Source organism: Dromaius novaehollandiae, unplaced genomic scaffold (assembly GCF_036370855.1).
Source record: "Dromaius novaehollandiae isolate bDroNov1 unplaced genomic scaffold, bDroNov1.hap1 HAP1_SCAFFOLD_27, whole genome shotgun sequence".
Taxonomy (NCBI): domain Eukaryota; kingdom Metazoa; phylum Chordata; class Aves; order Casuariiformes; family Dromaiidae; genus Dromaius; species Dromaius novaehollandiae.
Window position 1 is genome coordinate 6,930,363 of NW_026991415.1, and position 70,562 is coordinate 7,000,924.

General features: G+C 51.7%; 2 protein-coding genes across 2 annotated transcripts; one reads left to right on the plus strand and one right to left on the minus strand.

Moving 5' to 3' along the window:
• Positions 1–25,675: 25,675 nt before the first annotated feature.
• Positions 25,676–26,290, minus strand: LOC135326384 (olfactory receptor 14J1-like). Its single transcript, XM_064504267.1, has one exon. The coding sequence runs from the start codon at positions 26,288–26,290 to the stop codon at positions 25,676–25,678; it is 615 nt and encodes a 204-aa protein (XP_064360337.1).
• Positions 26,291–45,590: 19,300 nt separating this feature from the next.
• LOC135326385 (olfactory receptor 14A16-like) lies at positions 45,591–46,526 on the plus strand. Its single transcript, XM_064504268.1, has one exon. The coding sequence runs from the start codon at positions 45,591–45,593 to the stop codon at positions 46,524–46,526; it is 936 nt and encodes a 311-aa protein (XP_064360338.1).
• Positions 46,527–70,562: the final 24,036 nt, after the last annotated feature.

Below are 70,562 nucleotides of genomic sequence, written 5' to 3' on the forward strand. Positions count from 1 at the left end.
CCCTTGACATCCCCTGCAAGTGTCAGTCTTAGGGGAGCTTTTTCCTCCCTAACACCAAGCCTATGATGCTGGACAATATTTCTAAATTCCTCCTTAGCCTCTCCCTTCTTCCCCCTGCTGTATGCTGCCCTATTACCCTGGAGCTCAGGTGTGAGGTCCCTGTTTAGCCAAGTTGGTCCCCTGAGGTGTCTGACAGTTTTAGCGAGTATCGGGATGGCCCATCCTTGTGCTTGGCAGGTCTGTCCTTAAAGACCTGCTGGGTTTCCTGAGAGAAAAGCCTCACCTTTATTGGCTCATCTGGCAGCTGTGAGAAGAAGTTGTCCTTGATGCCCTCCAGAATCCTCCTGGCCTGCTTGCACTCTGCTGTTGGCCCTTCCAGTTCATGTCAGGGGGCCTAAAGTCCCCCGCACAAGAACCAGGGCCTGTGATTGACAGACTTTCTCCCATTGTTTTTAGGAGGCTGCATCCACCTCCTGACCCTTCTGAGGTGGTCTGTAGCTCCCATCACGATGTCACCTTTACTGTGATGCTCACCCACAAGCTCTCATCCAACCCTTGTCCATCCCATGCAAGAGCTCCACACACCCGAGCTGCCCCTTCACACAACAGACATCCCCCCTCCTCATCTTGCCTGACAGAGATTGTACCCTACAAGCATCACCCTCCAGTCCTGGGAGGGATCCCACCATGTCTCAGTCATTCCAATGATGTTTCAGACCTCTGACAGGTTGTGCACTTCCAGCTGTTCCTGTGTGTACCCCAGGCTGCATGCATTTGCATATATTTGGGCTACAGAGCCTCAGCTGTGACACAGGGAACAGACTGGTCATGGTGACACCTGTTACCAAGAGCCAAAGACACCGTGTGTGCAATGGCCTCACTTCAGAGCAGAGACATGCTGGCATCGATAGCAGGTGGCAATGTGATGGTGAAAGGAGGTTCCCACTAAGAGGGCAAACTCTGCAGTGTCCAAGGCTAGGGCAAAACAGAGCTGGGCTGTGCAGGAATGGCAGGAGAGGAGTTTGCTGCCTGAGCTGATTCACAGTAGTGGGCATCTAGTGCCCTTTGAGATGGCCAAGGAAATTCCCCATCTGGCCCCCACCGGAGGCTCCAAAAGGACGAGTGTCACAGTCACTCCAACAGAGCAAGCAGACACTGGCACATGCCTTGAACCATCTCTGTCTCTTCACATGTCTCCAGGTGTTTGTCTGTGGGCAACTGACTCCCACTCTCCATCTCCACTGATTCCAATGGGAGTTTAGACAAGGAGCTCATGGACAGATCTCGCTGTTGTGCACACTTCAGCTTCGGCAGGGGGAATCTCAGCTCCTGTGTGCTTGTGGATATAATGGGAGGGATCTGAATCCCACTGCAGCCCAGGGCCTTCTAAACCATCATGAGATGCCCAGATTGACTCATCCGAATCAATACCTGAACCATGGCATCAATGAATCCCTTCTCGTCTCTGTCTAGGTGTCCTGCCCAGTGAAGACATGGGAAGAGGGGCTTCCAGAGTGGGACATTTCCACCTCTTGTAGATAACCATCCTCTGATGAGACAAATTGCAATGCTGCTATCAGTCTTCCTTCAGTGCTTAGAGAGGGACCATTGGTGATTATTTGAGTTTATTGCAGTGAACATTTCCCAGGAGGAGGGAGCACAAGGGACACAGAAATTCAGGCCTTCAGCTGGGCCTCTGCTCCTGAGTGGGGCCAGGCTCCTGGGATGGAGGGAGCTCATGGCAACCTGGCAGCACTGCCCAGACACAGCTGTGTGCAGGAGCAGCTCCTCTGCCAAGAGCAGCAGGGCTGCGGGCACTGCCTGCTGCTGCTGACATGAGCTGAGAGAAGGCAGAGAGAAGTGCAAGGCAGTGTGGAGTGGGAGGACAGAGGAGAGCTCACTGCAGGAGAAATCTTCACAGCCCTTGACAAAGTAAGTCTCTGGCTGCAGGGCAAAGCTCCTGAGGTTCCTGGAGGGGTCTTCTAAACCCAGCCCATGCCATGGCTGACTGGATTTTTAATGCTCTCTCTCCTGGGTTATCCAGGACATAGCAGGAGGAGGTGCTTCAGAGCAGGGATTCCCTGACACACCGTCACAGGGACAGGACATTCTGCTACCTCCTTCCAGAGATCCTGCAGCGGTGTGCTGCTGGGGTGGGCACCCAGGTCTCCACAGGGCAGTGAGTCAGAGCAGCATCCCTGTGCCCCAGGGTGCTGTGTGCCCAGGGCAGTGACTCTGCTGCCTGCAAGGGTCAGCACTCAGCCTGCCTGGGGAGCTCCCCACGACGCTGCAGGGAGAAGCTCTGGGTGGGAGGACTGACCCTGGCTAGGCAGGTTCATTTGTGGGTCAAGGATGCTCCCACCTCTAGCTCATGCACAGGACATGTCCAAGGGGTCTTTTCAAGAGGCAGATTAAGAGAAGGGCTACTCCCAAGGGAAGGAGCTTTCCATCTGGTGTCTATGCTTTCCGTTTTCTCCCTGATTTTAGCAGGGAGAAAAAGGACAATTTTCTGTTTTGGCAAGGAACTGGGACTCACACACCTTCCCTCTCAGAGATCAGGAGGTCTGGGAGAAAGCTCAGCAAACCCCTTCAACCCCACCTCCACCTACAGACAGCATTGGCATCACCTGTGTGGTCTGCCTGGGGTTTATGGTACCTGCTCCTTATGAGCTGCAGGCACAGAGACGCCTCTGGACAGTGCACTGTCCTGGCAGGTTTCTGTCGGGCAGATCTGAGCACACAAAAGGTGTGATGCGGTCTGTGAGCACTGCCTGGGAAAAGATGTTGGGAGAGAGAAAGGTCCCAGCAGGGACTGCTCCAGGCAGCAGAGACAGGCAGGGAAGGACAGGGAACTGTTAACAGAATCATCGTGGGAGGATGGATTTGGGCAAGTCATGATCAGTCCCTCCAATGCCAACACACTGCACTGAGCAAGCCCCCCACGTCTCTGTTGCACCCAGCAGAGCCTCTGCCCTGACAGCCATGGAGTCCAGGCCATGAGTCACGTCCTCTGTAGCCAGACCTCCAGCAGAGGAGAGGGGCATCTCTCCTGCCAGGGGCCCATTTAGCGCTGCCCAGCAAAGGGGCTGAGCGTGACTGCCCTGCAATGTCACCTTCTGCCAGGTGGCATGCCCAGCAGGGTAAGGTGAAGGCTTTCCTGGGTGTCCCTCTGTCTCTCTCCTTGCCTCCCTTGGAAGCAGGATCATGGTATTGCTCCTTCTTCCCTCTCGTGTCCATGCTGCTCCTCTTCTTCTCTCAGGCTGTCCAGGGTGGATGGGTTTTCAGCTGCAGTTCAGACACCACCACTGCGAGTTGGGCAACAGAGGGGTCTGCATGGAAGTGAGGGGTCAGCAGTGCCCTTCTAAGCTGTGCAGCTCCAGGAAATGCAGTCTGTGGGGTTGGGAAATGAGCTGATCCTCCCTTAAGGAGAGCCCATCTTCAGTCCTCATGGTCCTTTGACTGTTTCCCTGTGGTGTCCTGCCAGGCTGAGAGCTGCCCTCCAGAAAGGCACTGCTGTCTCATAGCGTATCTGTGATATCTGAGAGACCGTGAAGACAGTACAGAGATGCAGAGAGTATGGAGATGATGGTGGGAGGCTGTATATGGGCATCTGAAAAGAACCTGGTGTGTCCTTGGCTAGAAGGGGAGTGTGGAGACCTCCCTCTGGTGCCTGGAGAAAAGGCGAGAAGGTTGGAGACCAGCACTTTGAAAGTGGAGTCCTCTGCTCTCAGCAGTGGCTGGTTTCCTTTTAGGGCAACATATAAGTGCGATTGTCCACCAGCTCAATGAGGTGGGAGCACAGGACAGCTGGGAACAAGACTAATAGACAGACTAGCTGTCCTCATGCTGCAAGAAGGGACAGTGAATCCGTTTTCTTCAGGACTCACAGGAGAAAAACCAAGGATTTCTACCTTCGAGGAATACTCCCCAGGGGTGACAAGGACATCTCAAAGAAAATAAAAAATCCCTAAAACTCTGTTCCTCAAACCTCATTCTTTAGAATGGGGAGTGAAGATGCTGGAAAGCCCTTCTATATGATGGGTGGATTTCAGCTGACAGAAATGGTGAATGTCAGAGCTAGTCACCCCCATTCCTCCATTTCCACTGCTGTACAGCAGGACTGACTCCTCTGGAGCCCATGGGCAGTGGCCCCTGCTCCTCACAGCAGCACACTCAGCCAGTGCAAAGTGGAGCTCAAGCAAGGGAGCTGCACACAGATCCTCTCAGTAAAGGGACAGGCAATGTGGGGAGTTGTATGGGAACTGCAGCAACTGGGGTTCTTTGCTTGAAAAGTCTCTCCTAACTTCTGAATGTCTTTTCTTCTTTGGACAGTCCCCCATGCCCGGACATAGCAGAATGTCCAACAGCAGCTCCCTCAATGAGTTCCTCCTCTTGCCATTTTCAGACAAGCCGGAGCTGCAGCTCTTGCACTTCTCGCTCTTCCTGGGCATCTACCTGGCTGCCCTCCTGGGCAATGGCCTCATCATCACAGCTGTAGCCTGTGACCACCACCTCCACACCCCCATGTACTTCTTCCTCAACCTCTCCCTCCTCGACCTTGGCTCCATCTCCACTACTGTCCCCAAATCCATGGCCAATTCCCTGTGGAACACCAGGGCCATTTCCTACTCAGGATGTGCTGCTCAAGTCTTTCTATTTGTATTCTTGTCAGGAGGAGAGTATTCTCTCCTCACAGTCATGGCCTATGACCGCTTTGTTGCCATCTGCAGACCGCTGCAGTATGGGACCCTCATGGGCAGCAGAGCTTGTGTCGGAATGGCAGCAGCTGCCTGGGCCAGTGGTTTTCTCAATGCTCTCCTGCACACTGCGAACACATTTTCAATACCACTCTGCCAAGGCAACACAGTGGACCAGTTCTTCTGTGAAGTTCCCCAGATCCTCAAGCTCTGCTGCTCAGACTTCTACCTCAGGGAAGCCGGACTTATCATGGTTAGTCTTTGTTTAGCTTTGGGGTGTTTCATTTTCATTGTGCTGTCCTATGTGCAGATCTTCACTGCTGTGCTGAGGATCCCCTCTGAACAGGACTGGCACAAAGCCTTTTCCATGTGCCTCCCGCACCTGGCCGTGGTCTCCCTGTTTGTCAGTACTTCATTTTTTGCCTACCTGAAGCCCCCCTCCCTCTCCTCCCCATCTCTGGATCTGGTGGTCGCTGTTCTGTACTCAGTGGTGCCTCCAGCAGTGAACCCCCTCATCTACAGCATGAGGAACAAGGAGCTCAAGGATGCCCTGAAGAAACTGGTTCAGCTGGTACTAGTTCAGCAGCAATGAGCTGCCCATCTCTCTTCACAAGCAGTTCCCAGTTTATCTCAGGCAACTCTTGTGCTTTGGGAGTTCTGTCTGTGATAGCCATTTTTGTGCACAAATGTCTGAATTTCTCCCACTTCTCCAGAGGCGCAAACCTCGTTTGTCTACCCCAGAGGCCTTCTATAAATCTGCCAACCACTGTCAGAGCTGGCCTCCCAAGTAGCATTGCTGTAATAAAAGAGGATCTCCTTAGTCCTGTGCCTGAAGGATGGGCTCTTCTTCCCAAGCTGGAGCTGAGAATACACCCAGCGAATTGCACCTGAAAAGGCCTTGTTGCCATGCCTGGGTTTTGCATGTGCTAAGGGGGATGCACTCATAGGGTGATGTGTTGGGGTGCCCAATGGGTGCCCAGTACCCCTGGAGAGGGTGAGTGCTCAAGAGGTCTCTGCTGGGGACCGTCCCATGTATTAGAGGGCTGGTGACAGATGCCCATCCCTCTGGACGGAAATATTAGGCACCTGGAGAGCACAGGGCATCTCCAGGGCAGCGTGTGCCTGGAGTGGGCAGTGAGAGGAGACTCCCCAAACCAAGTGGAGTCACCCAAAGGTGAAGGGCCAAACAGAGGAATGCACCACATCAGGGCTCTGCAGTCTCAGCAGAGGGAGTGGACTGGGTCTAAGGACGCCCCTGAACACCTCCTGAGCAATGTGAAATGCCCTGTGATTGCTCCAAGCATCCTCCACAGCCACAGACCCTGGGGAGGGTTTGTCAGGTGCCATGATGCTGGTCCAGCTGGGTCTGCCCTCACCAGCACGGCCAGTGAGGAGTCATCCCGGGGCCCCACAGCCCACTTGCCCTGCAGAGCAGCACCACCAGCCCAGGGCCCTGCAGGGAGCACAGGGGAGGGGTGCAGGAATGGCTGGCCGGGCCAGCACACACGCATGCACCTGGGGAAAGACTCTCTGGGGAGCAGGGATGTCCCTGGAGTAGAGCAAAGGAGCAATTGTGTGCTTGTGGGGAGGAATGTATGAAAACCTGTTTCTGTGTGTGTCAGCTCTGGGCAGGCTGCTCTGTCACTGGAGCTGCCTGAGGAGCCCCGGGGCCAGGACTCTGGTGCTGTCCTGGGGAGAGGGGCTGCCCAGAGGGGCTGCAGGCAGCCAGGGTTAAGGATCTCTGGTCATGAGAGCAGTGGAGACCTGGAGTGCCTGGCCTCCATTTCCTTGTGCCATTGCTGGCCCCCAGCCCAGGAGCTGATGGGGAGGCTGACACCCCTCTGTTCCCCCCAGCAGCTGCTGTGCCCTGCAGAGGGGCTGGGGCTGTGGGGTGAGTGCCCAGAGCTCTGCAGCCCCTGCGTTGGGCACTGCTGTGGGGCCACCCCAGCCTGGTCTGCTCTGCTGGGTGGGCTGGGGAGAGGGCAGGGGAGGTGGGGAGAATTGGGGCGGGTCTGGGCTGCGCTGGGCTGGAAAGCAGTCATGAGCCTGAGGGAAGCAGCTCAGTGCTGCCTCTCCCTATAAGCCTCCCTCTGCTCTCCCCACAGGCTTGCCAGGAGCAGCACCTTCCCTTTTCTCTCAAAAGACACCAGAAAAGGGGAACATGTCAAGTAACCCACATGCATCCCCACCTCCCACAGCAAAAGGAAATGCTTCCCACTCCCTTCTTAGCTTGCACATGACTCTCGGTGATGTCCCCTCCCCTCTCCCGGCACCATTTCTGCTGGGCGAGTCAAAGGGCAGCTATTCTGCATCTCCAGAGCAGGGGACTTTGCCACAGCAGTTCCTGGGTGCTCCGTGCTGGCACTCAGATGTTCAGGGATGGTTCCCGGCACAACACAGCCCGCTCCAGGCCAAAGCAGCCTCTGTCCCCCAAATGCCGGGGGGAATGGATCCACTCCCAGCCACCCCCTTCTCCTCCATGCCACCTCCTCAGCCTGGCAGGGGCAGCACTGGACCTCGCCCCCTTACAGAAGTGTCCAGACCGAGGAGCTGAAATAGCAGGAATTACCAAAATACCGTCCCCTTTCCCCTGCGCTGCCCCTTACAACACACCACCCTTGCCGCCCTCTTCCCGCCACCCCGGGGCTGCTCCAGGGTCTTGGGGCTGTTTGGGGATCCCCAGGCAGCTGCCGCGCCCTTCATAGTTCCCTGGGGACTGTCCCGGGTGCTGCCACGATGGGACATCTCCGCCCCGGCCTCTCCCGGGCCACTGCTCCTCACGGCCGCTGTCCTGGCCCAGCCCTGGGCAGTCGGCCCCGAGTCCGACATGCCCTGCGGGCAACATGGCTGCCCAACAGCCCAGCGCTGGCAGACTACAGCTCCCAGCCTGCTCTGTGGGCAACATGGCCACCCAGCAGCCCAATGCTGGCAGACTACAGCTCCCAGCCTGCCCTGCGGGCAACATGGCTGCCTCACAGCCCTGTGATTGCAGACTACAGCTCCCATCATGCCCCATGGGCAACATGGCTGCCTCACAGCCCTGTGCTCGCAGACTACAGCTCCCAGTATGTAACAGCAGTCCTTCCTCCCCAGGAGAAACAGGGCTTCCCTTGTTTGGAGGCGGAGGCAGCTTTCAGTTGGGTCCATTTGATTTTATTACTTTGGCTCACTGATGGTTTTCTGCTCTCTTCAAGTGCAGCCGTGGCAATTAGTCTAAAAGTTATCATCTCTTCCCCTTCTCACACATGCATGTAGGATAACGAAACCAAACGGAAAGAAGAGTGAAGCCACCAAAGTGGAGCGAAGCCAGATACTGTTAACACTGTGCCCAGGGTGGGAAAGGATTGCTTAGTCCTCAGCACTTCCTGGGAGAAGATGCAACACACACTTGGCATGGAGAGTTATCCCAGTTCCCCGGGCAGGAACAGCTCTGTCTGTTGGCAGTTCTGGTGATACCAACAGTCCGATAAATCGCATTTGTGCTTCCTTGCTTCATCCAAATCATTAGGAACTATTCACAAAAACCTGTGCAGTGATCTTTGTCGTCCGTCAGCGTTTGCTGTCATTGGTTCCATCTCTGTAACAAACACAGGAACTTTGTGTTTGTATTTTCAGTGCGGCGCTGTTCAATTTATGCAGGTTCTTTTTCTCTTTGCCATGTTCTTTTTTTTTGGGGGGGGTTGTTTTCCTTCAAGGAAAGCTCTTAGCATATCACTCGCATTCATGCATTACAAGGTAAACTTTTTGCAAACATCAACTACAGGGCTTCAGCTTTTACCACTAGACATGTAGGAGCATTCCCAAATGGTTACCTACACCATTACCCATGCAACGTGATTTTTATTCTGAGTCAATATTTTTCTGCTCTTCATTGGTCTCTTTCAAGCCTTCATATATGAGCCCATCCCTAAAGCCTCACTCCTGTGCATGCCGAGGGCGTTTCCCTCACCCAGCTTTCAGCACCTGGGGTGGCCTTCTGAGGAAATATAGCTATTATCTGTGGAGCCACAAACATATGATAAGTATATCAACAGAAGCTGATAGTAATTTGGTCACCAGAGGCAGGGCCTGACTTAATCTTCCTCTGAGCTTTTGTGCTCAGCCAGCCTCCCAACATCCTGTGTTCCCTCATGCCTGTTGCACCTGTTCTGAAGTGGGAGAAACCTTACTCTTGAGGGGCTGTTTTCTCTCCCATTGCCCAGCTAAGTTGAGGGATGGCATTCCTGTACATGTCTTGGATACCTCAGGGCATCTCCATATTGGCAGGGATAAGTGGGCAACTGAATCAAGCCTTTCCACTGAACGTGTCTACATCTGAGAAGGTGAATCCCATCCCTCCTGTTCTCTCAGGTTTCTTGCAGAGGAGAACTGTGAAAGCTGGTCTGATAGTCCCAGCCCCTCCAGAAAGTTGTAGGCTCTTCTTCAGAGGAAAGGTATATTATCTGGGTCTTATTTTCCCAATTCTTTAAGCAGAAATCATTACTTTCCTCTGCTTTCCTTTGCATCATTTCCCCCCCACAAACACATTTTAATTACTCATTTGTTCCCCACTCACTGACATAGCTCTTATGAACTGAGGCCTTGCATTTTCTTCCTTTCCTACCCCTAATCCTCTCTCTTTGCTTTACTCCCACAGTTCATGCTTACCATGGCCTCTGAAGCTCTCTCCATCTTTCTTTGCTTCCCCTCATCTGAATTCACAGATGAAAGCATGTTTGTTGTTTGTTTGTTTGTTTGTTAATAACTGAGCCAATACCATCCTGCTGCAGTGGGAGATGAGAAAACAAGGGTGTTGATAATAAAGAAAGCTTTCCTAAGAGTCCCGTCCCATAGCCAGAGGGATGAATATGATGTAATTTTAGAGTGACAGAAATTGGTCATGAAGTTCTGGGTACCCTTAATTCCCTGAGCACATAACTATAATCAGTGTGTAAATTCTCTGGGTGGCATTCATCGACCTTAACTTCAGATATTTGAAGTATTGATCTCTAAGTCTTGGTGCAGTGATATTGGCTCTGTTATGTACTTCAGAGCAGTATCTGCAGAGGATAATTCAGCCTCTGAAAACCAGTGTCTCAGATGCCACTGGAAGTGGTTTCATCATTCCAGAATTCCTTTTCCTCCCCACAATAACTTGGCATGGGGATTGAAAGCGGGGACTTCCAGCAGCAGCATGGGAGGGGTCTCAAGCAGAAGCACAGTGAGTTCTTGACACACTCTGACCCCCTAGACTAGGGGAGTGATGGATCACACAGAGCTCACTTGGGACAGTTATGGGCTTGGCTTGACTGTCCTTGGGTGGGTGCTCTCTTCCTTTCAGACAGAAATAGTGAGTACCAGCAGGTGCAGGCCAAGCTTCTCCCTGATCAGTAATGAAGTATGTGAGCATGGATATTCCCGTGTGACGCAACCATTCCCCATTTCCTGAAGAGCTGGACTTCAGTCACCTCCTGCATCCCAGGGTGAGCTGAGCATGTGAACAAGATGTTCTTTCTAACGAAGTGCACAATTTTCTGGGGAATGACAAAGAAAGGGAAATCTGGAAAATACTATGGTTGCAAGTGGTATGACAGAGAAAAGGACTTGAGCTGTGAGAGATACCAAGGTGATACCTGAGGGGAAAAGGTTTGAGCCACATAGCTTGCTTTTCTTTGAAGGGATGTGTTGGACCCAATGACCTCCACAAAAAAACAAAAACAAAAACAAAAACAAAAAAACCCCACACATTTCCTTGAGTATCCCCAAATTTAATTTCTTTTTAAGAGTGACTCCCCTGCGATTCACTTCAACAGACTTCTAGGATCTAAATCTCTGCTGGTCAGGGAGATTTCACTGACAGTCAGAATCAGCCACATCAGAGAATGAGAGATGCTCTTCTAAGATGGACTCCTGAAACAGGTAGGATGACTCCCTCTCTGGAGATGTGGAGATGCTGGTCTCTTGTCATGGACTTGGGAGGGACCTGAGGTAACAGGTGAGGCTGAGGTGACTTTGACACAAGAGGCTGTGTGAAATCGTACGTGTAGGTGTTCAAGGCCATTTGAGGACGTCCTGCCTGGCCTCAAACTGCCTTCCTGAAGGGCACAGGTTTTCTGTATGTGATGTATACATGCACAGGGCACCTGGAGTACCACTAGATGCCTGCAAGACGTACCATCCAAAGGAGCTTCCTCTTTTAGCCTGCCTTCACACCCAGTGAGGCATTTCCAGAGGGATACAACTCAGCTTAAGTGAATTCTCTAAATTAGCTCAAATGACTTGTATCCAACAGTAGACGTTTCTCTTCACTAACTACAAAGGAAGCTCAGGGAGAGACATCTCTATGGTAGCCATCCCCAGTGAGGTAACTGAGTGCTCCTACCTCTGGTTTTTTTTTTGGTCCAGAGAACTCCTTGACCCTTCTGTGGAATCACACTCCATCACTCCATCTTGACTTTTTGACTTCTGCATGAGGCAGAAGTCTACACAAACTCCCTCTTCCCCCTTCCCCTCCTATCAGGGCAGAGATTCATCTCTCCCTTTGCTCAAACAAACAGGTAGTTACTGAGGCATGAAAAAAATTGCAAATTACTCCTGCCTGCTCCACTTGCACTCTAGATCATCACCTTTTCCCCCAAAAGCATGATCCTTTGTGATGTCCCATAAAACTCCAAACAACAGCACACACCAGAAGATAAGCCATCCAACAGCAGGACATGCAATGCCAAGGAAGTCTTACTGCTGATAAGGATCTGGAGATCAAAAAAGTAGGGAAAGGATATGTGGAGTGGAAGTTGTAGAATAATTTAGGAGAATGACTTGAAAAGAGGTCAGAGACAGCAAATGTTCTGGTTTGGAGGGCTGGCAAGGCCAGGGGAGTGAGGTCTCTTCCCTCTAGAAAGCACTGATTCAGACTGGGAGCATGAGGGTACTGAATGGTTCTAAGGTCTGGTCAGTGGACCCCAAGACTTTCATTCTCTGTGGAGCACCAGCGAATGGGACATATAAGCTTCTGTTATAGTCAATGGAGGCCAACTGCTTAAATACTGGCATCTATGAACCAGAAGATTTAATCAGCTGGTTCTGAGCAAGCAGTGTCTGTTATCTTTTCTTCCATCCCATGTAGGCATTTAAAATATCCTAGAATATCCTAGAATACTAAAAATAGCACTACATGCCCATGTTTCATCAACTAATCACTTCCCTACATTTGTTCAGCAAAAATGCTCTGTAAGCTCTGTGGATACTATTGGTCAGATCACTGCTGAATATAATGAGAGCTCAGACCACTTGCATTGCAGACACCAGCTTCGCTGTCTGGAGCTGAATCCCACTGCTGCACTGCAAATGTTCACATCAGAGTTAGTGTCTGTTGCACCTTCAGAGTCAGGGGGAAAAGAATGGCACCTGCAGAAGATGATGAATCTAGGCAGTTTAGACAGTTATATTAGACAGTTTAGACAGCAATGGAGGGCTCTCCATTTAGTAAAGCATACCTGTCTCCACTTTTATCTAGAGAGACCACAGTTTAGATAAGAAAGGTAAAATAAGTATAGTGGAATCTGATCCAGAAGTTAATTGCTTGTTTTTTCAATGAACATTTCAGAAAAAAAAAAAAAAATCTCATTTTATTTACTGTTTGTATCTAGAAAAACTAATAGCTAGCAAGAAATCATAGAGTGTGGGGTTACCCATTCAGCAGGAAAGACTAGATTTTATCATAGCTACTGGCATCTGAACTGCCTGATGAAATTTATTTTCACCTGTATTTCTAACATTTTAATGACAGATTTATAAATGCTTCTCTTAATCTAGTAAGGCAAGGTGTGTAAGAGGCAAGCTTTTTGGTTTTGAGGCCAAGACTTACAGATGTCATTGCTACTTAAATATGGAGGATTGCCTTTTATTGCACCTCCAAATAGGCAGACATGGAAATAATTTCATTTAATCTTCGGCTTTTTCATATAACTCATTTAAACAACTTTAAGCCTAAATGGGTCATCCAATCTCTGCAGTCACTGCAGAGACACAGAGCTACTGGGGCTTGAGTCATCCCATCCCTAAGGTCGGGATTCCTCTGAGATTCCACCTCCCTGTGGCTTCTGCAGAGCAGCTTAGGCTGTGTGGCTGTCTATTAGGTGACTGCACTTTGGGAAGATGAGTGCACTAATTGATACCAAAAGCAACATTCTTCAGTGTTAATGCACCATGAACCACAAAGCATCTGCTCACTATGGGCGGTCAGTGACATAGCTAAAGTTAAGGCAAGGAATAAATAGTAAGATAACTGAAGAGAAGAAGCAAGCATCAAGAGAAGCAAGGTGCAATAATACATAGGTGTTAACATCAAGTAGGAGTGAAGGAACAGCCATCAGTTAATCCAAGTTTGCAGTGACTGAAAATAAAGTTCTTTGCAGGTTGATTTTACCAGACCATCTCATGACAAGAACAAGCAGAAATCAGTAAATCAAGACCTTTGAGGAATTGTGAGCCCTTGGGAAAAAAACAAAAACAAAAACAAAAAAAACCCAAAAAACCTAATCATTTTCAAGGACAGAAATTGCTAGAAAGATTTTGATTTTGTTGGAAGGACCGCACAGATAAAAATGAAAAAGAAAACCAATTAAGTAATTGATTCTGGTTTTGTTGCAACAGACTTTTTGTCCTCAGCAACTGTGTGTTTCATGTGAGACACCTCATTTCAAACATACCATGTTTAAACACTGGAATCTCCCAAGTAATGATACAGTTATGACACTAAAGATACAATGTGAGCACTTAATAAAGAATGATGCAGCATTCTGAGGAAACCATAGCCTTTATTTTCAATGAGAACACACATTTGGAGAAATATAATAATGAATCATCTCTCATGTACTCCTCTTTCAGTTAAAGTTTTCCCAGGAAGCTTTTTTTTAAAAAAAAGGAGTGAGAGAGGGAAAGAAAGTTCTTAATTACCTTACATATTCAGATTTTTAAAAACTGCAAAAATACTTTAATATATAAAGCCCAGTCTTCCCGTGCTGCAGGGTACTGTGAAGGCAGATTATTCTCCTTTTTTTTAAAATGCACCAATAATAATATTTTAAATATTTTAAAATGCACCAATAAGCATCTGCATGCTTAAGAGAGCCCAATCCACATTTAACTGATGTGAAAAAAGGGTGTGTGGGGGGGGGAAGAAACTTCAGGAGGGGTCAAATCTAATTGATTTAGATGTGTTTAGAGGTTCATATTTCTCTCCAGAGTCCCCAGTAATTCTGACCATCCATACTTTGAAGCTCTTAGTTTGCACCTTATCTGGAGTGAGCTAATTAGTTCCCTTCATGGGAGAATCTGGGTGCAGAAAAGAAGAGGCCAGAATTTACACTCTGCAGACAGAATGGATGCAAACCAGTCCGCATCACTTGCTCAGGTACTCTGACTCAGCCCCTGGAAGACACCACAAGAACAGAAGTGTAGCCTGAGGCACACCTGATGTGTGCAAGAGACTCAGCCAGGCTGAGTCTACAATTGACAGACAGAATTCACCACTTCCAGAGGCCAGGTCAATGCACCTATCCCGAGTTGTGCTGCATGACTGTGTGGAAATATCTTTCCTTCCACTCACTCTAGCAATAGCTCATGGTAATCTCAAATACAGACACATCCTTTGCAGTGGCTAAAGCTAGGTGAGACGAATCCTGAACACCACAGTTCTTTAGAGAATGGGATTCAGTTGTCCACATGCAGGTGCCTTCTGCTTTTTGAGATGCCCTAAGGAGCCCAAGACATCTGTGCAGTTGTGACAAGGGACTTTGGGAGACTTGTTCCTTTCCAGAAAGGCAGGTGGAGGTCAACTAGGATATGCTGTGGCACCTGAAATGACACTAGCCCCCATGTGACTGTGAGTGGAATTTAGTCCCTTATCAATACAGACAACGGAGTTGAGAGAATGATTCCCGTCATCCTCATGTAGATACCACCTGGCTGCTTACCTGAAGCATATTCTAAGCACCACTGAATCTCATGCAAGGAGGCTAATCTAATCTGGCTAGTTTATCCACGTGAACGCAAAGATCCTGCTCACATTTTTCAAGGATTGACTGAGTAACAGTCATCATGAAGCTCGTGGGTTTCCTGCCCTCTTAGGCATCACCAGGCCCTTGTGCAAAGCATTTTTCAAGGCCTCTTTCATTTGTTCATTCCTTAGGCTGAATATGAATGGGTTTAAAAGAGGTGTCACAATACTGGAGAACACAGAGAGTATTTTGTAGACATGCAGAGAGGTCACCTGGGAAGGCCTGGCATAGACAAAGATGCCAAAACCTGAGGAAACAACAATGAAATGAGAAGCACAAGTCGCAAATGCCTCCTGCCTGCCCTGAGCTGATGGGATCCAGAATATGGTAGAAATAATGTAGGCATAGGAGACCACAGTCAATGCCAAAAAGCCAAGGAGCAAGACCAGGACACCACAAAATCGGTCAGCTCAATAAGCTGGATGTCAGCACAAGCAAGGTGTAATAAAGGCACACTGTCACAGAAGTAATAATCGATTACATTGGGACCACAGTACGGCAACGGGGCTTTCAGAACCAGAGACGACAGAATCATGACAAAGCCACCCACCCAGGAGCCCCAAACAAGTTGACTACATACCTTGCTTGTCATGATGCTGGGATACCTCAGTGGGTGACATATTGCCACATACTGGTCATGGGACATAACAGCAAAGAAGATGAAGCCAGTTGTGCCCATGAGGAAATAGAAGTAGAGCTGGCTAAAGCAGCCAGCAAAGGAAATGACCTTCTTCTCTGACAGGAAGTTTGCCAGCATTTTAGGAACCACAGAGGAAGTCATGGAGATCTCAGTGAAAGACAGGGTACTGAGGAAGTAATACAGTGGCAATCAGTGTATAGCAGGACAATGATAAGAGCGTTTTCCAAGACAGCCGCTAAATAAATAAGCAGGAACACAATGAAGAAGAGGATCTCCACCTCATGGATGTTAGGAAATCCCACTAGGATGAACTCTGTCACAGATGCCACATTCTCCATCTCTGTGCATTCTCTGTCATGGGAAAGAACAACAGAGTAATGTAATTTTCTCAGGTGACAACTAGTAAGTTTTGGACATCCTGTTTTTAAAGAGAAGTCAAGTCCCTACACATAGGTATTCAGGGTCGAGTTCATCACACCTAACTTGGACATCTTCACCTTCTGAGTTAGTCATCTAGTACCATTTTTTGAGGCTGCCTAGCCCTCCACAACTATAGAAGGGTCCTGGAGTGACCAGTTCAGCCTAAGACATCTGTCTTTTCAACTGAGATTCATCATGCCTGACTTAAGGTGCTTGATTTAGTTGCTCATAATTAGGCATCCAGTACCATTTGAGATGTCTCAGACATCCCCACAAAGCTGAAGTCTTAGATAACTGGAGGTCTCAGTGTGTCAGCAACTGAATGGAGGCTGCAGGTGCCCACCTACAGGGTACAGTCAGTAGTGCCTAAAGGGCCATTCACCTGTTCTTGTCCAAAAATATGTCTTGTCCAAAAATACAGGCCTACTTTGGTCTGTTTTGGCAATAACCTTTCTAGAGATGGAATATATCCCATTCCAGCTAATCAAACAGGAGAGGAAGTGTCTAATCAGGAGAGGAGTGTCTAATCAAACAGGAGAGGAAGCCATCCCTAAAAGGTGATTCAGACCATTGCAGTCTGCCTCTTTCCATTGACGGCTGAGGAGTAGAAGGTGACAACCTTTGTGAAACAGCTGTCACAGTTTGGTGCCACCAATCATTGCCATTGCTCTTTCCTTAAAAAACAGAGGTGACATAGGTAGGTCTTTATTGCAAAGCTGCCTCAATTTCTCTGTAACCATCATTCAAAATTACCATGAAATCATAACACAAGAGAGACTACAGCGATATTGCTGTAGGTGACTGGGCTTGAGCTTTTGCTCAAACGATTACAGCCAGCGGTTTAATTTCAGCAAATCTTCCAGATGGACCCAGTGCAGAGATCCCCCTATGCCAGACTAGAGGCAGAGAGCAAGACAGAGTATTTGGAATCTAGGACTAACCTGAGCCCCAAGTTAAAATGCCAGTGCAATCATGGAGTATTGCCCACTACTGTGTTTCCCATTTTACTCCCTGTATAAGAGCCATGTGCTATGCTCTGAGATGGGGTCTGGGGGGACAACACAGTTTGTGGAGAACCTCTGTTTCACTGCTTAAAACCCATCATCTCCTCCTCCTCCCTTGCATTTTTGAGGCATCCTATTTACGGAGTCATCTGCTCCTTTCCTTTATATGTCTAAAACCAAATGCAAAGGTGGAGCGGAAAATGTCAGCATTTATTGCCTGTGTTTTCCTTGGGCTTCCTTCTGTTAGACGTGTCCATTTGTTTGAAAAAGAAATTAGCTACTAAATAAATTAGGAGATTTGAGATTGAAATAGGGAGTTTCATCTACTTCATTGGAGGTGTCTGTGAGCAGCTGGAGCCCATACTCATTTTCCCTTGGCTCCCTATATAGTCAATGGAGATGAACAGAGAGCTCTAGAGGTTGGGTCCTCCCAGACTATAACCAGCATGTGAAAGAAGTGTTACCAGTCTCTTCCAGACACTCTTCTCTCTCTGCCCTGACCATATGGGAGTATGCTAACTTGCTCAAACTGAAGCGCCCAACTTTTAGACACCTAAAATATAACCCTGCTTCATGTTTTCTTTGTTCCAGATGCTTCCTGTTTCAAATAACCAAAAGGACAGCCTTTAGGTTTTTTGTATGAGATGATCCCCCCTCCCCTAAAGGGAAAGCCACTTCCAATGACTGAAGGGAACCGTAATGAATTTCACTATCTAGAGTATTAAAGAAGGCAAGCTATACTTGTTCCCTATTTCCTCCCCTTTTCCGGAGAAACAGAGAGGAAGAAGATGTGGAAGAAAGCAGGGGATTACAAAAGAGATACTCAATATTGACTTGTTTCGAAATCAACAGCCTCCCAGATGTTCTGAATCAAAAAAGGCAAGTACTGGAAAGTAGAAGGAATACCTTTCAAAATGCAGATATAAAGGGATGGTCTGGCATCTGCAGATAGCAGTAAGCATTTTTGCTGGGACATTAATTTGGCTTTTGAAACACAGATGTGATGGATGTTTGCAGTAAGTCAAAGTGAACTGGGAATTTCCAAGGCATGGCATGAAATAGTTCACAATCTCTTTAAAATATTGTGCTCTTGAGAAAGAATCCTTTGTGAGAGTTTGGAAAAGGTAGAAAGAAGACAGTAAAATCTCTGAGGACTGTAAATGTGAAACGGAGAAATCAGGGTGCAATGAATGGTTGAGAGGAATATTCTGTCTGTGTTACATAGGAAGCAAGCAAGGGAGCAAAGAAGGAAGGATACACCCTCCTGTGCAGACTGTGGAATTCTCACACTTGTTTCTTCCTGCTCCTCTCTCAGCAGGATGTACTGAAATTGGGCATGGGACCAGGAAATGGAACTGTAGTTGCTGAGTTCATCCTAGAGGGTTTCTCAGGGCTTGATCAAAGACTACAGCTGTTTCTCTCCCTGCTCCTTCTGCTCATATACCTGACAACTGTGATAGGGAACACAGCGATCATTTTCCTCGTGTGTGTGGATCACCGCCTGCAAACCCCCATGTACTCTTTCATCAGCAATCTGGCATTCCTGGAAATCTGGTTTACATCCTCCACAACTATCAAATTGTTGGTGATTCTGAGCTCTGGCAGGAGAACAATCTCCTTAAGCAGCTGCTTTGCCCAGTCCTATTTCTATTTTGCCCTGGGTTTTACAGAGATGGGTCTCCTTGTTGTCATGTCCTTTGACCGCTACCTTGCCATCTGCCAACCTTTGCATTATGCTACTGTCGTGAAGTGGCAGCTCTGCACCCACCTCGTTGTTGCTGCTTGGGTCATAGGCTTCACACTCTCGAGTTCCCGCCTGGTCCTGCTCTCAAAGCTGATGTTCTGTGGCCCAAACAAGATCCACCATTTTTTTTGTGACAACTCTCCCTTGTTCAAACTGTCCTGCTCTGACACCAGCCTGCTTTGGAAAGTAGACTCTCTTTTCATATCATGTGTAGTGCTGGGTTCCTTATGTTTAGTCCTGGTGCCCTACATGTGTGTCTTCCATTGTATTCTGCACATGCCATCAGCATCTGGGAGGAAGAAAGCTTTTGCTACATGTTCTTCCCATCTCATCACCTTAGCCATCGCGTATGGAAGCTGCATTGTTCTCTACGCACAACCCTCAGAAGATGTTTCCTTGGAGACCAACAGAACCGTAGCTTTGCTGAACACTGTCCTGTACCCATTCTTAAACCCCTTCATCTACAGTCTCAGAAACAAGACTATGAAACTGGCCTTGAAGGAAGCCATTGGCTGTGCAAAGGTTGGACTTTTCCCCCAGTCATGATGTTTCTTGAGATAGCAATTTTAATTATGTATCATGTAAAATATCACACACACACAGATATGTAGCTACTAAATACAGGTGCCTCAGGAGATTTATTTTCTTGTTGGATTGTAGTAGTGAAAGGAAGAAATGTGAATTGTGTGTCTTGGTCACAGGGGGTTATTATAAACAAAATCTGAAAAATATTAATAAAATGCTGGAAACATACTTAGGACTGGGGCATAGACTGCCAGTGGGTGCTGACACAGGGAAGCTTTCATAAGTCATCTCAGGAAATTTAGCTGAAAACTCTGGGGACAATGTGCCAGGACTGTTGAGAAAAGCTCAAAACATCTTCTTTCCCTGAATAACAGAAGATGCTAAGCACAAAAATTCAGCTCCAGCCTGGGTCCTTCTGCACTGCAGTGGAGGATGTGGTGGCCCTGGTCTTCCCATCCAGGCCTACAGCTCCACCAGCAACGTGGGTAGGTTAGGGTATGCAGGCAGACAACTAGGCTCTGGCTTGAGGTTGAGCTAACTGACTAAATTGCTTACTACGCACGTACTTGACTACATACATAGTAAAACTGGGACCAATGAGGAAAAAACTACTTAGAGATGGACTGTTTATTGCAAAGGGGATAAAACTGGTGAACGGGAGGGATCAGCTGGATTATGGAAGAAAAAGCATGGGAAAATGGAGGGAGAGGGAATAAAAGGGGCCAGTTTTGTGTAAGCAAGCTGCTGGCAAGTACACTTGCCTGGCCAAGCTGTGTGCCTGGTCACTGCGGTCTGCCTTAGCGTCGTATTAAATCCTATTCCTAGCTACTTTCTGAGTGAGCATTATCTGTTCTGTGTGAGTACATGTGTGGAAGGCTTGCAGCCCTCAAGGCAGCCAGCTGCCAGGGACACCCATGCAAGGGTGCATGTGAGGTCTCCTGCAAGCTTGGAGTCTCATTAGCTGGTGAGCAAAAACAGGACCAGGCCATTTGCATGGTTCATGTTTATGAGTGCTGCTCGTGTCTCTGTGGTGCCTGTAAAGGTACTGTGCCCCTGGCTGAACTGACTTTTTGGTGGCCCACCATGTCCGTACAGAGTGTGTGTGTGCCTGTTGGAAGCACATGTGCAGCCTCACTGCTGGCAGGACCAGGGAGCAGAGAACCGCAGCAGTCTCCCATCCAGTGAACCAGGGAGGAGGAATCCCCTGGATCCAAAAGTCCCACAGATTCAGCGTCCTTTAACAGTGCAGGCCTTGGAGGTGCTGCACCTGCTTGATCTTGATGTCAAGGTCCCTCTTCTCCATTACTTTGTGATCCCCAAAGGGGACAGAGATGACTATAGGCTTAGCCTTTGGGGTTGCAGCATGAAGGACCAGCTTTGGCACACATCTTTCTATTTCCCCACTATTAGTCTAAACAATATGAAGACAGAGATTTTATAAGTGTTTGGGTCAGTGATCCCCTAGAGTCAAAGGGAGATTTTTTTTTTTTCTTTTTTTTTTTGGTCGGTCGGACTTATCATCTGCCAACCTTTATTGTAAAAGTGGCTGGGTTTGGACGGGCAGTGCCATATGAACTACCCTCCATTTTAAAACCATCTACAGAAAGTAGCACTACTTGGTTAATCTAAATAGCAGGGGCAATGATCACTGTTTTGCTGGCGGTCCATGAGCAGGACAGTCGTGGTGAGCGAAACTTCATTGTCTGAGGATCTGCTGCACATTACTATACCCATCTTCATCATATCCACAGGTGAAAAAAAACTGGGGGATTTTTCAACTAAATACCTATTGCAAATATCTCAAGACCTGTTTTCTCCTTTTAAACAATGGATATTACTCTTGTATTAAGAATGGCAGGAAGGTATTTGGGTCGAGAAATTCTTTGGAGCTCTGTCAGACATTGCACAAACATCTCCATAGCTACATTATTGCCATTTCTGCCTGCTGCAAAACTGTGCAGATAGCATAGGCACAAGAATAAGGTGTCCTAACTGCAAGCTTAGGCACAAGAATAAGGTGTCCTAACTGCAAGCTTATATGTAGGTCTGGGCCAGCACAAGGCCATGGCTATTAGACTTTAAATGGTTTGTCTATGATTTTGTGAGAGAGCTGCACAGTCTACATGGAAAAACATCTCAAGCGTAAAAGCTGGGAATGCAGTTTGTGTCATGAAAAGATCTTGAATGTCAGCCAGCATCAGTGTTTCATGCCTGTGGTCAAACTCCCAGAAACAGGGAAGGGCTGTATTTTCTATGATATGTAACAAATACAGGAAACTGGAACAAATGTCCAAAAATCACATTTCTTTCCTGGAGTTAGCACTGGAAGTAGCATGGGATGAAGAAGGGGTAGAAAGGAAACCTCAGTGAGAATGGGAATTAAAAAGGGTTATGAGTCTCATGGACTTTCTGTGGCTGTTTATGAACACAAAGTTTCAGGGCTAACCCCCCCCCCCCCCCCGCCCCCCAGCAGATAATGCCAAAGGCTGTGCTGGCCCCTTTGTTATTAGTCTGCTTCCGAATAAATAACTACATGAATAAATAAGGACCTAACACTAATCACCCAGGGTGTCATATGCATAGAAATCCCCAGCCTGAGTAGGCTTCATAGACTGTTGGGGACCAAGATAGAATGATGCTGTGTAAGACAGCAGAGAATCTCTAAGGCAGAAAGTAATGATGTGGTAACTATGATTTGTGGCCAGAATGTGTGCACGTGAGTCACCAGTGATCATATGCCTTCTTGCCTACATGCCAGCAGACACGGTGTGCCCCCCTGCCTACGTGCCAGCAGCTGCGGTGGGCCTGTCCTGCTGGACTGTCCTGCCCGCCTGCTGGGCATCAGGAGATGTCTTCCTACCTATCACGAGATGCCACAATGTCTAGGAGATTCTTAGAGGAGTGGCTGAGCTTGATTGCTATATAACCAGCCATTGTGTTTTCAATAAAGGATCTTTTGCACTACCCTACCTCAGGTCTGTGTCATCGTATGCCACAAACCACCTGGGACACTAGCTTTGCCACTAACATGGAGGCAGAGAAGCTCCTGAGGCCCTTACAGACAGAGGCTGGTCCAAAGTCCACCACCCCAATGGCACCAGAACCGCAGGCATGCCTGCCTTGCTGCTGGGCACCCTCCAGCCCCAGGCAGGAGGTCTGTGGGGAACAGCGTGGGGTCTGCAGCCTGCAGCCCTGGCCACCCAGCAGGGGTGGTAGGACTCCACCCCTCTACATGAGACTGGGCTCTCCTGCATTTCTCCAGTGCGAAGCCTGCGTCCCCTCTAGCTGGGAATACAGCCCGTCAGGGATGGCCAACGTGGGAAACATGATCTCTGTTCCGGGGTGTGAAGAGAGAGGGGAGGGCAGAGGGGGATCTGCTCCTGCTCTGGGCGGTGATTCCCTCCCTGCAGCCAGTACAGCCCTGCTGATGCCCTGTAACCCGTGGGCCCAGGAGGTGGGACTCCGATCTGCTCTGGCTCTAAAGATTTTTCAGCCCTCAAGACCCAGGATGCAAAGCACTGCTCTGGGGACACCTCAGCAGTCGAAGGGGCTGAATGCCTGGCGTGTTCCTGAGAACTCTTCTGCAGTCTCCCTGCACTGGTTTGACTCCTGTTGCCATGGAGCAGAGACTCCTTTTGAGGATGAACTCACTCCCTGTGTGACTCTGAGGACAGAGTTGACCAGTCAGTACAAATACCAGCAAGACCTCAACCCCACAACAGTGTCCCCTGCTCAGGACTCCTCCTTCCAGCCCCTTCCTCCTGGAGTCTTTGGGTTGGGAGAGACTGCTGGAGATCTCCAGGACCACAACCTGCTCTGAGCTGAGCTAACTACATTTAGATCAGGTTGGTGAGTGCTTTTTCTGGGAGAGTTTTTAAAGATCTCCTGGCCCCTGACTCAGTGCTGCTCAACTACCATGGTTATTTCTTTATTTTTTTCCATAAACTCATATGACATTTCCCTTATTGCATCTTCTCCTTGCTGTCTCTTGTCCTTTCCTCTCCTGGCTGCCAGCCAGACCATCCCATCTACTTTGGCCGAGGACAATCAGAGCCGCACCTCCAAACATAGCCTTACTGGGTTCTCTGGGCCCTGTGCAGGTGGGCCATGGCGGCCAGCTCCAAGCAGAGCTATGTGCTGCAGGTCCCTACATGGTCTCCGAGGAGAGGGTATGGAGACATAACATGACCCAGGGCAGAGCCTGTGGGCTGACACCAGGGCAGAGCCGAGATCAGCAGGGGTGAGAACAGCAGACCTCCAGCAGCTCCTCTCCCTGCCTGTGCAGGGAGTGACACACCCAGCAGTGCGCCTGAGAGAGGGCAGTGACACAGGATTGAAGGCCCCATGAGCTGCGTTACTGGGCTCCAACCACCTGTGCTGGGTCTGGGAGTCCTGGCAGCCTGTGCCGGTGGCTGCAGCCCTCGAGAAATCCCCGACTCTGCTAGCAGCAGTGAGTCCCCCCCAGGACTGTCGGGAGCTTCTGGAGTGTTGTGGCTCCTGTCTCCCTCCTGTCCCTGTGCTGGCCCAGCCCTGCTGCCCTCCGTGTGACCCCCATGGCCCCACTGTGCAGGCACCGCACAGGACAGGGTGCGTTCAGGGTGGGGAAATGTCCCCCCAGCATGGTTCCCATGACAGTCTTCGGCGCCCCGTCCCCCAAAGCTCTCCTGCTCTGCAGCCTCCCACCAGTCATCGGCCCCTGCCCAGCCCTGATCCTGTCTGCCCAGGGTTAGCAGAAGGCCATGCTCCACGGTCTGCTGGGGTCTGGGCCCAGGGAGAGAGGCCAAGTGGGATGGCCATTCCCCCCACACAGGTGCTGAGTCCAGCAGGCAGACGGAGCTGCTCACATTCAAAGATCACCGCTCACCAGGACCATGGGGAATGGCCAGTGCTGGAGATGGCTGGTACCATGGACTGGGTGTGTGAGGAGTTTCCTGGGACAGCTTCTCCTCCCTGTTCATGCAAGAAGCAGCTGGGCTGGATCTTTGCCCTGAAGCACCCTGCTTGAGGTCTCCCATGGGAGGAGGATGCTCTACAGGCTGAGTAGACGGCCCCAGGACCTCCTCTGCATGCTCCCTGCCTGACCTGAAGAGGACCCAGGAGAGGGCTCGCCTCCCGGGGGTCACAGTTGGATGCACAGTCCTCCAGCTGGGCATGGACCCTTTTCTGGATGTGACTTTTGGGGTAAGGACCAGCATGCAGGGTGAGGGAGATTGTCTCAAGGACATGTGCTGGGGACAGAGCCTAAGAGATAGCAGCAAACCGATGTGGCTCCTGGGTCCGGCTTCCTTCAATGCAAGCTCTGACAAGGAGTCCTAGCCTTCATTTTGGTGCCACCCATCAGGAGGGATGATGGCACGATGAGCTGGGCGGGTGGGGAGCATTAATCCTTCTTCAGCCACTTCCCAGGCCATGTGGACAGCTAGGACAGCAAGGCCTTCTGGCTCTGCACCAAGAGCTCGCTGTAGTGTACCCACACTCTGGACCTTTTTTTCTTGGATTAAAAGTTGGCATTTTTCTCTCCAAGACACTTTCAAGCTCAGTTCCACTTCCTTCTCACCTCTCCCAACTCCTCCTCTGATCTCGCTGGCCATTCCCACACCCCTCCCCTGTTCTCCCACAGGACCCTGAGCTGATGGTGCTGCTCTGCAAAGAAAGCAGGCTGTGAAGTCATGGGTCCACAGGGTGACCCTGCACTGGCCGTGCTGGTCAGGGTGGGAATCAGACCCAACCAAATGAGGATCATGGCCTCTAATCCCTCCAGGGGGATGCAGATGTGGCAGGTGCTTGCAGGGACTATGGAGCATTTCCAAGGGTGCTAGTTGTGTCCAGGTGTGCCTCTAGATCCTGGCCCTGGTATTTCACAGAGGGTGACACAGAGGGCTCTCCAGTCTCCCTTTCCTGTGCCAGCTGGCTCCTCACTGCCTCTCCTGGGATTGCGGAGGCCTCCTTTGCCCACAGATACCTGGGTTTAGCACTTTACCTTTAGGTGACTCCACCTTGGAGGACCTCTCCCTTTGTGAGGCTCCCCTCACTGCCCACCCCAGGCACACGCTGTCCCAGGAGATCCCCTGTGCTCTCCTGGCAGCTTCAGCTTCCCCTCCAGAAGGACAGGCATCTGACACTGGGCCTTAACATGTGGCACAGCTCTGGGTATGTGAAATTGTGACCATTCATCGCCTCCACTGTCACTGGACACCGATGGGGGAGTCCTAAACCCAGCCCTTGGTCTCTAAGAGATCATTACATGATTATGAGCTTTTTGCTTCTGAATCCATGGAGAACCCTGTGCAGTAGGCCCTTCTGTAATGCAATTCCTTGGGCATATTCTTAACACCAGCTTAGAAAGAAAAGCCAGCCTTCAAGCACTGCACCAGGAAGAACCTACTTTATTACAGAGATACTGTGAGGGAGTCAGCTCTGACTCAGTGTAAGACACAATGTTATATAGGTACCAAGTGAGAGAGAGCAGTCTCAGTGAAGGTGGAATGAACCCAAGCATTTGTGCAGCAACAGGAATAGGAATACTACTAATAATAGTAACAATAATCATAATAAAACTAAAGTGAACAAACAATGCTCAGTCCTAGTCTGAGATACCGTGGGAGTCATTTGTGGAGAGCAATGGCAATTTTACCACTGCTGACAAATGTCCATGAAATCACTTTCCTCAGTGCCTCCTTGAGCTCCTTGTTCCTCATGCTGTAGATGAGGGGGTTCACTGCTGGAGGCACCACTGAGTACAGAACAGCCACCACCAGATCCAGAGCTGGGGAGGAGATGGAGGGGGGCTTCAGGTAGGCAAAAAATGAAGTACTGACAAACAGGGAGACCACGGCCAGGTGCGGGAGGCACATGGAAAAGGCTTTGTGCCGGCCTTGCTCAGAGGGGATCCTCAGCACAGCAGTGAAGATCTGCACGTAGGACACCACAATGAAAACGAAACACCCAAAGACTGAACAGGCAATAACCACAAGAAGCCCCAATTCCCTGAGGTAGGAGTCTGAGCAGGAGAGCTTGAGGATCTGGGGAACTTCACAGAAGAACTGCTCCACTGTGTTGCCTTGGCAGAGTGGTATTGAAAATGTGTTTGCAGTGTGCAGGAGAGCATTGAGAAAGCCACTGGACCAGGCAGCTGCTGCCATTTTGACACAAGCTCTGCTGCCCATGAGGGTCCCATAGTGCAGGGGTCTGCAGATGGCAATGTAGCGGTCATAGGCCATGACTGCGAGAAGAGAATACTCTGCTCCAAGCAAGAATAGAACCAGGAAGAGCTGGGCAGCACATTCCGAGTAGGAAATGGCCCTGGTGTCCCTCAGGGAATTGGCCATGGATTTGGGGACAGTGGTGGAGATGGAGCCAAGGTCCAGGATGGAGAGGTTGAGGAGGAAGAAGTACATGGGGGTGTGGAGGTGGTGGTCGCAGGCTACGGCTGTGATGATGAGGCCGTTGCCCAGGAGGGCAGCCACGTAGATGCCCAGGAAGAGCGAGAAGTGCAAGAGCTGCATCTCCCGTGTGCCTGTGAATGCCAGGAGGAGGAACTCATTGAGGGAGCTGCCGTTGGACTTTTTGCTATCTCTAGGCATGGGGGACTGTCGAAAAGGAAAAGACATTGAGAAGTTAGGAGAGAATTGTCAAGAAAAAAAACAATCCCCAGAATGTTCCAGTTCTCATACAACCCCCCACTTTGCTTCTCTTTACCAAGAGGATCTTTGTGCAGCTCCGTTGCTTGAGCTCCACTTTGCACTGGCTGAGTGTGCTGTGAGGAGCAGGGGCCTCTGCCCATGGACTCCAGAGGAGTCAGTGCAGCTGTACAGCAGTGGGAACGGGGCAATGGGGGTGACTAGACCTGGCATTCACAGTTCCTGCCAAGTGAAATCCACTAGTGATGTAGAAGAGCTTTTCAGTGTCTTCACTCCCAGTTGTAAAGGATGAGGTTTGAGGAACAGAGTTTTAGGGATTTTGTAGCTATTTTATTTTCTTTTAGATGTCACCCCTGGCGAGTGTTCCTCAAAGGTAGAAATCCTTGGCATTTCTACTGTGAGTCGTGAGAGGAAAGCATCCACTGTTCCTTGTTGCAGAGTGAGGACATCTCGTCTGTCTATTAGTCTCATTCCCAGCTGTCCTGCACTCTCACCTCTTTGAGCTGGAGGATGATGTTACCCTAAAAAGAAGCCAGTCCCTACTGAGTGCAGAGGAGTCCACTTTCAAAGTGCAGGTCTCCAAACTTCTAAACCCTTCTCAGGGCACCAGAGGGAGGTCTCCACACTCCCCTTCTAGCCAAGGACACACAGGGCTCTTTTCAGATGCCCATATACAGCCTCCCACCACCATCTCCATACTCTCAGCATCTCTGCACCTTCTTCATTTCTCTCTCAGATATCATAGAGATGCTATGAGACAGCAGTGCCTTTCTAGAGGGCAGCTTGCAGCCCAACAGGACCCAAAAAGGAAATGGTCAAAGGACCATTAGGACTGAAGACAAGCCCTCCTTAAGGGAGAGTCAGCTCATTTCCCAACTCCAGAGCTCCACAGGTCAGAAGGGGGCTGGGGAAACCTCACTGCCATGCAGATCCCTCTGTTGCACAACTTGCAGCGCTGCTGTCTGAACCCCACCCCTGATACCTGAGAGCAAGAACAGGAGCAGCATGATCCTGTTGCCAAGGGAGGCAAGGAAAAAGAGAGACATACGGGCACTTAGGAAAGCCTTACTCAGGTGGGCATGCCACTTCATGGATGGTGACATTGCAGGGCAGTCACTCTCAGCCGCTTTGTCAGGCAGCATGAAATTGGCCTGTGGCAAGAGAGAGGCCCCCCTCCTCAGCCAGACCTCTGTCTGGCTGCAGAGGAGATGGCTCATGCCCTTGACTCCATATCTTTCAGGGCAGAGGCTCGGCTGGGTGGGAGAGGAGACATGGGGGACTCGCTCAGAGGAAGATGTCAGCATCAAAAGTACTGACCATGACTTGCCTAAATCCATTCTCCCATGATGATTCTGTTAGCAGTTCCCTCTCATTCCCTGACCATCTCTGCTGCCTGGAGCAGTCCCTGCTGGCAGCTCTTACTCTGTCCCAACATCTTTTCCTGGTCAGTGCTCCCAGACCCCTTCCCACCCTCTCTGTGCTCAGTTCTGCCCTACAGAAGTCTCCTGGGACAGGGCACTTTCCAGGGGCATCTCTGTGCATGCACATCCTAAGGAGAAGGTCACATAAAGTCCTATGAGGCCACAAAGGTGATTTTGATGCTGTCTCTAGGTTAACGTGTGCATGAAGCAGCTTGCTGAGGTTTCTCACAAACCTATTAATCTCTCAGATTGAAGGTTCAGGAGTCCCAGTTCCTTGATAAAACAGAGAACTCTTTCTTTTTTTCTCCCTGACAAAATGAGGGAACTGAAAGCCCGGACGCCTGAAAAAAAGCACCTTCTCTTTCAAGTAGCCCTTCTCTTGATATTCCTCTTGGAAAGGCTCCTCAGACATCTCCTGTGCATGAGCTAGAGCTGTGAGCAGACCTGATCCACACAGCACCCTCTCAGCGGGAGAATTAACCTGCCCTGCTGGGGGTCGCTCCTCTCACCCAGAGCTTCTCTCCGCAGAGCCGTGGGGAGCTCCCTGGGCAGGCTGAGTGCTGACCCTCACAGGCGGCAGAATCACTGCTCTGAACTTCTCTGGATTACAGCCCTGCACAGACCTGAGGGCACACCCAGGCTTCACCCCCATGCAGCTGCCCCTGGGAGAAGGGAGCAGCGTGCCCTGTCCCTGTGATGGTGTGGCAGCGAATCCCTGCTCTAAAGGATCTCCTTCTCTTATGCACTAGAAGAACAGGGAGAGCAATTCTTAAAAAGCCTATCAGCCATGGTATGGGATGGGTTCAGAAGACCCCTCCAGGAACCTCAATAATATTTCTCTACAGCCAGAGACTTACCGTGCCAGGGGCTGTGAAGATTCCTCCCACAAGGAGCTCTCCTCTGTCCTCCCACTCCACACTGCCTTCCACTTCTCCCTGTCTTCTCTCAGCTCATGTCAGCAGCAGCAGGCAGTGCCCGCAGCCCTGCTGCTCTTGGCAGAGGAGCTGCTCCTGCACACAGCTGTGTCTGGGCAGTGCTGCCAGGTTGCCATGAGCTCCCTCCATCCCAGGAGCCTGGCCCCACTCAGGAGCAGAGGCCCAGCTGAAGGCCTGAATTTCTCTGTCCCTTGTGCTCCCTCCTCCTGGGAAATGTTCCCTGAAGTAAACTAAAATAATCACCTATTGTCCTTTTCTAAAGAGTGCAGAGAAACTGATTCCAACATTGCAACTTGTTTCATCAGAGGGTGACTATCTATGATAGGTGGAAATGTCCCACTCTGGAAGCCCCTATTCCCATCTCTTAACTAGGCAGGACACCTAGACAGGGACAAGAAGGGAGCTCATTGACACATGGTTCAGGTGTTGATTCAGATGAGTCAATCTGGACATCAGATGCTGGTTTAGAAGCCCCTGGGCTGGAGTGGGATTCAGCTCCCTCCTGTGAATTCCACAGACACAGAGGAGGTGGGATTCCCCTTGCCAAAACTGAAGTGAGCACAACATAGAGCTCTGCATGGGAGCTCCTTGTCTAAGCTCCCGTTATAATCACTGGAGATGGAGGGTGGGAGTCACTTGCTCACACACAAACACCTAGTGACAGTTGAAGAGATAGACGTGGTCCTAGGCATGTGCCAGTGTCTGCTTGCTCTGGCTAAGTGACTATGAGACCCGCATCCTTCTGTAGCATCAGGTGGGGGCCAGGTGGGGAGTTTCCTTGGCCTTCTGGAATGGCACTAGATGCCTACTGCTACTACTAGAGCTCCACTCACTATGAAGCAGAGACACAGGCAGACCTCTGCAGTCCCAAAAGCTAACAGAATTCAGTGCAGACATGTGATTTAATGACATAAAGACAGGCCATAGGCAGGGACCATGTCACATACTTGTCCAGCACAACCACATGTCTCTAGCACATACAGCATGGCACCTACAGGAAAACCATGCCCCTTTGGAGTGGTGCTGGGCAAGTGCCCCAGGGCCCCTCAGGTTTCCTACCTGTGCCCAAACAACTGGATCCCACCATTGCCTTTAGGCCAAGTCCATCTCAGCTACATTCAAGTGTGCTGCATAAATGGGAGGCACATCACACCGAGGTCTCTGCTCTACTCTCTGCACTCTCAAACCCTCTTGCTCTCCTCCCCCTGAACCTCTTCTCACCCCTGGATGTTACGAACAGGGAATGGGCTAAGGATGACCTCAGAGTGGCCAAATCACAGGCTGTTCAGGCCCAGGGACTTTCTTCACTGGCACCTTCTCCTGCCTGGAGATCAGTCCACCTCTGTCACAGGCCCCACAGTGCTGCAGAGTCAGCTCAGGCAGCCAACCCCTCTCCTGCCATTCCGGCACAGCCCAGCTCTGTTTCTCCCTGCCTTGGGCACTGCAGGGTTTGCTCTCTTAGTGGGAACCTCCTTTCACCACTACATTGCCACCTGCTATCTATGCCAGCACGTCTCTGCTCTGACGTAGGACCATCGTACACATGGTGTCCTTGGCTCTTGATAACAGGTTTCACCATGACCAGTCTGTTCTCTGTGCCACAGCTGAGGCTCTGGAGCCCAAACAGATGCAAATGCCTGCAGCCTGGGGCACAGCCAGGAGCACAAGCTGTCACAGCACTGCAACATCACTGGAATAACAGACGTGGTGGGATCACCCACATGACTGGAGGGCTGTGCTGGTAGAGTACAAGCTCTTCAGCAGAGACTGTCAGGGACAATGAGGAAGGGGGATGCCCTTTGTGTGAAGGGGCAGCTCAGATGTGTGGAGCTCTTCCATGGAAGAAGCAAGGCTTTGGGTGAGTGCTTGGCTCCAGTCTCCTTTAAGCAATGTGAACAAGTCTGTGGATCATGGGTCCTGGTTCTTAGGGTGGTGGTGGTGGTGATTTCCATGTCCCAGACATTCACTGGAAGGGCAAGCAGCAGAGTGCAAGCAGACCAGGCGGTTTCTGGATGGTATCAGGGACAACTTCTTAGCACAGGTGCATGATGGGACAATACTCATGATACTTTCCTGTATCTGGAAATTTCAAACCGGGAGGAACTGATCAGGGATGGGAGAGTCAGTGTCTGCCTTGCCTGTAGTGACCATGAAAAAGTAGAGTTCCAGCTCCTGAGCGGAGTGAGGAAGGATAGTAGCAGAGCGCAGACCCTGGACTCCAGAGGAGCAGACTTGGGCCTGTTCAGGGGTCTGGTGGGGGATCCCATGGGCGACAGCTCTGAAGGGCCCAGGAGCTCTGGAAAGCCATCAGGTCTTTAAGGACAGCATCTGGCACACACAAGGATGGTCCACCCCAAGACTTAGTAAAACTACTGGACATCTGGGGAGATCGGCTTGGCTGCTTTGGGAACCCTTCCTGAAGATTTCCACTATTTCACCATAGGAGAACATTGACATTAAAATTAGCCAATCATCTGAGCTGATGAAAGTGAGCTCATATTTTTGAAATGTTGAAAACAGTTCTTCCCCTTTCCAGGCAGAGCTCAGGTGTCCAACCACAAGCACCCAGTGGCACTTGGAGAGGCCCCGGTGTCTCTGAGGCACCTGCCTGGGCCTGGCAGCTCTCACAGGGGACCTGCGGGAGACCAGAGCCCCTGGGAGCTGCAGAGGGAGGCTGGGCAGAGGGGACCAGGGCACCTGCAATGGCAGCACATGTCCATGACCCTGTAACTGCATCCCACCCCAGCTCTGAAACATCACTTTCCCAGGGCAATAAGAACACACAGAAGTTTCAAAAGCTGAAAAGTGTAAAGAAACATTTTTTTTGCTTTAGATAATTTTTTAAATTTCTTTCTTCTTTCATTTCTACTGACTGTTTCTAAGGATTTCTTTCATAATAAGGCCTGCACTATTAAAAATGGTATCTTTCTGTCTCGCACAAGTCTAGTACCCTCAAACCACTCCCTGCCCAGGATCATCCTTGCAGCTCCTCGTTCCTTGCAGACAGCGAGTCACACCATGAGGTGTTGCACAGTCACAGCTGATAGAGGAAAGCAGGCTGATCAGCTTCAGTGAAAATGCTCTATTTTTCCATGGCCTAATTTGCACCAATCTCAATGTACCTGTGATACAGTGATGTCTTAAAGGAGTCCCTACACATCTAGCCACTCTCCCTTTTCACTCCCTGCATGCGCATGAAGTGTGACTCCATTTGAGATGACAACAGGGATGGGGATTAGCTCACTTGATGCCAGACCCCTTCAGGGCAGATGTCTCTGGCTAACCCAGTTGTCTGGACTGCCCTTTCTAGTCGATAGAAATAGACCTCCCACTGAGAGATCTGGAGATGCTTCTCCAGGTGACCAGCTAATGCTCCAGAAAGGTTCTCATGGCTCCTGGGTCACATTTCCCAGCGTCACACAGGAACACAGCTACACAGGGCATCTCAGGCAGCAGTGGCATCTGTATGTCTCTGTAAGAGCTTTTATGTAAAGCTCTTGTCACTACTGAAATCTATAGGAAAAATAGCTCTATTCAAGAACTGAAAAAAAAATTTTTTTTCAGAACTTCAAATATTCTTTAGCAATTCTAATGAATATTTTCTTCTTTTTTGATTGGCAGCAACATATGAATGCACTACAGAAAGTATTCTATGTGAGTTCACATGTTTTTATATATGTCTATGTTATTCTTCATGATGCACTTCCTGGCAACACTCTGAATGTACAATCTTTGTTCTGAGAAACTACTGTATTCAAGTCAACATGTCTCCTCTCCCTTCCTCTGCCTCTCTGTCCTCTTTTCCTCTGTCTAGTCTGTCTTTACAGAGGCCTCATGGCCCCTCTACCCCCACCGGAGAAGTCTCCTGTTGGATCCTGCCAAGCAGATCCTGAATGAGCTGAATCACCTACCAGAATGTCACCCAGACTGCTGTGTCCTCTTGTCCTTACTACAAGGTCTGCACTGGCTCATCACCTGCTCCAAGGCAAAGCCCTGTGCACTCCAGCCACCCCTTTGCACAGAGCACACCTGCACCTCCTCACCACCCCAGCCTGCCTTCCCCAGGAGCCCAGTTTCATCCTGCCACGTGAGCTGTCCCACCATGTGTGTGTAATTCCACAGGGATAGGGGAGAGGGAGGTGCCACTAAAGGGACATGGATGGGATGTTGAATGTGGGGCCCAGAAGCATGGACAACTCAGATAAAGAGCAGGAGAGAACAAGATAGAAGTGACACATCTACAGCTTTGCTGGTGAGGTCACTTCTTGTACAGGAACCTCATGTTCGTAGGAGCCATTGTGAGGACAAGAAGAGAATCACACCACCACTCATCCCATCAGAGATGATATATGGGCAGGTGGATGGGGAGAGGTGGGAAAAGGGGACATGGCTGCAGGGGTGATTGTGAGGTCACTGCCACTGCAGCAGCCTGATTGGCCTTCAGCAGATGTGCTCACCAGCAGGCTTTGTGATGTCACCCAGTGCCTCAGAGAGCCCACCCAGCAGCAATAACAGCCCTGAGGAGGGGAGGGGATGATGCAGGTGAGAGGGACCCATCTGGGTGCTGACTGTGAGGGCACCTCTGCTGCAGCCACCACACCAGCCCATGGCTGAAGGCAGGCAGGCACGGCTCACGGCCACCCTGCTCAGGACTAGCCCTCTGGAGTCGACCTGACACCAGGAAGTGCACAGCTCCTCCCCTAGGTCTTCTCTGAGCCCAGCATGCTGCCCCCGTATCCCAGAGACACCATGGACATTATCTGGAGGCTTCCTTTGGCAGCTCAACCTTCCCAAAGCAGGGCATGATGGATTATTACCAGCCAGATGGGTTTTTTATAGTGTGCTACCAAGAAGGAGTCATCCTGCAGGCTCCAGTGTGCAGTTTGATGATGGGTGGGTGAGATGAACTGTGCAAGGCCTCCTGGGACAGCCTTGGACCACTCTAGAAGGAACTGACCCTCACTTGCTTTTATCCACACCTCACTGCCAAGAGGGCACCTTTGTCCAAATCAGCCTCAGATCCACACTTGGGATGTCATCTCACAGGGGTTCACTTGCAAAGAAGAGTCCATGAATGAGCTAAGACCCAGGCTGTGCCAGAGCTGATCAGGCAGGAGCTTCAGAACCTGCAGGCCTCAACCAGCTCACTGACACACTGCAAAACGTGCTCAGCTGAGTTGGACACCTGAACTGTCAGGTCAGAAATGACTCCCCTAGAGCAGAGAGGAGCACATGGAAAGGTGAGGAACATAATTCTGAGGGGCCTTGCAAGTTATCTGCACAAAACAACTTCAGCTTTGCAAGCTGGTTCTCAGCTATGACCCCTGAAGTATTTCCTGCTGACTTGCAGAAAAGTGCTGGAGCATCACGACTCACTGTAATCACTGCATGTCTGGGAGAAGTTTTTTAAAAGATCAGTTGTTTTCTGAAGAAATACTTTGTCTTTGGAAGTTTCCCTTATTTTGCCCACTTTAAAAGCTAATGACTGTGGTATTGACACTTGAAATGGCACCTCTGAGCACTCCACTGTGGCAAGACCCTTTCCTTGTTAACTGTGTGGGTGAAAAAAGTCCCACATGATCTAAACTGCTCTCTGCAGCCTCCTGCTGCATGTCAGCCCCTGGATGTCCCATGTCAGAGCCCATGGCAGTGCGCAGGGTGCAGGTTGCAGCACAGAGCCCCGAAGCAGAGAGGCCTTCAGCAGGAAGAGCTCAAGATTCTCTCTATAATTCACTGGACTGGAGGGGGGTTAATTGGATGGTTAAGTAAGGGCTCATTGGGCGATATTACTGCATGTTTAGCAAAGAGTTTCTAGGGTCCTGCCACATGAGAACAAAAGAGTGTCTGCACCAATTGTGTGTATGGGTAGTATCTGCCCTTAGGCTTTGCTAATATGAGAGGGAGGCAACTGCTATGCACCTAACCGAAAAATACTTGTGGTTGGACAGATCCCAGCAGTGTTAACTTCAAGAATCTCCAACAAGGAACCCTTTCTGAAAGATGACCTCTTGTACTCCAAATACTCTAAGCTGCATATTTCTATGTATTTCACAGTCTATGTGGCATACCTGGCTGCAGATCCTGGCAAGAGCTGAGGAAGCTCAAGGCCTGAACCTCAGCGCACAGAAGGCAGCAGGCTGCCAGCATCCCTGGCTCTGGCCACCAGGGCAGCCTGGGCCCTGCGAGCAAAGTCACCTCCTCACCTCCAAGGGCTCCCCAGCTCCCCAGCCTGGCAGCACTCCCCACGCACAGCGCTGCTCTATCCAGACACTTCCTCCCATGCAGAGCAGCACCAATATACTAGGGTAACCACTTGTTCCCACCACTGTGACAGACCACACCACCCGCCCCTCGCCTCACAGAGGGTTGCCAGCCAACACACACCTTCTCATCAGGGACACAAAGAGCACACAACCAGACATGGCAGCAGCTAGGGGACCCGCAAAAGCCCCAAAACACACAAAGGCCAACTCTCCAGCCCTTCAGTTTGCTTATAGAGCTCCAAGGGCTTGCAACAGGCCCTTCCTTTGAATAGCCAGTCACAGCCCTGGGCCTGGTCACTTTCCATCTCCAGGAACCAAAGGGCAGTGATATGGTTCAGATCTTGGAGAAATATCTCACAAGCCCCCCACAGTTCTAATGAGGCAGATTTTCTACAGCACACAGACACTAGAAATCAGAGATTTCACCATCAATATCCAAGCCATGCTGCAGGCCTATATGCTGCTGGGACAGGAGGGACCTCAGAGTCAGTTCCCAGCCAGGTGCCAGCTGCTGGCCTGCCAGCTGCTCTGTCTGCACTGACCTCACAAGGACCTTCCCAGGCAGGGGCCTGCTGCTGGCCTATCAGGGACTCAGAAGGAGATGACCTCACAGTCCCCTTCACAGCCATGTGCCTGTCACTGGCCTCTAACCCTATGAGACAGCAGTTACCTTACTATAACTTCGCCCTACCACGTGTCAAAAACTGACCTATCAGCTGCTCTGTCAGAGGTGATCCCCTTGGGCATGTCCGGGTTGCCAGAGCTTGCAGGCAGTGTCCTGCTGCCCCCAGGCAGGGCAGGGCTGGGACCTCTGGCCCCTGGGGCTGGGAGGGAGCAAGGGAGATGGCCCTGCTGGGCTGCCCCCAGAACTGCCCCCAGCAGCTCAGAGAAACAGGCTTGGGGTCAGCAGGGACTTGTGGGGTGGCCATGGCACCCCCACCTGTTCCCAAGCTGCTCCCCCAAACAGGCTGTCTTTTGGGTGCGGAGGTTTGACCCCCATTTGCAGGAGGACAGGGGCTGTGGCCATCTGAGGACAAGATCTCTGAGCCCAAAACATGCTGTGCCAAGTCGGAAGCATAAAAGGATGCAGGGGAAAGAAGAGATGTTCTCGGAAACAAGTAGACGCCTTGGGGTTCTTACAAGGCGAAAGTTTAACTTCCCATTTGGGCATTTCCAGCATGGTCTTGAGAGCCCCCCGGGAGCTGCCGGACACCCCAGGTCCAGGACACAGGAGCCCTTTCCTGCCAGAGCCAGATCCCCAAGGGGGACCCACTCCCAGGGAAGCCTGGCCATGGATTGCCCCACAACCTCCACAAGCAGATGGAGTTGGCCTCACAGGAGCCTTGGGGCTCCCAGGAGTCCTGGCTGCCACATTGTCCCCCGAGCCAGGCCAGACCCTCAGGCAGGGCTCCTGTGGCAGGCCCCCCACACCTTCCAGCCACTCCCGCAGCCCGGGACCCACAGCTGTTTTTGCAGTTAACAGTCTCTATGCAACACCTCAGGAAGGAGTTCCCAAAGCCCTTACCTTTGGAGAACTGCAGGAGTATTGAAAACAAGGAACTGTGGTCTGGGCTGATAGTCTTGGTCCAGCAGTTCTCCATCTCACTTGCCCCCTTGCCCTCAGCCCTTCTGTCCATCCAGGGAAAAAGGATGCTCTTCCCATCTCGTCACCCAAAACACCTCTCCCTGCTCCTCTGCCAGCCATTGAGGGGCCCCAGCATGCCCCTGCTTGCTGTTATCCCAGCTTCTTGACATGGAGCGGCTCTGACGGGCAGCAGTGGGGAGCATGTGAGCAGTGCTCAGCAGCTCCTGGGCCTCGCAGGGAAGTGAGGACACTGCTGCGGCACCGGGCAGACCTCCCTGTGATGCAGCACATCCCACTGTGACCTCAGCTCCTGTCATCAGGGGGCTGAGCAGGTCATCGCCATGGAGATGGCAGAGCCAGGGAGAGAGCAGACAGATTTCTCCTCACCTCCCCTCCCTTCACCCCAGGTATTTTCCAAAAACTTGCTGATAAATTCTTCAGGAATATCTCCAGATGGTGCCAAAGGCTGTGAAATATTTAAAGGGGGCCGTGGAGAGGTCACTTCTGCAGCCCTGCACTGACAGATCTCTACACTGGGCAGACATGCTGGAAGCTGACGTCTGGGGGTTGGTTTGGGAATTGGTATTTTTAAAGACAAGATCAAAGTCATGTGGAATGAAACAGCACAAAGCGTGGCCACAGGCTGAGCTGCTTTGGTGAGCCTCAAAACTGATGTCTACTGTGGGTTGCTCTTTCTGTAGAAGCAGGATGTAGGACCGTATGCGGAGAGGATGCAGCCTTCCTCCTTGATGCACCAAAGCAGGCTCTTTGTTTTTAAAAGTCCTCAGCAAGGTTTCCCAGTCTGTGGTGATTAAGGTAGAGATGATACACCAGAAAAGAGCAAATATGCCCTGAACACACAGCATCCTGAGAGCTTTATCTGGAACCCTGGTCCCTGCCATGCTTCATAGCCATGGTTACTGGAGCGCCTGAACATGATGTTGCCCATTAAGAGGAAAGAAAAAGAAAATATTCAGCAATGGTAAAAATGTGTGAAGTTTTGAAAAGAGGATTTTTTTGTCAATTCCTACATTGAGTTATTTTTGGAGAAGATTTCAGCTTGTGACTAGATTCTCCTTTTGGGGCTTGATTCATTTGCCCACATAGAGAGGCTGTTGGTGCCTGAGATGCCCTGGGATAGCTGCTGTGTTCCCATGTGGTGCTGGAGATTTTGGAGGAGGCTCCTACAGGACCTTAGCTTGTCATTGGGAAAAGTATCTCCAAGCACCTCAGTTGAGAAACCTAATTCCCTCCATTGATTGGACAGGGAAGTACAGACAACTGGGTCGGACAGAGACATTTTCACTGGTGGGGTCTGGCATGGGGTGAGATCAGCCTCCTCCCTGTTGTCCCCGAAAATGAAGTCACACTTCATTGACCGTGCAGGGAATGAAAAGGGATTGTGGCAAGATGCTTTAGGGACTCCTTTAAAAGGTCACGGTAACACAGGTATGTTGAGATTTGTGCAAATTTGGCCATCCAAAAATAGACCAAGCTGGTCACCCTGCTTTCCTCATCAGTCGAGAGAGCCCGACACCTCAGAGTGCAATGTACTCTCTGCAAAGAGTGAGGAGTTGCATGGATAGCCATGTGCAGGGATGGTTTTCTGAGCACCAGGCCTTGTGTGAGACACAAAAAGATCTTCTTTATTGCTGCAGGACTGATTATAACAGAAATGTTTAGAAAATGACATTAAGAATGAAAAAATGTAGAAATTAAGACAAAGATTTAAAGCAAAGAAATGTGTTGTTATACTTCCCAACTTCTAATTTTTTTGTGTTCTTACTGTCTTTCTTGATTTGTTCTGTTTCAGTATACTAGTCTTCTGGGGGCGATTATGCATTATCTCTTTGTCTGAAATTGAAAGTGATTTTCAGAGCTGGGGTGGGATGCAGTCACAGGGTCATGGACATGTAATGCCATTGCAGGTGCCCTGGTGCCCTCTGCCCAGCCTCCTCTGCAGCTGCGAGGGGCTCTGGTTTCCTGCAGGTCCCCTGCAAGAGCTGCCAGGCCCAGGCAGGTGCCTCAGAGACACCGGGGCCTCTCCAAGTGCCACTGGGTGCTTGTGGTTGGACACCTGAGCTGTGCCTGGAAAGGTGAAGAACTGTTTTCAACATTAAAAAAAAAAAAAAAAAAAAAAGAAAGAAAGAAAGAAGCATATGAGAACATTTTTGTCAGCTGAAAGGACTGAATAATTCTAATTAAACGTCTGTGTTTTCCCATGATGACATGATTCACGAGTCTAATTGTGTCTTCAACCAAATCCTTCACTGTGTGTCTATCCACCCATTCCTATCTATTTGGGAAAACATTTCAAGGAAGGTTATTCCTTGTAGACTGTGGACCTCATTGGAGGCAACTTGGACTTGACATACAGTTGAGGAGTGCATTTTATTTATTATGTCACTGGATCACGTTCATTTTTCTTTGATCACAACTAAGACAAATCCTTCTGTGTCTGTTTGTAGCTAGTTCTCTAAGGAAAGCAGGCGGGAATTGGTGCACATGAGCAGTAACATTTAGCTACAGCCTTGAGTGGAAAAAGGTTAGATTTTTCACCAAGAGTGCTCTAAGTCCCCAGTGGCTGATGAGAGAAATGGCAGGGCTGGGGCAGAATCTTTTCCATGATTGTCTGACCTCAAGGATGCTGCTTTTCCTACATGTGCAGACTTCATTAGGAGACACTCTGGATCAGTATCAGTTGGAGAATGTGGATATCACTCTAGCTTGTAAGCTGAAAACAAGGAAAACTTTGAAAGCAGAAATCCTTTTTTTTTTTTTTTTTTTTATTTTGATGCTCATTGAAAACTTCCTCTTGTAAATACACTCCTGAAACCTCTCCAATTAGCCACACAAGAATTGAAGAGCTGAAGAAAATTTTGGGAAGAGGCATGGCTCCTTAGGGGTTTGTGCATTTTAATGAGCCCCATGAGGTATTTGGTGCTGAGCCCATGAACCTCCGACACTGAGACTGAACAGACTTCTCAAGAATTAAAGTCATAAGCCAAGTTTCCAAGTTTCTTGGAGCGTTAACAAGTCCCAGTGAGGGCCATTACCAAGAAAGCCTCCCCAGGGGCTGATTACAGCAGAAAGTTGGAGGCCCTGATTGCAGGGAGGCAAAGGCAATGTGCAGGTGGCTCTGATGCCAGGTCAACCTGGATGTGTATTATCAAGCAGAATGACCAAGCCCCACGGCCAGCCCCTGGGTAGGGTGACCCTTTCCCTCCCATGTTGTTCAGGGCTCTTGCTGGGGACAGTGTCAGGGTAGGGGAGGTGTGCAATGCCTAGTACAGGACAGGGTACAGCTCCGTGGAGGGGAGGAGGCAGCGAGGCCACAGTGCTATAAGGTAACATCATCTTCACATAGGCCTCTGTGGCAGAGACACTAGCCATAGCCAAGAGGACAAAGACCTGAGTTCTTCTGGAGGCTTTCAGCCTTGGCATTGCCCTCTGTCATCTCCATCGCAGGCTGTCCTAAGCTGTCCCAAAGCTGCACCTCTTTCCCTGCAGCCTGTAGACACCCAAAATTCTTCCCCACCTTGCTTTCACTGCAGGATCTCCCCAACTTTACTGATGTCCCTCTGTCCTTGCTGGCTGCTGCTTGAAACACAAAGCCGGGGCTGATCACAGAGTCCCTCTGGGTGTCCTGTTGCACCACAGCAGTATCCTACAAGTGACATTCTTGTTACATGAAGTGCAGTCTGAACCTCTCCAGATGCAAGTTGTGGCTCTTATGCTGCCTCCCAGTACCAAGAAAAGCTCCATCATCTCTGAAACCACCTTGTCACAGGCAGTCACAGGTGACTACCATGTTGGCCTTATCCTCCACTTCAGCAGCCCAGGTCCCTCAACCTCTCCATACAGGTCATGTGTGCTTCAGGCTCCCAACCCCATCTTGGCAGACCTCCTCTGGACCCTCTGCAGTTGCTCCCCATTCCTCCAGCACTGGGCAGCCCACACTGCGACACACCATTCCAGACAGGGCCACATCAGTGCTGCATCAAGGGGGATAAGAAGTGCTCTTGCCTGGGTGGCCATGCTCTTCCTAATGCAGTCCTGTATGCAGCTGGCTTCATCTGTGGTGAGCATGCATCGCTGGCTCATATGGCATTGCTTGTAATATCCAGGGCCTTCTCCTTAGGGTCACTCCTCTGCTGGTCAGGTCTCTGCTTATCCTGATGCATGTGTTGTTCTGCCCCACTGAGGAGCCTTTCAAACAGGACAGGACGTGGAGTATACCCCTGCATACCCCACCTTTACCTGGCTTCCTTTTTCTGCTCACTGGGACCTCCCCTGATCTCCACAACCTTTCAAAGATGATAAAGAGCAGCCTTGCTGTCATAGCAGCCAGCTCTCTCAGTGTCCGTGCATGCCAGCCATCCAATCCCATAGACTGCTATGGGTTGAGTTCTAGAGACTTAGGCACTGTGTGTTCATATTCTCCTCAGGACTCCTGACTCGAGGCACAACAGCTCAGGAGAGCTTGTGGGTGAAGGCTGAAGCCAGGAAGGGCTTGGCTTCCCCAGACCTATCCACATCTGCCCTTACAAGAATCCCTGCCCCATTCAGCAGTGAGCCCACATCTCCTTGTTTATTCTTCTACTGCTACTGAAGCAGTAGCAGCTCTTCTTCCTGTCCCTCACACCCCCGGCAAGTGTCTCTATCCCAGGGGTTCTTTGGCTTCCTTAACACCATCCCTGCTTTGCTGAACAATATTTCTAAACTCCTCTTTTGCAGCCTCTGCCTTCTTCTACTTTCCATAGGCTGCCTTATTGCCCTGGAGCTCACATGGGAGCTCCCTGCTTAGCCACGCTGGGGTTCAGAGATGTCTACCGATTTTACAAATTGTTTGTATGGAGCATTCTTGTGCTTGATGGGTGCCATCCTGAATGACCTGCTGGCTTTCCTGAGCTCCTCCTCCTTTCAGAGCTGCCTCCCTTGGTTTGTCCCATGCAAGAGCTCCATACATCCAAGCTACCCCTTTGCACATAGGACACCCCCCCTCCTCATCTTCCCTGGTGGTCTCTCCTGAAGAACTTGCATCCTGCCATTGAAGGACTCCAGTCATGCGAGTGATCCCACCACATCTCAGTTTTTCCAACCATGTGGCAGTCCTGTGACAGCTTGTGCATCTCCATTTGCTCCTGCCTGCACCCCAGGCTGCATGTGTTTGCATCTGTGTTGGCTTCAGCACCTCAGCTGTGGCGCCGAGTGAAGATTTGTCAGAGGGAAACATGTTACCAAGGACCTCATGTATGCCAAGGCTTTGATTGCAATGGTATAGCAGGTGGCAATGTGATGGTGAAAGGAGGTTCCCACTAAGAGAGCAAACCCTGCAGGGCCCAAGGCCAGGCAGAAGCAGAGCTGGGCTGTGCAGGAATGGCAGGAGAGGGGTGTGTTGCCTGAGCTGACTCTGCAGCACCTTGGGGCCTGTGGCAGACTTGAACCAATCTCCAGGAAGGACAAGGTGCCACTGAAGAAGTGCCTGGGCCTGCGCAGCCTGTGATCCAGCCACCATGAGGACATCATTAGTACAGTCCCTGGACATATCATCTGGGGGAGTGAGAAGACATTCATGGGGAGGAGAGCAAGAAGGGTTTGAGAGTACAGAGACTAGAGCGGAGACATTGGTGTGATGTGAACCCCATTTATGCTGCATGCTTGTATGCAGATGGGATGGACTTACCCTAAAGGCAGTGATGGAATTCATTTTTTTGGCACATGTAGGAAACCCAAGATGCCCTGGGGCACTTGGCCAGCATGCATTCCAAAGGGGCATGCTTTTCCTGTAGGTGTCATGCTGTCTGTGCTGGAGACACATCCTGTGTAATTGTGGGGTTCGCAGGAGGGATCTGAATCCCGCTCCACCCCAGAGGCTTCTAAACAGGCATGAGAAGCCCAGATTGACTCATCTGAATGAAAACCTAAACCATGTGTCCATGAGCTCCCTTCTTGTCCCTGTCTAGGTGTCCTGCCTAGTAAAGAGATGGGAATAAGGCCTTCCAGAGTGGGACATTTCCACCTATCATAGATAGTCATCCTCTGATGAAAGAAATTGCAATGTTGGAATCAGTCTCTCTCCACTCTTTAGAAAAGGACAATAGGTGAAATGGGTTCCACTTCAGGGAACATTTCCCAGGAGGAGGGAGCACAAGGGACAGAGAAATTAACACCTTCAGCTGGGCCTCTGCTCCTGAGTGGGGCCAGGCTCCTGGGATGGAGGGAGCTCATGGCAACCTGGCAGCACTGCCCAGACACAGCTGTGTGCAGGAGCAGCTCCTCTGCCAAGGGCAGCAGGGCTGCGGGCACTGCCTGCTGCTGCTGACATGAGCTGAGAGAAGGCAGAGAGAAGTGGAAGGCAGTGTGGAGTGGGAGGACAGAGGAGAGCTCCTTGTGGGAGGAATCTTCACAGCCCTTGACACGGTAAGTCTCTGGCTGCAGGATAGTGCTAGTGAGGTTCCTGGCAAGGTCTTCCAAACCCATCCAGTCACACGATTAGATTTTTAAGGATCACTCTCCCGGTTTCTCCATTGCAGGGGAGGGAAAGATGTTTCAGAGCGGGGATTCCCTGTCACACCATCACAGGGAAAGGGCATCCTGTTATCTTTTCACAGGAAAGCTGCAGGGTTGTGAAACTGGGGTATGCACACAGGTCTGCATGGGCTGTAATTCACAGCAGTGTCCCTGCACCCCAGGGTGCTGTGTGCCTGGGGCAGTGAGTCTGATGCCTGCAAGGGTCAGCACTCAGCCTGCCCAGGGAGCTCCCCATGGCACTGGGGGAGAAGCTGTGGGTGGGAGGAGAGACCCCCAGCAGGGCAGGTCCTGTCAAGAGGGAACTGCGTGGGTGAGGGCTGCTCTCACCTCCAGCTCACTGCCAGGACATTCCTGGAGGGGCCTTTTCAAAAGGCAGGTCAAGGCAGGGGATACATGAAAGGGAAGGAGCTGTCATGAGCCTCTGGTTTCAGTTATTTTCTCTCTGGGTGAGGTGAAATGGAATGGAATCTGTCAGGTTTAGACAGGGGATGGAGGCTCCAAAACAGTGACACTGACAGAGAGGAGCAGCTCTGGGAGGGACTCAGCAAATGCCTTCATCCACCCTGAAGCCTACACACAGAGCCAGCAGCACCTTTCCAGCCTCACCAAGGTTTGTCTCCCCTGCTCCGGAGCACCTGCAACCACGGAGGTGCCCTGGGCAGTGTCCTGCCCCCGGGAGGTTTTTGCAGGGCAGAGCTGAGCACCCAGCGGGTGGGATGGGGTCTGTGAGCACTGGCAGGGCAGAGACGTGGGGACAGAGAAACAGCTGCCCACAGGGACGGCTCCAGGCAGCAGAGTCATGGTCAGAGTGTGAGAGGAAACTCTCAACTCCAGCACCTCCTCTCCTCTGCCAGCCAGCACAGCCCTCTGCTCTCAAGGCTGTGGGGTCCAGGGCAGGAGTCGTTTCCTCGGCAGCTGGACATGCAGGAGAGGAGACACTGCTGAGTGCCCCTCTGTGCCTGCCTGTCCCTGCCTGCCTGGGCACAAATGTCATGGTATTGCTCCATGTTTCCCACCTGCCCATGCTGCCCTGGTCCTTCCCCTTGGACTCTCTGGGCAGGGGGGTTTCTGATGCAGTTCAGACAACACTGACCCTGCAGGTCCTGCCATGCAGATGTGTCCTTGACAGTGAGGTGCCCAAGTGCCCCTGTATCCTGTGGGGCTCTGGGCAGTGCAGTGTGGGGGGGCTGGGAATGAGCCAGCTCTCTCGTCAGGACACCCCATCCTTAGGACATTCAACCATTTCCCCGGGGTGTCTGGCTGGGCTGCAGCTATCCTCCAGAAGCGTCCAGCTCTCCCATTGCAGCTGTGTGTTATCTAAGTGCCCCAGGGAGAAGCCACCTCCATACTGAGGCCATGGACATGCTGCTGGGAGGCTGGATGTGGGCAGCTGGAAGGAGCCCGAGGTGTTGCTGGCGAGAAGGGGAGGGCTGAGACCTCTTTCACACACCCTCAGGAAGAGTGCTGATGGGCACTTTGGAAGTGGATTCCTCTGCTCTCCGCAGTGTCGTTTCTTTTGGGGGGAGGGGGGAAACACAAGTGCAACTGTCCTCCACCTTCGAGGTGGGAGCACAGGGCAGCTGGGAACAAGGCAGATGGACAGGCCAGCTCTCCTGCCTCTGCACTAAAGCCAGAGTGAATCCTTTTGCCTCTCTGGAATCACAGCTGGTCCCTCTGAGTGCAGCAGCAATGCTGAGGATTTCTACCTCCAAGAATCCTCCTCCGGTGTGACAGAGTCAGCTAAAGAAAACACAATAAGCTTCAAAAGTATTCATGAACCCGCATTATTTGGAACTGGGAGTGAAAATGCTGAAAATCCCTTCAACATTATGAGTGGAGTAAATCTGACCGGAACTGGGAATATAAATTTTGGTCACCACAGTTTGCATGTACGCAGGGCTGTAGGTCAGGGCTGACTCCTCCGGAGCCCACGGGCAGAGGCTACTGCTCCTCATGGCAAACTCAGCCAGCACAAACCAGAGCTTGAGCTACGGAGCTCAATAATGGTGCTGCTGAGATGGGGAGAGGTAATGTGTGTGTGTTTGGGAGGGTTTTAGGAGAAATCTTTGCTCAGACAAGGGTGTCCTAATTTGTCAATGTCTCTTCTTCCTTAGAAAATCCTCCTGTGCCCTAAAGGAGCAAATGTCCAACAGCAGCTCCTTGAATGAGTTCCTCCTCCTGGCATTTGCAGGCACACGGGAGCTGCAGCTCTTGCATTTCTCACTCTTCCTGGGCATCTACCTGGCTGCCCTCCTGGGCAACAGCCTCATCATCACAGCCGTAGCCTGTGACCACCACCTCCACACCCCCATGTACTTCTTCCTCCTCAACCTCTCTGTCCTTGACCTTGGCTCCATCTCCACCACTGTCCCCAAATCCATGGCCAATTCCCTGTGGGACATCAAGGCCATTTCCTACTTGGGATGTGCTGCCCAGGTCTTTTTCCTTCTCTTCTTTATATCAGCAGAGTATTCTCTTCTCACAGTCATGGCCTACGACCGCTTTGTTGCCATCTGCAGACCCCTGCACTACGGGACCATCATGGGCAGCAGAGCTTGTGTCAAAATGGCAGCATCCGCCTGGGCCAGTGGTTTTCTCTATGCTCTCCTGCACACCGCTAACACGTTTTCAATACCACTCTGCCAAGGCAATGTCGTGGACCAGTTCTTCTGTGAAATCCCCAAGATCCTCAAGCTCTCCTGCTCAGACTCCTACCTCAGGGAAGTGGGCCTTCTTGTGGTTAGTATGTGTTTAGGCTTTGGGTGTTCCGTTTTCATTGTGGTGTCCTACGTGCAGATCTTCACTGCTGTGCTGAGGATCCCCTCTGAGCAGGGCCGCCACAAAGCCTTTTCCATGTGCCTCCCGCACCTGGCCGTGGTCTCCCTGTTTGTCAGCACTGGCATGTTTGCCTACCTGAAGCCCCCCTCCATCTCCTCCCCAGCTCTGGATCTGGTGGTGGCTGTTCTGTACTCGGTGGTGCCTCCAGCAGTGAACCCCCTCATCTACAGCATGAGGAACAAGGAGCTCAAGGAGGCACTGAGGAAAATGATTCAACTGGTACTAGTTCTGCAGCAATAAGCTGTCCACCTCTCTTCACAAGTCATTTCCAGTTTATCTCTAGCAACTCTTTTGTTTTGCACATTCTATCTGTGATACTCATGTTTGTGCACAAATGTTTGAATGCATCCCACTTCTCCAGAGATACAAGCCCGATCTGTCTGACCCGGAGGCCTTCTGTAAATCTGCCCATCACTGTGTCAGAGCTGACCACTCACACAGCTTCTCTGCAATAAAAGGGGATTTTCTCAGTACTCTGCCTAAACGATGGGCTCTTCTTCCCATCTGGAGCCAAGAATATGCTCAGGGAATTGCACCTGAAAAGGCCCTGTTGCTGTGCCTGGGTTTTGCATGGGCTAAGGGGCATCAGCTCATAGAGTGGTGTGTTAGGGAAGGAGGGCTGGATTCAGCTGTCCCTTGTGGGTGGCCAGTGCCCCTGGAGGGGCTGACTGGTCAAGAGGTCTCTGCCGGGGACTGTCCCACATATTACAGGGCTGGTGACAGATGCCATTCCTGCTGGAAGGGGATATGAAGCCACCCAGGGAGCACAGAGGATCTCCAGGGCCAGCATGTGCCTGGAGTGGGCAGGCTGCTCAATCCCTGGGGCCACAGGAGTTGCCGGAGGGGCTGCAGGCAGCCAGGGTTAAGGATCTCCTGGTCATGAGAGCAGTGGAGACCTGGAGTGCCTGGCCTCCATTTCCTTGTGCCATTGCTGGCCCCCAGGTGTGGGGCTGATGGGGAGGCTGACACCCCTCTCTGCCCCCCAGCAGCTGCTGTGCCCTGCAGAGGGGCTGGGGCTGTGGGGTGAGTGCCCAGAGCTCTGCAGTCCCCTGCGTTGGGCACTGCTGTGGGGCCACCCCAGCCTGGTCTGCTGTGCTGGGTGGGCTGGGGGGGAGGGCAGGAGAGGTGGGGAGGGTCTGGTCTGGTCTGGAAAGGGTCCAGGAGGGGAAAAATGCCATCAGGCAGCTCCTGCGTGTGAACGGCAGTTTGGGAGCACACAGCCCTGTGCTTGCAGGCAAATGCAGGTCTGCTGGGAAAGGCAGCAGGACATGGCGGGTGCAGGAGAGGAGAGCCCAGGTTGCTCCCTGTGTTGCACGGACACCCTGGGGAAGCTGCCCCAGGGCCGTCGTCCCAGAGCAGCCCCTCACATCAGCCCTTTGCAGCACTGGCTGCTCACCCCAGCTGTGGGGTGGTCCATGGTCAGCTCCATCCTCCTGCAGGTGTCCATATCCCAACAGAGGGGAAAAGGCCAGTCTTACACGGCCTCTCTTCTGCACAAGAGTCTGGCAGATACTGGGGCATGATATCTGCTGACCCTCATGTGGGGCACAGCCTGGGCTGGGCAGGCGCTGGGTGCTCACATCGCCAAACTCTGGAGGATCATTTAAGAGTCACTTAATAATACCCCAGCCCTTTCCATATCCAAGGCCTGTGGTTCCAGCTCCAGCTGAGCTCTGACTTACCTCACTTCATCCCTGTGTGCACAGACAAGGTGTCAATGCTCCCCCTGGGCAGCCCGTGCCCCTTCCACCCTCTGTGCACTTCCACCCCAGCACCTGGAGCACTGGTGCTGCTGCCAGGGCAGAGGTGGAGGATCCCCTGGAGCCGCTCCTCAGGGAGCTCCCCAGGGAAACGTTGTGCCCAGCCCCAGCCCCAGCCCCAGCCCCAGCCCCAGCCCCAACATGGCAGAGGGGAGCTGCCCTCTCCCAACCCACCCTGGCAGTGCCAGCCCCACTTCAGCCCCCTCCTGAAAGGCTCCAGCACAGCCCTGGAGGGAGCTGGAGCTGCCTTGGGCCCCAGGGCAGCCTGATAGCAGGAGGGTTTGACATGGGCACAACAGCAGTGGTGCTGAGAGCAGGGGAGAAGCAGGGAACTTGGGGCAAAGACCCCTGCCCTCGGCTGCATGGCCAGGGCACTGGATTCGTGATGCAGGTCCAGGGACATTGCACTGCCTTCCAGACTCTGCACTGCAGCCTGGCAGCAGCCCTGCAGTGTGTGGGCATGTCCTGAGAAGCCCAGGGTCTAAACTGTGGGAGATCCAGAGTGCCAGGGCTGTGCAGCCCCATTGGGAGAGCCAGGGTGCCCATGGTGGGGGGATACAGGGAGCCACGGCGGTACAGCCCCCAAGAGAGCTAGGGTCCCAGGGAGGGCCCAGGGGTCAGGGACTGTACCCAGGGGAGAAGTGCTGCCTGGAGGTCATGCTGAGAAGCCCAAGGATCAGCTGACCTCCAGAGATGAGAAACATCTTTCCCCAGGCTCAGCCTGAAGCAAAGCTGGGCAAAATTCATGGGAAATGGGACCATGGTCCCAGAAAAAGCCCTCCACATAATATGTGTTAAGGGCATGTTTATTCTTTTCTGGCACGTCATCTCTATCTTAAGCACTGCAGACCAAGAAACCTTGCTGAGGACTTTTAAAAGCAAAGAGCCTTGTCTGATGCCTCAGGGACGAAGGCTGCATCCTGTCCCATACTGGCCAACCTCCTACTTCTACAACAAGAGTGACCCACAGTAGTTATCAGTTTTGAGGCTCACCAAAGCATCTCAGTGCATTGCCAGGCTTTGTGCTGTTTCATCCCATATGACTTTTCTGCTGCCTTCAGAAAACACCAAACCTCAAATGAACCCCCAGCCCCCAGGTTACTACACAGCTCTGCCCAGTGCAGAGATCTGTCAGTGCAGGGGTGCAGAAGTGACCTCTCCAGTGCTGCATTTAAGATATTTCATAGCCTTTGTCATTGTCTGGAGATGTTCCTGAAGGATTTATCAGAAACTCTGGAACATAACTGGGAACTGAAGGGAGGTGGCTGCTTTCCAGAACATGAGGGGAAATCTCTGTTCTTTCCTGGTCTGCGCCATCTCCATGGCAGTGACCTACTGAGCCCCCAGATGACACGAGCTGAGGTCACAATGGGATGTGCTGCATCACAGGGAGGTCGCCCTGGTGCCACAGCAGTGTCCTCACTTCCCTGTGAGGCCCAGGAGCTGCTGAGCACTGCTTACATGCTCCCCACTGCTGCCCTTCGGAGCTGCTCCATGAGAAGGGGTGGGGACAGGAGGCAGCAGGGCCAAGTTGGGGCTGCTCACTGGCAGGGAGAGGAACAGGGACATGTTGGAGAGGAGTTTTGGGTGACGAGACGGGAAGAATATCCTTTTCCTCTGGCTGGACAGAAGAGTCGAGGACAAGGGTGTTACAAGACAACCCTGAGAAGCTCAGAAAGAATGTTTGAAGTAGGTAGATTTGGATAACTTCTATCTTAGATAGAATTTGCTTAGCATGAGTAGCCGCACACTTGCTTAGCATAAGTAGCTAAATTTGCTGAAGCCTTAGGCCGCGCTCCCAGTTCGTTAAGAAAAGGCCTCAGAGCTGGTGCAGGCTGGAAAGATAAGGGAGTTACAAGCAGTCTGCATTCCTGTGCCCCACTCTCTGAAAGGGAGGATGCCAAGGCTGAGAAATAAGGCCTGTTTGGGCGCCAAGACCTTGGGAAGTAAAAAGCTTCCTCTCACTGTTAAAACAGTGCTGATTAAGGGGTCTGGATTATGTCTTCTTCCTCAGGCCTTGGAAGATAACACCTACTGACCCAGCTGGGGCAGTGTTAATTAATTGATCAGGACCTTGAGAAGCAGGGGTGGGACCCAGGGAAATGTGAAGAAATCATTAACCAATCAGTGTAAAAGAGGAAGGAAGTCACAAATATGGCAAATAAGAGGAAGGAAGTCACAAATATGGCAAATTTGATTGTATAAATGCTACCTGAAAAGTTGGGGGGGGGGGTGTGTGTGCTTGATTTGTGGGAAACCACCGAGCACCCAGGCTTGTGCAACTCTGAAATAAATAAATAAATGTCTCTCCTGAGTGTGTAATTATTGGCTCATTGCACACTGGGCAACGAATCCGCTTTTCAGACAACAAGGGGGCAAGCAAGATGGGGGACTGCTGGACCAAGACCATCAGCCCAGACCACAGATCCTTGTTCCCAGTGCTCCTGCAGCTCTCCACCAAGGGTAAGGGCTTCGGGAGCTCCTTCCCAAGGTGTTGCCAGGAGACTGTTAATTCCAAAAACAGCTGTGGATCTTGGTGGATCTTGGGCTTTGGAGGTGGCTGGCCAGGGCTGGGGGCTGCCACTAGAGCACTGCCTGAGGGTCCTGCCTGGACTGGGGTTGCCCTAAGCCCCAAGGCTCCTGTCGCGGTGGCTCCATCCCCTCATGGCAGGGGACAATCCAGGTCCAGGTATCTCTGGGAGTGGGTTCCACTTTGGCCCTGCCCTGCCCTGCCCGGCCCTGTCCTGCCCGGGGGGCAGCAGCACACTGCCTGTGGGCTCTGCTGCCCCAGACATGCCCAGGGCCCCCACACCAGCACCAGGGCTGGCACCAGCACTGGCCCCGGGGCTGCTCCCCCGCGCCCGGCACAGCCCCCAGATGTGGTGCAACCAGGGGCCCCGCGGGGCCCCTGCGGCAGAGCCCAGACCCTGCGGGGCAGCAGTCGGGCCCTGGGACCCTGCACTACCCGGGCACACGGCGCCGGGCTGCCCTCAGGCCCCGCCGCGTCCCGCACTGCCACCCACAACATGGCACCCCACCTTGGGTGGGGGGGGGGGAGGGGAGGGAAAAGGCTGCCCACTGGATCACACAGGGCTGCAGTGTTGCCATGGCATCGCCCCCAGTGCTGCCCTCCAATTGGCCAGCAAGGGGAGGAGGGCAGGCTGGCCTTGACTGATGGCTCCGTCAGCCAATGGGAGTGCAGCAGGCTGCTGGGGGCCTCGCCAGGGCCCTGCCCCAGGCTCCCTTTTGTCCTGAACAGGGCGTTTCCAGGGCTCGCAGAGAGGCTGTCCCCGCGGGTCCCGCCGGGCCCCAGCCGCTGCGGCTGCTCCGGGCCCCTTGCTGGGCCGCAGCCCTGCAGCCCTGGCAGCAGCCGGGAGGGTGTTTGCAGAGCAGCTCTGTGCTGGGAGCTGCTGGGCTCCTGCAGGGCCTGGGCAGCTGCTGGGCGGCCAGTGCTGCCCTGGCCGTTGGCATTAGCCCTGCTCCCAGGCCGGGCTGCAGAGCTACTGAATCCCGGCTCTGCTGGTTTCACCCGCTGAGATGCCCTGGCCGCAGTCCTTCCCCGTGTCTCAGAGTGTCAGGGCCCCAAGCAGGAGAGTGCTTGTTGTCCTGGGGGTGTGGAGGATTTGCTGGGTGTGTTCAGCACTGGGGCAGGAGCCAGACTTGGGAGTTGTGGGAAGGCTTCTCCCTCTGCCTGGGCCATGAGGCCCTGCTGTCTCCAGCTCCATGGTCACTGCTCCCATGCAATCCTCCTGTTAGGAGATGTTGCCCAGAATTACTTGCAGGCCTTTCTGCAATTGCTAAGTTTCACGGGCCAGGTGGAGGTGCTACCTAGGCAGGAGCTGATGTTCTCTTGGGGCAGTAACTGGTAAATAATGGGTGTTTTGCTGCACTGTGATCATTGCAAGGCCCCGGGGTGAGTCTGGGTGGCCGCTCAGGAGCTGGCTGAGCCTTGGGGGAGGCAGGGGCAGCTGCAGGCGGCAATAGCCGCGTGGCCGGGCTGTGGGCAGGGAGGTCATGGCTGTCTGCGAGAGCTGGGCCAGGAGATCCCCAGTGTCAGATCAGCTCTTGGTCCATAGCTGCCAGGCCAGCAGGAGACCTGAGGCTCGGGTTTATGCTTTTAAGATCATTTCTGCCTGAGCAGCTGATAAGCCAGGATTTGGCTCAAGGCTGGGGAAGTTATCGTGAGGTAGCTGCTGTCTCAGAGTCTCATAGGCCAGTGACAGGCACTTGGCTGTGAAGGGGACTGTGAGGTCATCTCCTTCTGAGTCCCTGATAGGCCAGCAGCAGGCCCCTGCCCGGGAAGGTCCTTGGGAGATCACTGCAGACAGAGCAGCTGGCAGGCCAGCAGCTGGCCCCTGGCTGGGAACTGACTCTGAGGTCCCTCCTGTCCCAGCAGCCTCCAGGGCTGCAGCAGGCGCCTGGCTGTAAAGGTGCCTGTGAGGTGCCTTCTGGGTGAGAAGCTGATAGGCCAGCAGCAGGCTGTGAAGTGGGGAATGTGCTGGTGAGGTCAGCTGTATCTCGGTATGTGATAGGCCAGTAGCAGGCTCATTGCTGGGAATGGACTTTGAGGTCATTTCCTCCAGAGCAGCAGGGAGGCCAGCAGCAGGCACGTGGTGAAATGTTTGTGAGCTCACGTCTGTCTCAGTGCCTGGTAGGCTGTGTGGAGGCACATTGCTGGGAGAGTCGCTGTGAGGTCACTTGTCTCTGCAGGGCTAGCACTTGGCTGATGGCTTGGGCATTTGTTTGTGAGGTCACTTCTGCCAGAGTCCCTGATAGGCCAGCAGCAGGCAGACAGGTGAGGTCTCCTTGGTCAGAGTAGCTGGTAGGGCAGCAGCATGTTCATGGCAAGGGATGTTATTTCAAGGAACCTTCTGCCTCTGAAGCCCATAGGCCATCAGCAGGCACCTGCTGGGGGTATGGACTTGTGAGGTCACTTCTGTCTGAGCAGCTGCTAGGCCAGGAGAAGGCCCATGGCTTGGATGTTGGTGGTGAGGTCACTTCTGGGTTTGGTGAGTGTGCTGGGAGGAGGGATTGACACCTGCAGGGCTCTACAGCACTATATGGAGATGCAACTAGGGAAGTGCTGCCCTGGCCGTTGGCATTAGCCCTGCTCCCAGGCCGGGCTGCAGAGCTGCTGAATCCCAGCTCTGCTTGTTCCACCCGCTGAGATGCCCTTGACACAGTCCTTCCCCGTGTCTCAGAGTGTCAGGGCCCCAAGCAGGAGAGTGCTTGTTGTCCTGGGGGTGTGGAGGATTTGCTGGGTGTGTTCAGCACTGGGGCAGGAACCAGACTTGGGAGTTGCAGGAAGGCTTCTCCCTCTGCCTGGGCCATGAGGCCCTGCTGTCTCCAGCTCCATGGTCGCTGCTCCCATGCAATCCTCCTGTTAGGGGATGTTGCCCAGAATTACTTGCAGGCTTTTCCCTAATTCCTGTAACAGGCATGTGGCTGTGGTGGTGCCTGTGAGGTCATCTCTTTCTGTGTCCCTGATAGGCCAGCATCAGGTACACAGCTTGGAAATCCCTTGTGAGGTCACTGCTGACAGAGTACCTGGAAGGCCAGCAGCTTGCACATGACTTGGAATTTACTCTGAGGTCACTGCTGTGCCAGCAGCACATAGGCCTGCCACAGGCACCTGGCTGTAAAGATAGACATGGAGTTTGACTTTGTGCATCCTCCTAAGTTCAGGCTTACAACCCTCCGCTAGTCGATGAGGGAGTCCAGCCAGAATGTTTATGTTGCTAAGTGAGTTAAGAGCATGTGTGAGTGTTGACAGAAGTAATCTCTGATTTCCAGTGTGTGTGCGCTACAGAAAATTCTGCCCCATGAAAACACCAGGGGGCTTCTGAGATTTTTCTCCCAGATCTGCAGGATATCTCTGTTGCTTGATTCCTGGAGGTGGGATGTGAATAGGCCCAAGGCAGTGACTGGCTGTCTAGAGGAAGTGCCTGTTCCAAGCCCCCCGAGGACTAGAAGCAAATGGAAGGGCTAAAGATTTGGTCTTTGTGTGTTTGGGGCCCCTGTGGGTGCCCTGGCTGTTGCCATGTGTGGTCATATGGCCTGTGTGTCTCTAATGTATAGCTAGCTGTATGTTGGCTGGCCACCCTCTGTGATGCGAGAGTTGCGGGTGTGGCATGTCATAGTGGTGGGGCGCCCTGTGGTGGGGATGGGTGGTGGCCCCAGTGTCTTGGCACTTGTCCCAGGAGGAGGTGTCTGGAGAGAGCAGTGCTGTGCGTGGGGAGTGCTGCCAGGCTGGGGAGCTGGGGAGCCCTTGGAGGTGAGGAGGTGACTTGGCTCACAGGGCCCAGGCTGCCCTGGTGGCAAGAACCAGGGATGCTGGCAGCCTGCTGCCTTCTGTGTACTGAGGTTCAGGCCTCACGTTTCGTTAGCTCTTGCCAGGATCTGCAAGCAGGATCCAGACTAAAGGGCAGGGAGTGTTTCTCCTTGCTCTGAGATGCAAACCAAGCCTGCTTTTTCCCTCCTTTCCTTTCATTTGCTTTTCCTAGGGAAAGATTTCCCCTGCAGCAGTTTGCTGCGGGAGGAGAAGGCCATGGGAGTTGCTCATTGCCAGCTGGGCATTAGTATGCTGGCAGCTCTTTGGAGGAGTGAAGGCCTTGTGGAGAGGTGGTCTTTGGTGACGGGCAGATATGTTCTTGGGAGATGACTCTGAAGGGATGATCCCTTCCTGTGCACAATCTCTCTAGATAAGCAGTCCCTTTGAATAGGCAAACCAAGGCAAGAGTGCCCTGCAAGGGATGCACAGCCCAGGATTCTGTTCCTTCCAGTTGCAGTCTCTGCAAGTTCTTCCACTGTCCTGCTGTAGTGTGACCTTCCTGTGCTGCAGCAGGGAAACGAGAGAGCAGCCCACGTGCAGGCATGAGTCTGCTAGGTTTGGTGTCATTAGGTGCTGACACAGGCAAGGTGCTGTTTTTCGCCTGAGCTTTGGGTGGGTGTGAGGAGCCCCACTTAGCTCTAGAAGCATTGCTGTGAGTAGCTGGAGCCAAGGGAGTGATGGTGAGCACAGCCCTCCTCCAAGGAGGCTGCCAGCTTTTGGGCAGGCCTTGTGGACCCTGTGTGCTGGAAGCACTTGACCCTTGGAGTTTCCTACCTGAGCGCTTTTAGAGTTTTGCCTCATTTTTTGAGGAGGAAGTCTTAGAGCTTTTGCATTGTGACCTCTTCCCTCCCCACCCCTGACTCCTCCTCTCTGAGGCCCTGATGGGATAGTCTCCCTGCAGCCCTGAAAATTCCAGGTGCCAAGGAGTGGAGCACTGCCGTATCCTTCTGGCTTGGCTCGAGGCTTTGCTTGGGAGAGAAAGTCCAGCTCTTGGTGAGACAGTGAAATGCAGATGCTTGAGAGCAGCAGAAGCCTTGTGCCATTTTCCTGGTTGGAAGCCTGCTTGTCTAGGACTGGTGCCCTGGCCCTGTGCGAGCTGGTCCATGTGTCTGTGTGCCACCATAAGTTCGTTTTTGAGCCCCCTGAGCAAGGCCTGAGAGAGGATGAGTGGTGCCAAGAGCTTTGGCCTCCCTCCTTGAGGCCCAAAAGGGCACCTGATTAGGGAGGCCTCTTGGCTAACTGCTGAGGGAAGCTGATACAAAAGAAAGTTGGCTGGCAATTCTCTATGCGGCGAGGGGCAGAAGTGGACAATCACAGTGGTGGGATGCCCTGTGCTGGCGAGGAGTGGTGGCCCCTGGCTCTTGGTGTTCAGAATGGGAAGAGGTGTCTGGAGAGAGCAGTGGTGTGCGTGGGGAGTGCTGCCAGGCTGGGGAGCTGGGGAGCCCTTGGAGGTGAGGAGGTGACTTGGCTCACAGGGCCCAGGCTGCCCTGGTGGCGAGAGCCAGGGGTGCTGGCAGCCTGCTGCCTTCTGTGCACTGAGGTTCAGGCCTTGAGTTTCCTCTGCTCTTGCCAGGATCTCCAGCCAGATATGACATGACTATGAAGTACATAGAAATATGGAGCTTAGAGTATTTGGAGTACAAGAGCTCATCTTTTTTCACCTTTTTTCACCCACACGGTTAACAAGGAAATGGTCTTGCCACAGTGGAGCGCTCAGAGGCACTCTTTCAAGTGTCAGCACCACAATTATTAGCTTTTAAATGGCCAAAATAAGGAAACTTCCAAAGACAAAGTATTTCTTCAGAAAATAACAGGCCTTTAAAAACACTTATCCCAGATGCGTAGTGACTACAGTGAGTCGTGGTGCTCAAGCACTTGCCTGCAAGTCAGCAGGAAATACTTCAGGGGTCATAGCTGAGAACCAGCTTGCAAAGCTGAAGTTGTTTTGTGCAGATAACTTGCAAGGCCCCTCAGAATTATGTTCCTCACCTTTCCACATGCTCCTCTCTGCTCTAAGGGAGTCATTTCTGACCTGACAGTTCAGGTGTCCAGCTCAGCTGAGCACGTTTTGCAATGTGTCACTGAGCTGGTTGAGGCCTGCAGGTTCTGAAGCTCCTGCCTGATCAGCTCAGGCACAGCCTGGGTCTTAGCTCACTCGTGGACTCTTCTTTGCAAGTGAACCCCCTGTGAGATGACATCCCAAGTGTGGATCTGAGGCTGATTTGGACAAAGGTGCCCTCTTGGCAGTGAGGTGTGGATAAAAGCAAGTGAGGGTCAGTTCCTTCTAGAGTGGTCCAAGGCTGTCCCAGCAGGCCTTGCACAATTCATCTCACCCACCCATCATCAACCTGTACATTGGAGCCTGCGGGATGACTCCTTCTTGGTAGCACACTACAAAAATCCCTCTGGCTGGTAATACTACATCATGCGCTACTTTGGGAAGGTTGAGCTGCCAAAGGAAGCCTCCAGATAATGTCCATGGTGTCTCTGGGCCATGGGGGAAGCACACTGGGGTTTGAGGAGACCTAGGTGAGGAGCTGTGCACTTCCTGGTGTCAGGTCGACTCCAGAGGGCTAGTCCTGAGCAGGGTGGCCATGAGCCGTGCTTACCAGCCAGCTGGCCATGGGCTAGTGTGGTGGCTGCAGCAGAGGTGCCCTCACAATCAGCACCCAAATGGGTCCCTGTCACCTGCATCATCGCCTCCCCTCCCCAGGGCTGTCATGTCTGCTGTGTGGGCTCTCTGAGGTGCTGGGTGACATCACAAAGCCTGCTGGCCAGCACATCTGCTGAGGGCCAATCAGGCAGCTGCAGTGGAAGTGACCTCACAGTCAACACTGCAGCCATGTCCCCTTTGCCTGCCTCTCCCCATCCTCCTGCCCGTCTATCATCTCTGGTGGGGTGAGAGGTGGTGTGATTCTCTTCTTGTCCTCATGAAACTGGGCTCCTGGGGAAGGCAGGCTGGGGTGGCGAGGAGGTGCAGGTGTGCTCTGTGCAAAGGGGTGGCTGGAGTGCACAGGGCTTTGCCTTGGAGCGGGTGATGAGCCAGTGGAGACCTTGTAGGAAGGATAAGAGGACACAGCAGTCTGGGTGACATTCTGGTAGGTGATTCAGCTAATTTGGGCTCTGCTTGGCAGGATCCAACAGCAGACTTCTCTGGTGGGGGCAGAGGGGCCATGAGGCCTCTGTAAAGACAGACTAGACAGAGGAAGAGAGGACCGAGAGGCAGAAGAAGAGAGAGGAGACATGTCAATTTGAATGCAGTAGTTTCTCAGAACAAGGTTTTTCCATTCAGAGTGTTGGTAGGAAATTTATCACATTGAATAACTGTACGTTTATATAAATATATACACTCACACGGAGTAATTACTGTAGTGCATGCATATGGTGCTGCCAATCAGAAGGAAAGAAATTATTCATTAGAATTAATATGTTTGAAATTCTGAAAACAAAGATTTGTTTCAGTTCTTGCACAGAGCTATTCATGACACAGTTTTCACCCAATGACGGGAACTTTACATTCAGGCCTTTAGAGATATATACAGAGGCCACTGCTGCCTGAGATGCTCTGTGTAGCTGTGTTCCCATGTGGTGCTGGGAAATGTGACCCAGGAACCATGAGAACCTTTCTGGAGCATTAGCTGGTCACCAGGAGAAGCATCTCCAGACCTCTCAGTGGGACAACTTTTTTCTTTCCATTGACTAGAAAGCAAAGTCCAGACAACTGGATTAGCCAGAGACATCTGCACTGCAGGTGTCCAACATCAGATCAGATAATTCCCATCCCTGTTGTCACCTGAAATGGAGTCACACTTCATGACCATACAGGGAATGAAAAGAGAGCATGGCTAGATGTGTAGGGACTCCTTCAAGATGTCACTGTAACACAGGTACATTGAGATTTGTGCAAATTAGGCCATCGATAATGAGGGCATTTTATTGAAGCTGGTCAGCCTGCTTTCCTCTATCAGCTGTGAGCAGGCAACACCTCATGCTACAACTCACTGTGTGCAAAGAGCGAGATATGGCAAGGAAGATTCTGGGCAGGGAGTGGTTTGAGGGGCGCTGGACTTGTGCAAGACACAAAAATAGTATTTTTAATAGTGTAGGCATTATTATAAAAGATATCTTCAGGAACTGTCAATAGAAATGAAAGAAGAAAGAAATTAAATAAACTATCTAAAGCAAAAAAAAGTTTTGTTACATCTTTCAGCTTTTGAAACATCTTTGTGTTCTTACTGAACTGGGAAAGAGATTTTCAGAGCTGGGCTGGGATGCAGTCACAGGGTCATGGACATGTGCTGCCATTGCAGGTGCCCTGGCCATCTCTGCCCAGCCTCCATCTGCAGCTCCCAGGGGCTCCGGTCTCCTGCAGGTCCCCTGTGAGAGCTGCCAGGCCCAGGCAGGTGCCTCAGAGACACCAGGGCCACTCCAAGTGCCACTGGGTGCTTGTGGTTGGACACCTGAGCTCTGCCTGGAAAGGTGAAGAACTCTTTTCAACATTAGAAAAAATATGAGCCCACTTTCATCAGCTCAGATGATTGACTAATTTTAATGTCAATGTTTTCCTGTGATGAAAGAGTGGAAAACTTCAGGAAGGGTGTTAATCTCAGGAGAAGAAATATCGATCTGCCCTTCACCTTGTGTTTCCACTGCTCTGTCTATTAGGCTGTGGATGTAATCTCAGTGATCTCTCACATATTTCCACATGTCCTGATTAACTTGGTCATTTCTAAAGTCATCCGCATCAGACTCTCTGGGTGTACACACTTTCCATAGTTTCCCAGTTTTCCTCCTCCCCTTGCTCTTTATCATTCATATGCCTCTCAACTCTATAGTTGCTGCACTGAGCTTCTGGGAGTCTGAAGCTTGCCTCAGCTTTCAGCAGTCTCACTGTCTCTTTAGCCAGCTCCTTTGTTCTGCTTCTTGTCTATCCTTTCCTATCTATCTGTTGAAAACATTTCAAGGAAGGTTATGTCTTGTGGGCAGTGGAGCTCACTGGAGGCAGCTTGGACTTGACATACAGCTGAGGAGTGTCTTTTATCTTTTATTAAACTGTTTCAAACTTTATTTTTCTTTGATCGCAATTAAGACAAACCCTTCTGTGTCTCTTTGCAGCTAGTTCTCTAAGGAAAGCAGGTGGGAATTGGTGCACATGAGCTGTAACCTTCAGCTACAGACTTGAGAGGAAAAAGCTTAGATTTTAACCAGAGTGCTCTAAGTCCCCAGTGGCTGATGAGGGAACTGTCAGGGCTGGAGAGCTGGGGAGGAAGGTTGTCCATACGTGTCTCCTATCAAAAATACTGCTTTTCCTGTATGCTCAGACTTCATTCGGAGACCTAGTGGGTCAGTATGAATTGGAGAATGTGGGTATCGCTTATTCTGAAAACTGAAGAATAAAGAAAGCTTCAGAAGCAGACATTTTTTCCTGTTCAGGTGCTCATTGAAATCTGCCTAATTTCCATACTCTCCTGAAAGCTTCCCAATTAGCCACACAAGACTTGAAGAACTGAAGGAAATTATGGAAGCAGGCATTGGTCCTTAGGGATTTTGGTATTTTCATGACCCCTCGAGTGTATTTGGTTCTGAGCCCATGAACTGCAGATGCTGAGAGGAGACTGAAGAAACCTCTCCAGAAGTTAAAGTCAGAAGCAAATATCAAGTTTCTTGGAGTGTTAACAGGTCCCACTGAGGGCAATTACCAAGAAAGCCTCCCCAGGGTCTGATTAGAGGAGAAAGTTGGAGGCCCTGATTGCAGGCAGGCAAAGGCAATGTGCAGGTGGCTCTGATGCCAAGTCAGCCTGGATGTGTGTTATCAAGCAGAGCAGCCTGGCACTGACAGCCAGCCCCTGGGTAGGGTGATGCTTTCCGTCATGCATTGCTCAGGGCTCTTCCTGGGGGCAGTGTGTGGGTGGGTGTGTGCAACGCCGAGTGCCGGACCACAATACGGCACCTCCTGGGCTCCCAAGGGACAAGGAGGCAGCAAGGCCACAGTGCTTTAAGGAATGGCATCTTCTCATGGGCTTAGTGGCAGAGACTCCATCCAAAGCCAAGAGGACAAAGACCTATCTATGTCGGGAGATTTCAGCCTTGGCAGTGCCCTTGGCCATCTCCACCTCAGGCTGTCCTATGCTTTCCCACACCTGTGCCTATATCCTTGCAGACTGTAGACACCCAACCTGCTTCCCCACCTTGCACTCACCCTGGGATCTCCCGACCTCTCCTGATGTCTTCCTGTCCTCACTTGCTTTTCCTTGAAACACAAAGCCAGGCTGATCGTGGAGTCCCTCTGGGTGACCTATTGTACCACAGCAGTACTCTATGAGTGACATTTTCTTTTCCTAATGTCACATCTAAGCGCCACAAGCTGCTGCTTGTGGCTTTTTCTCCTTCTCATGCTGTTTCCCACTCCTAAGATAAGCTTGATCATCTCTGAAACCACCCTTCAAGCAGTCACAGGCTCCTACTCTACTGCCCTTTGCCTGCACTTCAGCAGGCTGAAGAAGCCCAGGTCCCTCAACCTCTCCTCATGGACGGGTTTATTCCCCCACTAGGCACAGGACTTGACACTTCTCTTGTAAATCTTTATGAGGTATCTGTTGTCTGAATCACCCGACTTTCTCAAGAGCCTTCGGGACTGAAGTGCCTCTGTATGAAAATAAAACAAAACAAAACAAAAAAACAGTGCCAATGAGTTAAGGGTAAGCAGGCGTGGGGTGGGCTGTATGGGAAGGGATCAGGATGGTAAAAGAGACAGACTTAAAAGGGGTGGAAAAAGGAAGCTAAAAGTGAAACAAAGGATGGATCAGGGCTGTCTTGGGGATTCCTGCCAAGAAGCCCTGCATCTGAACAATTCTGCCTGGAGGAGCACAAGAAAGGTGGCCTAATTCCACTGTCACAGGGAACCAGCGTCCTTTCCCTGACGTCAACAAGAGAAGATCGAGAGTGGGAAGAATCACAGACTCCTTCAGGGTGGAAGGGACCTCAGGAGGTCTCTAGCCCAATCTCCTTGCTCACAGCAGGGTCAGCTCTGCGGTCAGACTAGCTTGCTCTGGCCTTCCTCCAGTCTGGTCTTGGAAACCTCCAAGGCAGGAGACTGCACAGCCTCTCTGGGCAATCACTTCCAATGCTTGACCATCCCTGCAGTGGAAAAGCTTTTCCTTATGTCCTGCATGAATGTCTCTTCTTTCAGCCAATGCCCATTGTCTCTTGTCCTCCCACCATGCACCCTGGTGAAGAGCCTGGCTCCATCTTGTTGATGACCTCCTCGTAGCCATTGGAAGGCTGCTGTGAGATCCCTCCAAAGCCATCTCTTCTGCAAGTTGAACCAGCCCCATTTCCTCTCAGATCAAGTGCTCCAGCTCCTTGGCTACTGTGAGGATCCTTGGCTGAATTTGCTCCCAGTGATCATCCTCTTTCATTTTCTGGGAACCCAACACTGGATGCAGTATTCTCGAGGTGGTCTAATGAATAGAAGGTGATCATCATTCCCCTCGACCTCCTGGCTGTGCTCCTGGTCAGACAGCTCATGATGCTTCTGGCCTTCTTTGCTGCCAGGCAACACTGCTGGCTCATGCTTTGCCTCTGTCCACCAGGACCCTCAGGTCCTTTTCACCAAAGTGAGGCTGAACTGCCTGCAGCTCCCCAGGTTGCCCTTGTGGCCTTTTTTGAAGAGGGATGCAACATTTGCCTTTCTCCAGTCTTGGGGACTTCACCCCATCTCCACAACCTTTCAGAAATGGTGGTGAGTGGCCTTGCAGTGACAGCAGTCAGCTCTCACAGCAACCTCGTATGCAGCTCACCCAACCATCCAACAACTTGTGTAGTTTGAGTTCTTGTGGAGGACTGGCTTGAGGGCAGAGGTCATGTGAAGACTGAACAAATAAAGGAAGCAGAACTAAGTGCATATCGCACACAGTTGATGTGAGCCAAGTCCCGTATGAGAGTAAAAACAGCTAGAGCCAAGGACACATTGTCCTTGGCTCCAAGGTGTTATCAATGATTAGTCCTGGGAACTTGCGGGTGATGTAATGCAGAAGTTGCTGGGTAAACCAAATTGCTGTTACCAATAAGGAGCTCAGCTTTTGCAATATGTATGAGCCTGATTAGTCCTATACTATATAAAGAAAGACCACGCCTAATAAAGTTGAAGTACGCTGATCACTCATATTGAGCGTCTGGGTCTTCCCTCCGTCGGCTCCTCCCGTGCAAGTTTCCAACAAGTCCTCACAAGGATTCCCTCACTAACCTCATCCACCATTGGCTGCTTTTCTCCTCTGGAGTCCTGACTCAAGGCACAACAGCCCAGGAGACCTTGCTTGTGGAAAGGGAAGCTAACCATGGGTTGAGTTCCTCAGACCTCTCTGCATCTGCTGCTACAAGATTCCCTGTCCCATTTAGCAGTGAGGCCGCATTTTCCTTTTTATTCCTTGATGCTTACTGGAGCAATAGCAGCTCATCTTCATGGCCTTGACAACTCCTGCAAGTGTCAATCCTAGGGGAGCTTTTTCTTCCCTAACACCATGTCTATGATGCTGGACAATATTTCTAAATTCCTCTTTTGCCTCTCCCTTCTTCCCCCTGCTGTATGCTGCCCTAATACCCTGGGGCTAAACCATGAGTTCCCTGTTTAGCCAAGTTGGTCCCCTGAGGTGTCTGCTAGTTTTAGCGAGTAGCGGGATGGCCCATCCTTGTGCTTGGCACGTCTGTCCTTAAAGACCTGCTGGCTTTGCTGAGCTCCTGGGCCTCTGAGAGCTGCCTCCCATGGCATCCCCCACCAGTCCCCTGAACAGCCCAGGAAGTCTGCTCCTCTGAAGTCCAGGGACTGTACTTTGCTACTGTCCTTCCTCACTCCCCTCAGGATCTGGGACTACACGTTTTCAGGGTCATGGTAGGCCAGGCTGACACTTATTATCCCATCCCTGATCAGTTCCTCCCTGTCTCAAATTTCCAGATACAAGAAGGCATCACCCTTATCGGCTCATCTGGCAGCTGTGCAAAGAAATTATCCTTGATGCCCTCCAGAAACCTCCTGGCCTGCTTGCACTCTGTGGTTTGCCCTTCCAGTTCATGTCAGGGGGATTAAAGTGTCCCCTTCAACAACCAGGGCCTGTGATCAACAGACTCTCACACTGCTTATAGGAGACTGCATCCACCCCCTTACCTGATTAGGTGGTCTTTAGCTTCCATCATGATGTCACTCTTACTGTGATGCTCACCCACAAGCTCTCACCCAAACCCTTGTCCATCCCATGCAAGAGCTCCACACACCCGAGCTGCCCCTTCACACAACAGACATCCCCCCTCCTCATCTTGCCTGACAGTCTCTCCTGAAGAGATTGTACCCTACAAGCATCACCCTCCAATCCTGTGAGGGATCCCACCATGTCTCAGTCATTCCAATGATGTTTCAGACCTCTGACAGCTTGTACATCTCCAGCTGTTCCTGTGTGTACCCCAGGCTGCATGCATTTGCATATATTTGGGCTGCAGAGCTTCAGCTGTGGCAAAGAGTGCAGACTGGTCATGGTGAAACCTGTTACCAAGAGCCAAAGACACCGTGTGTGCAATGGCCCCACTTCAGAGCAGAGACATGCTGGCATAGATAGCAGGTGGCAATGTAATGGTGAAAGGAGGTTCCCACTAAGAGAGCAAACCCTGCAGTGCCCAAGGCCAGGGAGAAACAGAGCTGGGCTGTGCAGGAATGGCAGGAGAGGGGTTTGCTGCCTGAGCTGATTCACAGTAGTGGGCATCTAGTGCCCTCTGAGATGGCCAAGGAAATTCCCCATCTGGCCCCCACCGGAGGCTCCAAAAGGATGAGTGTCACAGTCACTCCAACAGAGCAAGCAGACACTGGCAGATGCCTTGAACCATCTCTGTCTCTTCACATGTCTCCAGGTGTTTGTGTGTGGGCAACTGACTCTCACTCTCCATCTCCACTGATTCCAATGGGAGCTTAGGCAAGGAGCTCATGGACAGATCTCTCTGTTGTGCACACTTCAGCTTGGGCAAGGGGAATCTCAGCTCCTGTGTGTTTGTGGATATAATGGGAGGGATCTGAATCCCACTGCAGCCCAGAGCCTTCTAAACTATCATGAGATGCCCAGATTGACTCATCTGAATCAATACCTGAACCCTGGCATCAATGAATCCCCTCTTGTCTCTGTCTAGGTGTCCTGCCCAGTGAAGACATGGGAAGAGGGGCTTCCAGAGTGGGACATTTCCACCTCTTGTAGATAACCATCCTCTGATGAGACAAATTGCAATGCTGGAATCAGTCTTCATTCAGTGTTCAGAGAGGGACCATTGGTGATTATTTTAGTTTATTGCAGTGAACATTTCCCAGGAGGAGGGAGCACAAGGGACAGAGACATTGGTGTCTGCAGCTGGGCCTCTGCTCCTGAGTGGGGCCAGGCTCCTGGGATGGAGGGAGCTCATGGCAACCTGGCAGCACTGCCCAGAGACAGCTGTGTGCAGGAGCAGCTCCTCTGCCAAGAGCAGCAGGGCTGCGGGCACTGCCTGCTGCTGCTGACATGAGATGAGAGAAGGCAGAGAGAAGTGAGAGGCAGTGTGGAGTGGGAGGACAGAGGAGAGCTCACTGCAGGAGAAATCTTCACAGCCCTTTGCAAAGTAAGTCTCTGGCTGCAGGGCAAAGCTACTGAGGTTCCTGGAGGGGTCTTCTGAACTCAGCCCAGACCATGGCTGACTGGATTTTTAATGCTCTCTCTCCTGGGTTATCCAGGACATAGCAGGAGGAGGGGCTTCAGAGCAGGGATTCCCTGACACACCATCACAGGGACAGGACATTCTGCTACCTTCTTCCAGAGATCCTGCAGCGGTGTGCTGCTGGGGTGGGCACCCAGGTCTCCACAGGGCAGTGAGTCAGAGCAGCATCCCTGTGCCCCAGGGTGCTGTGTGCCCAGGGCAGTGACTCTGCCGCCTGCAAGGGTCAGCACTCAGCCTGCCTGGGGAGCTCCCCACGGCGCTGCAGGGAGAAGCTCTGGGTGGGAGGACTGACCCTGGCCAGGCAGGTTCATTTGTGGGTCAAGGATGCTCCCACCTCTAGCTCATGCACAGGACATGTCCAAGGGGTGTTTGCAAGAGGAAGATCAAGAGAAGGGCTACTCCCAAGGGAAGGAGCTTTCCATCTGGTGTCTCTGCTTTCTGTTTTCTCCCTAATTTTAGCAGGGAGAAAAAAGGAGAGTTTTCTTTTTTAGGAAAGAACTGGGACTTACACACCTTCCCTCTCAGAGATCAGGAGGTTTGGGAGAAAGCTCAGCAAACCCCTTCAACCCCACCTCCACCTACAGACAGCATTGGCATCAGCTGTGTGGTCTCCCTGGGGTTTATGTCACCTGCTCTTTATGACCTGCAGGCACAGAGATGCCTCTGGACAGTGCACTGTCCCAGGAGGTTTCTGTCAGGCAGATCTGAGCACACAAAAGGTGTGATGTGGTCTGTGAGCACTGCCTGGGAAAAGATGTTGGGAGACAGAAAGGTCCCAGCAGGGACTGCTCCAGGCAGCAGAGCTAGGCAGGGAAGGAGAGGGAACTGCTAACAGAATCATCGTGGGAGGATGGATTTGGGCAAGTCATGGTCAGTCCCTCCAGGGCAAGCACATTCCACTGAGCAAGCCCCCCATGTCTCTGCTCCCACCCAGCAGAGCCTCTGCTCTGACAGCCATGGAGTCCAGGCCATGAGTCACGTCCTCTGCAGCCAGACCTCCAGCAGAGGAGAGGGGAATCTCTCCTGCCAGGGGCCCATTTAGCGCTGCCCAGCAAAGGGGCTGAGAGTTGCTGCCCTGCAATGTTGCCATCTGCCAGGTGGCATGCCCAGCAGGGTAAGGTGAAGGCTTTCCCAAGTGTCCCTCTGTCTCTCTCCTTGCCTCCCTTGGCAGCAGGATCATGGTGTTGCTCCTTCTTCCCTCTCCTGTCCATGCTGCTCCTGTTCTTCTCTCAGGCTGTCCAGGGTGGATGGGTTTTCAGCTGCAGTTCAGACACCACCACTGCGAGTTGGGCAACAGAGGGGTCTGCATGGAAGTGGGGGGTCCACAGCCCCCTCCTAAGCAGTGCAGCTCCAGGAAATGCAGTCTGTGGGATTGGGAAATGAGCTGATCCTCCCTTAAGGAGAGCCCATCTTCAGTCCTAATGGTCCTTTGACTGTTTCCCCAGGGTGTCCTGCCAGGCTGAGAGCTGCCCTCCAGAAAAGCACTGCTGTCTCATAGCATAGCTGTGATACCTGAGAGGCTGTGAAGACAGTACAGAGATGCTGAGAGCATGGAGATGATGGTGGGAGGCTGTACATGGGCATCTGAAAAGAGCCCAGTGTGTCCTTGGCTAGAAGGGGAGTGTGGAGACCTCCCTCTGGTGCCTGGAGAAAGGGAGAGAAATTTGGAGATTTGCACTTTGAAAGTGGAGTCCTCTGTTCTCAGCAGTGGCTGGTTTCCTTTTAGGGCAACATATAAGTGCGATCATCCCCCAGCTCAAAGTGGTGTGAGCACAGGACAGTTGGGAACAAGACTAATAGACAGACGAGATGTCCTCACGCTGCAACAAGGGACAGTGAATCCGTTTTTCTCAGGACTCACAGTAGAAATGCCAAGGATTTCTGCCTTTGAGGAACACTGCCCAGGGGTGACAAGGACATCTCAGAGAAAAGAAAAAATCCCTAAAGCTCTGTTCCTCAAACCTCATTCTTTAGAATGGGGAGTGAAGACACTGAAAAGCCCTTCTACGAGTGACGAGTGTATTTCAGCTGACAGAAATGGTGAGTATCGGAGCTAGTCACCCCTATTCCACTGTTCCCACTGCTGCACAGCAGGACTGACTCCTCTGGAGCCCACGGGTAGAAGCCTCTGCTCCTCACAGCAGCACATTCAGCCACTGCAAAGTGGAACTGAAGAAAGGGAGCTGCACAAAGATCCTCTAGGAAAGAGAGATGCAATGTGGGCAGTTGTATGAGAATTGCAACATTTGGGGGATTTTTTGCTTGAAGATTCTGTCCTAATTTCTCAATGTCTTTTCTTCTTTGGACAGTTCCCCCATGCCTGGAGATAGCCAAATGTGCAACGGCAGCTCCCTCAATGACTTCGTCCTCCAGGCATTCGATGACACACGGGAGCTGCAGCTCTTGCACTTCTCCCTCTTCCTGGGCATCTACCTGGATGCCCTCCTGAGCAATGGCCTCATCATCACAGCCGTAGCCTGTGACCACCGCCTCCACACCCCATGTACTTCTTCCTCCTCAACCTCTCCATCCTCGACCTTGGCTCCATCTCCACCACTGTCCCCAAATCCATGGCCAATTCCCTGTGGGACACCAGGGCCATTTCCTGCTCAGCATGTGCTGCCCAGCTCTTCCTTGTTGCGTTCTTGTTCGCAGCCGAGTATTCTCTTCTCACAGTTATGGCGTATGACCGCTACGTTGCCATCTGCAAACCCCTGCACTACGGGACCCTCATGGGCAACAGAGCTTGTGTCCAAATGGCAGCAGCTGCCTGGGGGGGGGAGTTTTCTCCATGGTGTTCTGCACACTGGGAACACATTTTCAATACCACTGTGCCAAGGCAACACAGTGGACCAGTTCTTCTGTGAAATCCCCCAGATCCTTAAGCTCTCCTGCTCAGACGCCTGCCTCAGGGAAGCTGGGGTTATTGTAGTTAGTGCCTGTTTAGGCTTTGGGTGTTTCATTTTCATTGTGATGTCCTACGTGCAGATCTTCACTGCTGTGCTGAGGATCCCCTCTGAGCAGGGCCGGCACAAAGCCTTTTCCATGTGCCTCCCTCACCTGGCCGTGGTCTCCCTGTTCATCAGCACCTCATTTTTTGCCTACCTGAAGCCCCCCTCCATCTCTTCCCCAGCTCTGGATCTGGTGGTGGCTGTTCTGTATTCAGTGGTGCCTCCAGCAGTGAACCCCCTCATCTACAGCATGAGGAACAAGGAGCTCAAGAATGCCCTGAGGAAAGTGATTTCATGGACATTTTTCAGTAGTGGTAACATTGCCATTGCTCTACACAAATGACTCCCGCTCTATCCCATACCAGAAGTAAGCATTGTTTGTTCACTTTTTATTATTACTATTTTTACTATTATTAGTAGTAGTTGTAATCATGTTGCTACACAAATGCTTGGATTCATTCCACCTTTACTGAGACTGATCTGTCTCACCTGATGCCCACATTACATTGTGCCTAACACTGTCTCAGAGCTGACTCCCTCAGAGTATTTCTGCAATAAAGTAGGTTCTTCCTAGTACAGTGCTTGAAGGCTGGCTCTTCTTCCAAAGCTCATGTCAACAATAGGCCCAAGGAATTGTACCCTAGAAGGGCATACTGCATAGGGTTGTCCATGGTTCAGGAGCAAAAAGCTCATAATCATGCAATGATCTCTTAGAGACCAAGGGCTGGATTTAGGACTCCCCCATGGGTGTCCAGTGACAGTGGAGGGAATGAATGGTCCTGGATTTGCATACCCAGAGCTGTGCCACATGTTAGGGCCCAGTGTCAGATGCCTGTCCTTCTGGAGGGGAAGCTGAAGCTGCCAGGAGAGCACAGGAGATCTCCTGGGACAGCGTGTGCCTGGGGTGGGCAGTGAGGGGAACCTCACAAAGGAAGAGCTCCTCCAACATGGAGTCACCTAAATGTAAAGTGCTAAACCCAGGTACCATCCCTCCTGACGGGTGGCACCAAAAAGAAGGCTGGGACCCTTTGTCAGAGCTTGCGTTGAAGGAAGCCAGACCCAGGAGCTACATCAGTTTGCTGCTGTCCCCACATGTCCTTGCGACAATCTCGCCCACCCTGTGTGCTGGTCCTTACCCCAGAAGTTACACCCAGACAAGGCTCCATGCCTAGCTGGAGGATTGGACACCCTGCTGTGACCCCTGGGAGGATGAGCCCTCTCCTGGGTCCTCTGCAGCGCTGGCAGGGAGCATGCAGAGGAGATCCTGAGGCCGTCTACTGGGCCTGTAGACCATCCTCATCTTGTGGGGGGCCTCAAACAGGGTCTGTCGGACCAAAGATCCAGCCCAGCTTGCTCTTGCATGAACAGAGAGGATAAGCTGCCCCAGGAAACTCCTCCCACACCCAGCCCCTTGTACCAGCCATTTCCAGCACTGGCCATTCCCCACTGTAGTGAGAACACCTGTGGAAGACCTGGCGAGGAGTCAGGGACTGGCAGAGTATGTGGCAGCAGGCCCAGCATGTGAAACTACACACTGATCAAATTCCCATCAGGGCCAGGCATGCATATTCCCTTTTGTCAACAATGTCTTGCTGCTTCCCAGATAGTAGCTTCTCTACATTAGCACAGCTGAGATAAGGAAATAGTTCTAGTAGAGTTAAGGGCCCTTAGGATACAACGAGTGAAGCCCCGCCTGGGCGTCTGAACCGTGAGTCCCACCTGGGCATCCAATCCGTGTGTCTGACCCATGCCTCCAGCAGCCTCCCATCAGCAACCTCTTCACACATTTCCCAGGGCTCCCTATGCAGTCCATAGTGTAAGGCCTTTATTAAATCTATCCTGTTTAACCCCTTATGAACCTTGACTGTCTCTCTCTGCTGCTGTGCGACCTTCTCTTGTGAACCTTGCGGTCACATTTGGTGTAGTCGGCGGGATGCTGGTGTGGAGATGCCTCTTTGGGGGTGAAAGGACAAGGGGGAGGTGGGGAGCCACGTTCCTGGGTGACCGCTGTGTGTTGGTGGGTACCCATGGCTTGCAAGCTGGTGGAGTGGGTTGCCCCACTGCATGGCCAGAGCTAGTGCCTGAGCCGGAGGTATCCCGAGAGTGGCTCCTGGAACTGGTTTCCAAGCTCTGCCTGGAAAAAGCAGGGCTGGCGGTGCAAAAGGCAGCATGGGATCTGGGGTGGATCCTCCTGACTGCTCTCCGCACCCTGGACAAGGCATTACTGATGCAGCACCAGGGAAATGGGCAGCTGGAAAGCAATATCAAAGCCACTAAGGAGGCTCACCAACCTACCCAGGAGGTTGCAACTGCAACCACGGATGGAGCTGAGAAGCTGTAGCACCAACATGCTCTTTTGGTCGCCTGCATTGCAAATTGCCAGTGGCGACAGGGGGGACTGATGAGATGTCTATCCCCTGGAGGTGCGGGCACTGGTGCGAAAAGTGCGTTGGGATCCAGAAACTTGGAATGGGAATGTCTGCGACCCTGACGAGGCCCCCAGCTCAGAATC

What these genes read in the sequence shown, in the direction of transcription:
- LOC135326384 (XM_064504267.1), bottom strand. Translation starts at nt 26,290, where the DNA reads ATGGCCTATGACCGCTACATTGCCATCTGCAGACCCCTGCACTATGGG.
- LOC135326385 (XM_064504268.1), top strand. Translation starts at nt 45,591, where the DNA reads ATGTCCAACAGCAGCTCCTTGAATGAGTTCCTCCTCCTGGCATTTGCA.